A 70129-nucleotide genomic window follows, 5' to 3' on the forward strand; every position below is an offset into this window, starting at 1 on the left:
AATACCATTTACATCCTTCATAAAATTACACATTTGATATTTAGTTTTTGATGTACTGTCTTATATAATAAGGAAAAAGTTTGTTTGATTTTAAAATGCTTTTAATATCCATTTATCTAGTTATGGTAAGTTTAATAGTACTTTTATATGTCTGTCATTGGATTTTCGAATATAAATTGGATAACAAAAAGTCTAAAAGTGTTTGGCAAACGAGATACATAGTAGAATTAATCACAAAAGAAAAGAAAAAAAAAATCAAATGAGAAAAATTGTAGGTGTGCCGAGTAAACAAAAAAAAAAACCTCCCCCTTTTTGCATATAAAATATGCTTTTTTTATTTTGAAATTTTCTATTTATTTTCTCTAAATTTTATCTACTGAAAGACATCAGATATGTATAAATTAAGTATACTATCAGTAATATGTATTTAAATTCTATTAGAGTTAATTTAATTTTTGAAAATATGATTTTATTAACTAATAATTTAGTATCCTTTTTTGTTCAAATAAATTAGTATCCATGAAAAAAAAAACATAACATAATTTAGTCATGGTAAACATCCAATACTATTTCTAAAGTCTAAAATATATCAAAAAAAATAAAACATAACATTTAAGTTAATCAATTAAAGATGTTGACAAAGAAAAAAAAAGATAAAACATAATATTTCTAAAAATAAAGAGACAGTGATGTTGGCGATTTAGGGGAATGAACCTGAACCATAGTTTTATCAATTTGTGTTATAAACATACACCCAATTTTAGACATATCGGTGGTTAAATATTTGCTTTACTTATGGTGAAATCTGTTTGAGCTGCAAATTCCCTCTACTGAGTTGGTGCTGGTTACACCAGTTTGATGAAATCCTGGGGTCACAATTCTCTTTGGTAAGGTTTTGCGTTTGCTTAGTCTGGCTGGTACCCTTTCAACCGAATAAATATGATGGTAGAGGTTGTCTAATCAGAGATGTTTATAATGATGTTCTGTCAAGTATAATCTATTTGGTTCCGTTTGTTCTTGCTTGGTCAAGTCGAGGTTTCCTCGGTAGCAGAACAATGTTCCCCTATGATTCACTTGATGGTTACTTGAGTCGAAGCCAATTGACCAATTTTGTTTGGATGGCTGCAACACTGAACTGTCCTAGTGATTCTGACCCGACAGCCGTCTTGATTTCGGTTCTTGCACCCTTGGCCTCTGTATGCTTTCGACCACCAACAGAACGACTCCTCCAATTTCATCTTCTACCCAGGTTTGGTCTGCACTCCACTCTTTTCCATCCTAATCACCCATTGGGTAGCTTAATGGTATCATTTGTTTGAAGTCTGCAATTGAAGGTTAAGCCACCATTGGTCCTAGATTGGTATAAGAGTTTTTTGAAAAACCTGCTTTTAGAGTCACCTAGGGAAGTCCCTTTTGAAGGAGATAGTTTGACGGAACCCGGCATTATGATCCTGCCCCTATGGTGCGGTGGTTACCGGTGTTCCCTTAGTCTCTCCTCTCCATTCCACCTGTTTACCCAGCTCTCTAAATTGCATCCTATCAACTTGTTGAAGTCCCTTCATATAAGCTTGAAGAATTGTGGCATTATGACCTCAACTCCAAAAAGTAGTGGTTACCTCAATCTCTTCAAGCAAACCCTATCCAACCCTAAAACCGCAACCATCAGTCCGGCTGCTAGTAACCAGAGCTCTCTCCACTTTGCTCGACCCCTTGGCAAAGCCCTACTTCGGATAGACCGTCTTATTCCGGTGAAATTTCCAGCCTTGGCCTTTTCAACGCTGCTCCGTCTTCGACTCAAGACAGTGGCCACCTTCTCATTCAGTGACCTGCTCATGAATGATGTTTCGATACTTCTTGATCTCACAGGTTCCAAATTGCTTTCTAGCATCTGGTTTATAGCTCTCAAGTTTTTACTATCGACTCCCTTTATCTATCTATGTATCCTTGTTGTTCTAAGACTTGGGGTTTACTCTTTATCTCGTTGGTTAAACATTTCCTCCTGCTTGTATGTTGTTTCTTATTCTAATGGAATGAAAACACATTTTTGTCAAAAAAAAAAAAACGAACCTGAACCATTCCAATTTTAAGAATTGATAATAAAATTATGTGACTGATACAGTAATCAAATTAGGAGAATTCTTGGGTTCACTCTCAAGGGTGAACCCTTTTTATTCACCCCTCTTAATTAACCAATCAAAATACAACAATATGTCATGTCATATCATATTTTAAAAATAAATCAGAATTAAAATAAAAAAACAAAATAAATTAAAGAAACAAATTCTGTAGATTTTTATTAAGTAAATTGGTTTGGGTTTATAAAAGATGATTAATGTTTAAATTTTATAATTAAAAAATTATATGTCAGTTTTGATTTATAAAAGAATGGTTAAGGAAACAAATTCTTAATTAAGGAAAAAAATTATGTATATCAATCAATTTTAAAATTATTAATTCTAAACATGATATTATATTTTTTAATTATAACATCTACTAGGTTTTCACCCGCGGTGTACCGCGTGACTAAATTATATACTATTGTATTTTAAATAATAATTTATAATTTATTTAGTTTTCAAATTCTCAATTAATTAACTTTTATATCTAATTAATTTATAATTTTGTTTAGAATATTTTTTCTTCTTCTTACGTTTTATACAGTTTGTAACCTAATTACATTAAATTTATTATTAGATAGAATATAAAATTTTAAAATACTTAGTTTTGTTTTCTATAATTAAACAGAGATATATGCATATATGGTATGTTAGTGTATATTTTTATGTGTATACAATTTTTTTTTGAATATTAAGAATGTGTTGTAGTATGTGTAATATTTTGTAGTTCATATACTAAATAATTTATAAGTTAATTTTGCAAAATATGACCACAAACTATAGTATATAAAATAAACTAATAGCTTTATTGTTGGTTCTATAGTCCAAATCCGCCATGCTAGGCGGATCACGCAACATGTTCAAAAAATTTTAATCTGCAAAAACTTATCATACGAAACCCGTGAAAGTAAATATAGTATGTGAGACTAAAAGTCACTTTTTATCAAATCAGTTTTTCAAATTTTTAAAGCACAATAGCTCTTCACTCACATCCTTATAAAATAAGGAAATAAAATCTATATACATTTACAATTATGTTTGTTACCTTTTAAAACACTTAGTTTCTATAAAAAAAATCGAATATAAGTAGAATTAATTTGTTTATTAAATTAACTAGATTTTAACCCGCGGGACAATTTTTAAAAAAATAATAACATTTTATTTTTTTTTGTTTTTTATATTTAGTTTGTTTTGTTTAATTAATAATAATTTTGCTTGGATTTTCAGTTATTAGAACAATAATAGGGGAAATAAATACATAAATATGTAATTTATAAGCTATTATCAGATAAAGTCACAATTTTACCAACGATTTAATTGTTTTACAAAATTTTAGTTAAATTAACCTGAGTTAATATGTCTAATATTCTTACATTAGTGATATTGACCAAATAATTAAAGGAAGATTTAACCTGTGTTTTAAAACCGAATTAATAATATTTTATATTTATACTAATGTTAATTCAAACCGTCATGTTAATAACTTGTCCCGCTATATAACAACAAACCGTCATATTAGTGGTTTAACCCGTGTTTCAAAACCGTCATATTAGTGGTTTTGGTTGTGTGTTGTGTTTTGTTTGTGAAGTTGATATTTATACATGGAAAATGCTTGATGAGGAAGGAGTTTACGATCCGTAGCAATAAAAGAGAGATTTTAGTGTTTTCCTATTTGAGTTGATAACATAATCGCATAATAATATTCAGTTTCTTAACACGGTATATATTATATTAAATGTTTTTCTTGATGATAAAGTTAAATATAAACGATTATTGAGTTTCTAAAGTTGGGTTCTCGTTTTTATGATCTTTATTAACGTTATAATAATTATTGCGATTGTAATCATTTGTTACTCAAACTTGGCTGTGTCATTTAAATTTAAGAGATTATACGGTCTCTAAAGATCAATGTTTTTAAAACCAGACCAGAAGGTGAACCGGAAGTCTTTCGGGTCACTGGGTCAACCAGTCGGACCGGTTGAACCACGGGTCAATTAGTTTATTGGGTTGTTTACATTTTATAAATATAACATTTACTTTTCTATAAATATATGAACAATACATACATAATTAAGTACTAAACAACTAAAATTAATCTTTTAAATGATTAAATAAAATAACCAAGTGATTTTTCTATAAATAACAACATTTAATTTTTCATTTGGTTTGAGTTTGAAGTGTGATAAAAATAAAATATTTTAATTTGATATTGACCCGTTGGTCCGACCCGCCGGTTCAACCACCGGTTCACGGGTTTTTAGCGGGTTTTTCTGGCTTTTAGCGGGTTTTTAGTTGTCCAGTGTTTAGAGGTAATCCGGACCAGAATGTCTACCGGGTCGCGGTTGGACCGGTCTGACCGGCCGGTCCGGGCCGGGTTTAAAAACATTGCTAAAGATCTATTAAAAAAGCTTTGGAGATTTTTATGGGATTAAAAACTTAATGCGTAGAGTTTTTTTTGGAAAAATCGAAATGTATAGATGTTGTCAAGCTATTTATGGCAATAAATGTATCAAATTAGGTCGATTTAAATAGTTCTATTAAATGAGTTTTCATTATTTTAGGAAAATAGTTAGGGGTTAATGTTGTAAATAAAAAAAATTACATAACCAAAACTACAAGGGCATAACACAAAATGTACTTCAAAAATAATAATATAGATACATGGAAAATGCTTGATGAGCAAGGAGTTTACGATCCGTACCAATAAAAGAGAGATTTTAGTGTTTTCCTATTTGAGTTGATAACATTATCGCATAATAATATTCAGTTTCTTAACACGGTATATATTATATTAAATGTTTTTCTTGATGCTAAAGTTAAATATACCCGATTATTGAGTTTCTAAAGTTGGGTTCTCGTTTTTATGAACTTTATGAACTTTATAATAATTATTGCGATTGTAATCATTTGTTACTCAAACTCGGCTATGTCATTTAAATTTAAGAGATCATACGGTCTCTAAATATCTATTAAAATAGGTTTGGAGATTTTTATGGGATTAAGAATTTAATGTGTAGAGTTGTTTTTAGAAAAATCGAAATGTATAGATGTTGTCAAGCTATATATGGCAATAAATGTATCAAATTAGGTCGAAATAAATAGTTTCATTAAATGAGTTTCGAGAAATTGTTATTTTAGGAAAATAGTTAGGGGTTAATATTGTAAATAAAACAAATTAAATAACCAAAACTTCAAGGACATAACACAAAATGTACTTCAAAAATAATAATATAGATACATGGAAAATGCTTGATGAGCAAGGAGTTTATGATCCGTAGCAATAAAAGAGAGATTTTAGTGTTTTCCTATTTGAGTTGATAACATTATCGCATAATAATATTTAGTTTCTTAACACGGTATATATTATATTAAATATTTTTCTTGATGCTAAAGTTAAATATACCCGATTATTGAGTTTCTAAAGTTGGGTTCTCGTTTTTATGAACTTTATTAACGTTATAATAATTATTGCGATTGTAATCATTTGTTTCTCAAACTCGGCTATGTCATTTAAATTTAAGAGATCATACGGTCTCTAAAGATCTATTAAAATAGGTTTAGAGATTTTTATGGGTAGAGTTGTTTTTGGAAAAATCGAAATGTATAGATGTTGTCAAGCTATTTATGGCAATAAATGTATCAAATTAGGTAGATTTAAATAGTTCCATTAAATGAGTTTTCAGGAATTGTTATTTTAGGAAAATAGTTAGGGGTTAATGTTGTAAGAAAACAAATTAAATAACCAAAACTTCAAGGGCATAATACAAAATGTACTTCAAAAATAATAATATAGATTATTTAATGCCAATGGCATCCCTGTAAATAAGTGCCAACTTCAGGATTTATTTTATAAATGTCTTTAAAAATGTATATATAGATACCCAAATCACTGTTTTATAAACTCAAAACGATATATAATTTTGTTTAATTGTGTAGTTTAAACTTTAACCACTCTTTTATAAACCCAAATTGAAATACAATTTTGTTTAATTGTAAAATCTAAACCCTAACCACTCATTTATAAATCCAAACCAACATATAATTTTGTTTAATTGTAAAATATAAACCCTAGACCATAACAACTTTTTTTTTGTCAACCATTGGGCCACAACTGGCCGACCCATTAGCCAAATTCCTACATTCGTAGGAAGCAGGACTCGATCCTTGGTGTGATGGTGCCATGACAACTCTTTTATAAATTCACAGACATATAATTTTGTTTGATTGTAAAATCTAAATTCTAAAGCCTAACCATTCTTTTGTAAACCCAAACCGACATATAATTTCGTTTAATTGTAAAATCTAAACACTAACCACTTTTTTGTAAATCCAAACCGACATATAATTTCATTTAATTGTAAAATCTAAACCCTAATCATTCTTTTATAAATCTAAACCGATATATAATTTTTTTAATTATAAAATTCAAACCCTAATTCTCTTTTCTAAACTTAAACCGACAGTGGAAGCCCCCTTGGCCCAGTGGTTGGTCTAGGGTTCATTAATGCTTCTACATCAGGAGGTCTGGGGTTCGAGGCTCGGATAATGCGATTTATTAATTGTGCATATTAATGGAGGCAAATTTACAGACGATCTCCAGTGATGCGTAATTATCGCTGTTCGCCGTGATTCTACATACACATGAAGGTGAACATAGAGAAGGAAGGTGACCATCAAGAGCATGGAGCAGAAGAGCAAAAGTGTTTGTAGTGAATCTAATAGGGTCGGAAGGAATTGCCCATGGTAGAATCATATGTAATTGTTCTCATAATTTGCAATCAATAATAAATCCAGATGATAAAAAAAAAACTTAAAACGACATAATTTTCTTGATAAAAAAACTACAGGATTTGTTTCTTAATTTTTTTGTCTTTTTATTTAATTTATAAATATGATATGACATGATATTTTGTTGTATTTTGATTGGTTAATCAAGAGAGGGTCACCCCTAGGGGTCAATCCAAAAAAATTTCTTAAATTAATTCTAATAACTTATTTTGGTTAGATGTAGAGAAATAGTGAGAATGGTTTGGGGACTAGTAAACAACTTTTACAAAGACTAGTAAGAACTTTTACAAAGACTAGTATTTAAATAAATTTACCAATTTCCAAATTTAAATCATAGATAGATTTGCTAACAAAAAGTAATGATAATTTGCGGTAAAAAATAATAATGATAGTTTATGTTAAGACTCATAAATGGCTGATGAACAGATTAAAAGAGAAATAAGAGTGTTTAGATCAAACCATAACGAGTGGAATTCCAGGAAACGCAATGATCCATTCCAATTTTCAGAATTGATAATAAAATTATGTGACCAATAAGATAATAAAATTAATTACTAAAATTTATTTTGATTAGATTTAGAGAAATAGTGAAAATGGTTTGATGGACTTTTTAAACAACTTATACAAAGACTATTATTAAAAAATACATAGATTTACGAATTTCTACATTTAAATCATAGATTAGCTAACAAAAAATAATGATAATTTACGGTAAAAAAATAATAATAATTTATGTAAAGACTCATGGTAAATGGCTCATGAACAGATTAAGACAGAAATGAGAGTGTTTAGATCAAACCATAACGAGTGGAATTCCAGGTATTTTAATCAATTTTTTTTTCTTTTTAACTGCCTACACAGAGTTCCCATTTGCTGAACATAATTGCAAATAAATTTTGGCTTTTGAGGGGACTTTTTGGAGTTCCAAAAATTGAGTATTAAATTTTTTTGTATCAAACTGTGAACTATATTTGAGATATTACATGTATGGGGTGTTATTGGTTTGTATATCCATAGGATTTGAAAATCGTTACTGATCACGAAAATCAAAACATATGAATTCCAAAATAACATATTTTATCTTTGCATTTGAATTATTCTAATTAATTTTTACTTTCAAATTTATTTAAAACATATTATAAATTTTAAAATCTAAAAACAAATCAATAAACGAATAACATAAAATTATGATTAGTATTTATAATTCATAGAACCCATAACATTAGTTTTGATAAATATTTTTAAATCAATAACACTACATGACTTTTGCTTAGATTTCCAAATCTATTAAACTCTCCTACTCTCTTTACACAACAATCTTAAGACTTCGTTAGTTGCATCAAATCTAATTTTTAAAAACATGTGATTTCTTATATTAATAAAGGGGAAAAAGTTAAAAAAAATCCCAAGTTATTTTTATTTGGAAGTTTAATACCCAATGGTTTTGCATTGGAATTAAAATACCCCATGTATTTCTTTGTTGATTTTTAAATCATCATGTTATATTGGTTTGTTGAATCAAACATCTGACTTAACAGACGTTAATTTGATTAACGGATTCTCTTTACCGGGTTAATTAGACCAAACACGTGGGTAATTGGGGTTAAATGAAAGACACTGTTGCCCTTGCTCAGTTCCCTCAAATCGACAAACTCTAAAAACTAAAATCCCCAATTTTTTTCTCTTTCTCGTGTGTGTTCTTCTTTCAACATCTAATGGAGCGAGTTACGAGTTAAAGTTCTGGGTCTGATGCAAATTCAGGGCGATGGTCTGTGGGTCTTATCTGCAATAGTGGAAAAGCGACGACCGTTGTAAAATCATGGACAAACGATAATCCAAGAAGAATGATTCTACAGATGTGTTGTTCATGGGTTCTTTGGTTGGGGAGATGAAGAAAAGCCGCATGGCTGGCAGAAGATTAGCTTATTAGAAGCTAAAGATGAGATTCGTCATCATAAAGATGAAATAAAAGTGCTTAAAGATTCTCTAAAGGCCATGAATGAACATGGTGTGAGTGTTGCGACGACGACGATGCATAGTGGGTTAGTCAACAAATACGAGCAAGAGAAGAATCAGCTTGAAAATGAATTTATGGCTGCTACTGAGAGAGAGAAAATACTCCGACAGTTCATTGTGTTGTCTTGGGGAGGATTCATTGTGGTAATTGCGATGATACTTGGATTGGGAAAGTAGTAGGCTATCTTGGGTTGTTGTTGTTGTTGTTGTTTGATATTGTTGTTGTTGTTGTTGCTGTATGGTTAATCTTTGTTTGCTGTTATTTGCACTTCAAGAATTTTATAAAAATCAGTACCATTGATCCAAAAGAGCCGTTATGTTTGAGAATATTACAAGGATCCCACACAAAAAAAACAAGGATCCCACAAAAATATCATCCCAGAGTCTCGCAAACTGTTCTTTTTGTGTTACTATCACCATATCTAATGCCATCCTCCTTGCCTTTTGTAATATCCACTTAGACACTGAGAGTGTGTACCTCATCATTACCTCATCTTTGATGTCAGTCCACCTCAATCCCGGTCGTCTTCTAGCTTCATCTCTGAACATTCTCGCAATAACCCCTTGTTTCAACATCTTAGCTTTCCCACTCGGACCATGGTTATGAGTATCCACATAGCTTTTGATACGCCCAAATTCGAGGATCACTCAGCCGGATTAGAAAGGATAGAAACTCGCCAATGTGCAAGATGCAACAAGGGAGATTTGATGGATTGGGTGGTCGCACAGCAGTTGCGGAAGGCTGCTGATATTCCCAACTCCAATCGCTGCTAGATATGACACACTAGTCCAGCAAGAGGAGGATGTTGCTTGGATATTACACACCAAGAAACAAAGAAATGTTCTAGACAAAGAACAAAGAGATAGACTCTTAAAATGAAAAGGAAAATTGGTTGATGATTCTCAAATGAGATTACAAGAGTTTATATAGTGATAAGAAACTTGGTAACAAAGCCAAGTATTAATTATTCTTGAAACTAAAAGACATTAAATATAGATAGTTGAATGAAGACCCAAGGCTTGAAATTTTCCTTCCCAATGTATTCTTCCCAAGGTGTCCATCCCAAGGTGAGTTGAACTCCATTTTCGTCATCCCTCTTTGACCACAAAATAAAGTGATTATTTTGGGCTTTCTTGGACTTGAATTAGGCTCAAAGTGGGCTGGACTTGATAGATATCATCTCCAATAGTTTTTCCCATGTTCTCTTTGGCCATAAGCTCTTGAATAAGCCCATTTAGTGCATTTCTTAGTTTCTTAGCTTTTGCTCTAGTCATTGGTCCTTCATGTACAAGCAATGGTTCCTCCGCTACAAGCTCCTCGGGTTCAAGCTCAGCAACAAGTTCCTCAGGTTCAAGCTCAGCTACAAGCTTCTCCTCCTTAGCCCCATCCATGATCACATCATCCCCCTCCTCTTGAAAAGGATTTGACCTCAAATCTGGATCATCTTCCACAAATGGAGCCAAATCAGCAACATTAAAAATCGAACTCACTTTGTACTTACCTTTCAAGTCGAGTTTGTAAGCATTGTCACTGATTTTTCTCAAGGCTTTGAATGGACCATCGACCCGTGGCATTAGCTTAGACTCTCTTTCAGCTGGGAAACGTTCCTTTCTCAAGTGTATCCACACTAGATCTCCCTCTTTAAACATCAGCTGACGTCTTCCTTTGTTTGCTTGCTTCTCATATTGCTTTGTCTTTGCTTCAATATTGAGTCGTGCTTTCTCATGAATCTGCTTAACGAGTTGAGCTTTCTTTTTCCCATCCATACTAACTCTTTCACTCAAAGGTAAAGGGATTAGATCCAAAGGCGTTAGAGGATTGAAACCATAAACAATTTGGAAAGGATAATACTTAGTAGCAGAATGAACTGAATGATTATATGCAAACTCAACATGAGGCAAACATTCTTCCCAAGATTTGATGTTCTTTTTAATGATAGCACGCAAAAGAGTAGACAAAGTTATATTCACTACTTCAGTTAGTCCATCGGTTTGAGGATAACAAGTAGTTGAAAACAACAACTTAGTCCCTAACTTAGACCACAAAGTTTTCCAGAAATAGCTTAAGAACTTAGTATCCCTATCAGAAACAATAGTTCTAGGCATGCCATGCAATCGAACAACTTCTCTAAAGAACAAATCAGCAATGTTTGAAGCATCATCAGTTTTGTGACATGGAATGAAGCGTGCCATCTTAGAAAATCTGTCAACAACCACAAAGACAGAATCTCTACCTCTCTTGGTTCTAGGCAGTCCTAGCACAAAATCCATTGAAAGATCAGTCCAAGATTCAGTAGGAATGGGTAAAGGAGTATACAAACCATGGGGTTGTACTTTAGACTTGGCTTGCTTGCAAGTGACACACCTTCCGCAAATTCTTTCCACATCTCTCTTCATCTGCGGCCAGTAGAAGTGATCCTGCATAACACTAAGTGTTTTGGCAACTCCAAAATGTCCCATTAATCCTCCTCCATGAGCTTCCCTGACAAATAACTCCCTCAAAGAACATTGGAGCACACAAAGACGGTTATCAAAGAATAAGAAACCATACATTTGATAATATTTCCCATAAGCGACTTTAGAGCATTTGATAGACGTTTTGCAGGAATTTTCAGATATCTTTCCAGAAGAGAACCCTAACGGTTTGCCGCCAATAAGAGGTATAGAACATCAAATTGACTTCATCCCAGGTGCGTCACTTCCAAACCAGCCGGCTTATCGAACCAATCCGTTGGAAACCAAGGAAATTCAAAAGCAGATTGGAGAGCTTCTTGAAAAAGGTTACATCATGGAGAGCCTAAGCCCATGTGCTGTACCTGTTCTACTTGTGCCTAACAAGGATGGCTCTTAGCGCATGTGTGTAGAATGTCGTGCCATCAACAACATTACGGTAAAGTATAGGCATCTGATCCCTAGGCTTGATGACATGCTAGATGAATTGCATGGTTCTTCTGTTTTCTCAAAAATAGATTTGAAAAGTGGTTATCACCAAATTCGCATGAAAGAAGGTGATGAATGGAAGACCGCATTCAAAACTAAGCTAGGATTGTATGAGTGGCTTGTCATGCCTTTTGGCCTTACTAATGCACCTAGTACATTCATGCGTTTGATGAATCATATCTTGCGAGCTTTTATTGGTCATTTTGTTGTTGTCTACTTTGATGACATTCTTATCTATAGCAAGAACCGTGAGGAACATAAGCTGCATTTGAAATCTGTCCTAGACGTCCTTAGGAAAGAAAGGTTATTTGCAAATCTTAATAAGTGCTCTTTTGGAACAGATCACGTGGTTTTCTTAGGTTTATTGTAGGTGCTGATGGACTCAGGGTGGATGAAGAAAAGATCAAAGCCATCCGTGATTGGCCTAGCCCCAAAACCGTTGGAGAGGTAAGGAGCTTTCATGGGCTAGCTGGGTTCTACCGGAGGTTTGTTCGGAACTTCAGCACAATAGCAGCTCCACTCACAGAGGTAATTAAGAAGAATGTTGGTTTCAAGTGGGAACAAGCTCAGGAGGAGGCGTTTCAAATACTTAAAGGGAAGTTAACTCAAACTCCTTTACTTACACTTCCTGATTTCTCCAAAACTTTTAAGATAGAATGTGATGCCTCAGGAGTGGGTATTGGTGTTGTGTTGATGCAGGAAAAGAAACCCATTGCCTACTTCAGTGAAAAATTGGGATGAGCCACACTCAATTACCCCACTTATTACCAAGAGCTATACACTTTGGTTAGGGCACTCCAAACATGGCAACATTATCTTTGGACAAAGGAGTTTTCCATTCACACAGATCACCAATCCTTGAAGCACCTCAAAGGCCAGCAAAAGTTGAACAAAAGGCATGCACGTTGGGTTGAATTCATTGAAACCTTTCCCTACGTCATAAAATACAAACAAGGTAAGGAGAATGTGGTGACTGATGCCTTGTCTAGAAGGTATGTTCTTCTTTCAGCTCTTGAAATTAAGTTGCTTGGTTTTGAGTTCATTAAGGAATTGTATGTAACTGACCAGGATTTTCTTGATATGATTCTCCCAAGGAGTCGACCCTCTAAGGTGGTGAAAGGGATAAACTTTGCATCCAAGAGACTGTGAAGTCCAAAGGATCAAAGGATGTGGAGCGAATGGTCGCACAAGAGCTGCGGAAGACTCCTGATATACCGGTGGATCGATTCTTTATATATTACACACCAAAAGAGATCGACAACTTGCTGGATATGACACACCAACAAGGAATGGATAGAGAGATGGATCGATCATCTTCTTCATGGAACTCCTCTTCTTCAATTTCCTCCTCGGGCCGGTGAGTCCTCCTTGAACGTTCTCTCCTGGCTACGGGTCTAGAACGGGTTTGTTGGCTATTCTGAATCTCGTCGAGCCTTTGGTGTAGTTCTTCTAGACCTGTATTCATAATGTTAGTAATAGTATCATTCAATGCCCTCATTTGCAAGTTAGATAGCCCGGCGACAGAATTTCCTGGCCGATATCTTTCTCCATCACTTTCCATGGTTTCCTGAAAACTTAACACCAAAAGTTAGCAGATAACAAAAATCCTCACACACACAAGTGTTTCTCTCAATTTTGGTAGGTCACTCAAGAGCTTTATCCCTAAGTTCTAAGAGAACAAATCCAAGCAACCCAATGGAATTCCAAATCAACAAGGGAAGGAGGAAGATAGAAAGACAAGAGAATTTTGTGAAGTCTGTTTTAACCACTCCAAGGCTGGATTTCTCCTCAGCCAGCAGAATTTCTCTTCCACCACCTAGCCAAAAGCAGATCTTTTTTTTTTTTTTTTTTTNGTTATGTTTGAGAATATTACAAGGATCCCACACAAAAAAAACAAGGATCCCACAAAAATATCATCCCAGAGTCTCGCAAACTGTTCTTTTTGTGTTACTATCACCATATCTAATGCCATCCTCCTTGCCTTTTGTAATATCCACTTAGACACTGAGAGTGTGTACCTCATCATTACCTCATCTTTGATGTCAGTCCACCTCAATCCCGGTCGTCTTCTAGCTTCATCTCTGAACATTCTCGCAATAACCCCTTGTTTCAACATCTTAGCTTTCCCACTCGGACCATGGTTATGAGTATCCACATAGCTTTTGATACGCCCAAATTCGAGGATCACTCAGCCGGATTAGAAAGGATAGAAACTCGCCAATGTGCAAGATGCAACAAGGGAGATTTGATGGATTGGGTGGTCGCACAGCAGTTGCGGAAGGCTGCTGATATTCCCAACTCCAATCGCTGCTAGATATGACACACTAGTCCAGCAAGAGGAGGATGTTGCTTGGATATTACACACCAAGAAACAAAGAAATGTTCTAGACAAAGAACAAAGAGATAGACTCTTAAAATGAAAAGGAAAATTGGTTGATGATTCTCAAATGAGATTACAAGAGTTTATATAGTGATAAGAAACTTGGTAACAAAGCCAAGTATTAATTATTCTTGAAACTAAAAGACATTAAATATAGATAGTTGAATGAAGACCCAAGGCTTGAAATTTTCCTTCCCAATGTATTCTTCCCAAGGTGTCCATCCCAAGGTGAGTTGAACTCCATTTTCGTCATCCCTCTTTGACCACAAAATAAAATGATTATTTTGGGCTTTCTTGGACTTGAATTAGGCTCAAAGTGGGCTGGACTTGATAGATATCATCTCCAATAGTTTTTCCCATGCTCTCTTTGGCCATAAGCTCTTGAATAAGCTCATTTAGTGCATTTCTTAGCTTTTTAGCTTTTGCTCTAGTCATTGGTCCTTCAGGTACAAGCAATGGTTCCTCCGCTACAAGCTCCTCGGGTTCAAGCTCAGCAACAAGTTCCTCAGGTTCAAGCTCAGCTACAAGTTTCTCCTCCTTAGCTCCATCCATGATCACATTAGCTTTGAACTATCCATTTACTTGTGCGATTATGAGCAGAGCAGTATATCTTCCATTTGCACTTCTCACGGCTACATATAGCGGCCAGCTTTGATGCACCCCATCTACACAACTTCACATCATAGTTAGTCTTCAACACATACCGTAGAAGTTGATCCTTGAACTCTTCTCCACTATGAAACTTTTACAATAACCACAAATAAGGTTCTTTATCCTTCATGTATTTAGCTCTTGCTGTCACCCTTTCCTCCTCGTCGTATGCATCCCATTCATCTTCAATGTCCATTCGATGATCTGGACGCTCAACATCAAAACACTGCCTCTCAAATTCATCTTCATCTACATCTTCTTCCTCATCTACACCTGCTGCTTCATCCCCAACTGCTGCTTCATTAACACTTGCTTCTTCATTCTCAACTGCTGCTTCACCCCCAACTGCTGCTTCATCCCCATGTGGTCTTCCACTGTTAATTTCTTCGAAAAATGCTGAGAATCCATCATCATGTCTACCTTCCTCTACTCGATCACCATGGTCATCCTTATCAGCATCAGCTTCTACTTCGTCTTCCTCATCTACAACATCCTCATTTGACAGAGGAAACAATGCTGGTACAGTAACCCCGTTGTCGATGTATATATCGACTTCACCACCAATAATGGCTTCACGACACAACTCCCTTATCCCACCATCTTTGTCGTTGCCAATTGATCTTGCTGAACTTATATCCTCATGTGGAAGCTTATACCAAACTTCTTCGCCTTCACCATCAACTTCATTCTCCTTGCAAAACTCGCCAAAGATTGACCATGTCATCAAATCGGGATCTATTAACATGTCTTTCCAATCCCCTCCTATGTAGTCGAATGTTTGATCCTTTATTGAAACATCCCCTCTAAAGTGTATTTTTCACTTCAAACACTCGAAAGCACTACAGACGACAATAAAACATTCACGATTAGTACAAACAAATCCCTAAAATCTGAAATCGACTTCGAATCAACCACTAAACCAATAATGATAATGGATTTCACCCACTAAACCTATAATAATCGACTTCGAACCCTAAAATCCCATCGATCCCAATTTTGAAATAGATTTATAAAATTGCGATGAATCGAGAACCCCAAACCCTATTAACTGAAATCGACATACCTCATCTCCGCGATAATCTCGAATTCACGCCCAATACACTGAACCAAATCCGCTAAATCAAATGCCTTCACTCATTAGATGTTGAAAGAAGAACACACACGAGAAAGAGAAAGAAATTGGGGATTTTAGTTTTTAGGGTTTGTCGATTTGGGGGAAATCGATTAGAGGGAACTGAGCAAGGGCAACAGTGTCTTTCATTTAATCCCAATTACCCACGTGTTTGGTCTAATTAACCCGGTTAAGAGAATTTGTTAATCAAATTAACGTCTGTTAATGTTAAGTCGGATGTTTGATTCAACAAACCAATATAACATGATGATTTAAAAACCAACAAAGAAATACATGGGGTATTTTAATTCCAATACAAAACCATTAGATATTAAACTTCCAAATAAAAATAACTTAGAGATTTTTTTTAGCTTTTTCCCCTATTAATAAACCAAAAACACCTTTATTAGAAAGAGCAACAACGTATTTTCGTTCACTGTGATTTACCAAAACCAAAAGGCATACATTTTCCAGAAGATATACATCATATGATTGACACAAGTAATTTTATTCAGAAGTCATATATTTTTCTTCATCATAAAAAATCAATTGTTAATTTTGTCATTAATGTGTGAGGCTTATCAGTTCAAACTCGAAAGACAGCATTTACTTACCCAAAATGATGTTAGTAGATGATAATTACAATCTTTCTCCATAGTGTGTAGACCACTGACAACATTTGATCGTGTATTTAACGAAAAACACATATAATCACTTAGAATATGATGAGGATGATTTTATTCTTTTTTTTATTACTAATCTAATCATAACATGTGGCACATTCTTGGCTGATGAGAATGTTTTTTCTTGCATATACCTATGTTCTTCCGTTGTACTATTGTAATTAATTTTCTCATAATTCTTGGCTGGCTTACAATTGTATTGTACGTAAGAACCACAAATGAATTACAATATTTTTCATCTAACCAAGACTCTGGCTATAAAAATGTAGGCCACATATAAAGAAAAAATCTTATCACTAACGTTTTACGTACAAAACTCAAAATTTGGTTACCTTTCGCTGTTATATACTTATATATTGTAGGCATAATATTTAAATGGCCAATCATTGTCTGGTCTTGTAGTTTAGCATATGTAAGGATTACCTAGTTCTAATTTGTTACCCTCTCACAAGCATAAGCGTCGTCTCGCCAAAACTAGACACTATTCATACGCAAATACATATATACGTATATGTATGTAGACATTTAAAACTATAAAAGCAAAGAAAAGACAAAAGTCGGCAAACCAATTAGCATGAAATAATAACAAGAATTATTTTCAAAAATAAATAAAAATATACCCACCCAGAGTGGTTTCAAAACAAAGAAAAGCTCTCCAAGAACCTTAAAAAGTTCTGTTGCAGAGGTTCCGACCAAAAGCCAGTTTCATCTTTATGTGATCAGAGGCAGACAGATATGGTGGAAGAAGATTTAAACCAGATTGGTGGTAATAGTAAGTACAATGGAGAAGCAGACCCAGAGAGCAACACACTGAACCAACCTCTGGTCAAGGCTAATCGAACACTTTCTTCAACTCCACTTGCTTTGGTCGGTACCAAGGTTTCCCATATCGAGAGCTTGAACTATGAGTATGTCTTCTTCTTCTTCTTCCTCCTCCTCTTCTTCTTAGCATAATTTTGAATTCAACGTCTCAGTTCTTGTTGTTTAATAAATATTGACAGAATAAACGAGAACGATCTGTTTAAGCATGATTGGAGAAAAAGATCAAAGGCACAAGTACTTCAGTACGTATTCCTGAAATGGACATTAGCTTGTTTTGTTGGTCTTTTCACTGGTCTAATCGCCACTCTCATCAACTTAGCTGTTGAAAACATCGCTGGCTACAAGCTTCTAGCCGTTGGCCACTTCCTCAGCCAAGAAAGGTAAAAAACAAAGCTGGATCTAACCGTTTTCAAACAAATTAAATTCCGCAGTTGTTTTTTGTAGTGTATGATTGGATGATAATGTCTTGAGGGTAAAACAGATATGCTACAGGTCTGATGGTGCTTGCTGGGGCAAATTTGGGTCTTACCTTGGTGGCATCTGTGCTTTGTGTGTTCTTTGCTCCCACTGCGGCTGGACCTGGAATCCCTGAGATCAAAGCTTATCTTAATGGTGTCGATCTTCCCAACATGTTTGGTGCTACCACTATGATCGTTAAGGTCTGTTTCTGAATTTTTCTAAAGATATAATATGAATGAATTTGACTTTTGACTCACGGATTTTGTGGGGTTTGATAGATCATTGGAAGCATAGGAGCGGTTGCAGCTGGACTTGATCTGGGTAAAGAGGGTCCTCTGGTTCATATTGGAAGCTGCATAGCTTCTTTGCTCGGACAAGGTGGAACAGACAACCACCGAATCAAGTGGCGATGGCTTCGTTACTTCAACAACGATAGAGACCGCAGGGATCTGATTACGTGTGGCTCAGCTGCTGGAGTCTGTGCAGCCTTCAGGTCACCTGTTGGAGGTGTGCTTTTCGCCCTTGAGGAAGTTGCCACTTGGTGGAGAAGTGCCTTGTTGTGGCGGACTTTCTTCAGCACAGCAGTCGTTGTGGTTATTCTGAGAGAGTTCATAGAGATATGCAATTCAGGCAAGTGTGGGTTGTTTGGAAGAGGAGGGCTTATCATGTTTGATGTGAGTCACGTAACTTATACTTACCATGTAACTGACATAATCCCTGTCATGTTGATTGGTGTAATCGGTGGAATTCTTGGGAGTCTCTATAATCACGTTCTGCATAAAGTTCTCCGGCTTTACAATCTCATCAACGAGTAAGTGTTAGCTGTTCAACAGGTTCTAAAAATAAACATAGTGAAACATTTTTATCATATGCTGTGAGTAAAACCCCGGTAAGCTAGTTAACTTATCTTGTTTGGTCATATTGCAGGAAGGGTAAGATCCACAAGGTGCTTCTCAGTCTTACGGTATCACTCTTCACATCAGTTTGCCTTTATGGCCTTCCTTTCTTGGCTAAATGCAAGCCTTGTGATCCCTCGATAGATGAGATCTGCCCGACGAATGGAAGATCCGGCAACTTCAAACAGTTCCATTGCCCAAAAGGTTACTACAATGATTTAGCTACTCTGCTTCTCACCACCAACGATGATGCTGTCAGAAACCTTTTCTCTTCCAACACTCCCAATGAGTTTAGCATGGGCTCCCTGTGGATATTCTTTGTGCTCTACTGCATCTTGGGGCTTTTCACATTTGGTATTGCAACACCATCTGGTCTTTTCCTCCCTATCATCCTCATGGGTGCTGCATATGGCCGGATGCTTGGCTCTGCAATGGGATCCTACACAAGTATTGACCAAGGGCTTTATGCTGTCCTTGGTGCAGCCGCGCTCATGGCTGGATCTATGAGAATGACTGTGTCACTCTGTGTTATATTCCTTGAACTCACCAACAATCTTCTTTTGCTTCCCATTACAATGATCGTGCTTCTGATTGCCAAAACTGTGGGAGACAGCTTCAACCCAAGTATCTATGACATCATATTGGATCTAAAGGGTTTGCCTTTCTTAGATGCAAATCCAGAGCCGTGGATGAGGAACCTCAGCGTTGGTGAGCTTGGTGATGCTAAACCCCCGGTTGTAACCCTGCAAGGTGTAGAAAAGGTTTCTAAAATAGTTGATGTGCTAAGGAACACGACGCATAATGCATTCCCTGTTTTAGATGAAGCAGAGGTACCTCAAGTGGGTCTAGTAACTGGGGCTACAGAACTCCACGGGCTAATCCTGAGAGCGCACCTCGTTAAAGTTCTGAAAAAGAGATGGTTCTTGACAGAGAAAAGAAGAACAGAGGAGTGGGAGGTCAGGGAAAAGTTTCCATGGGATGAATTGGCTGAAAGAGAAGACAACTTTGACGACGTGGCTATCACAAGCTCTGAAATGGAAATGTTTGTCGATCTTCATCCTCTCACCAACACAACCCCTTACACAGTCATGGAGAACATGTCTGTGGCCAAGGCTTTAGTACTATTCCGGCAAGTGGGACTCCGCCATTTGCTAATTGTTCCCAAGATTCAAACCTCAGGAGTGAGTTTATGCCTTCGACTCTCTTTTACTTTCCTGCTTACTAAAAACCTACAAACAAATCTAATGACACTAACTTCTGTTGCTATTCAAAATTTTTGCAGTTGTGTCCTGTGGTAGGGATCTTAACCAGGCAGGATCTAAGGGCACACAACATTCTACAAGCCTTTCCTCAATTGGAAAAATCCAAAGGTAGAAAAGCAAATTGAAGAGCTATATACTTTGTTTACCTGTGGTTGTAAAAAATGGCTTGCAGCCTTGTATTTTTCTTCCCATTCTTGAAGATGTATCTGTCCAGTTTTGCACTTTTTCTTCATATCCAACAGAAGTTGATAAGATAAATATCGCACAAATCTCTTTTTCTACTTGTAATGACACAAAAAAAAGAGAGAACCATATCTACTTATCAAAAGGAACAGAGCAAAACTGTTTTCTCATCCATTAGATGGTCTTCTAAACCTTTGAAGTTCTCAAATTACAGATATTAACTAATATGAGTCCTGTGATTCTACTTAGGCGCACGCACTTTCTTTATTCCCACTTTTTTTATTCCCGATTTCTTCTTTTTCTTGATAGCAACCCTTCTTTTGAAGACAGCCAAAACTTCAATGCTGACAAACCCAATGGTAAAATTAGCATGGATGATATTTGTGCAGTATAAAATGCAAGTACAGTAAATGTTTCTATGAACTGATACCTATCGGTTCCGGGAAAGAAGTTGAAGCCATGGGCTTTTTCCAATTCCCACGCTTTGCTAGATAATAACGACTTGCAGTCCTAATCAATTGTTTAGAAATTAGAAGGAACTAAACTGGCAGCATTTGTTAACGGCTTATTTACACTAGTATAGAGGTAATATTAGTGTGTCTCTAGTACCTCCTTAAAGCTTTCCCAACCACAGCTTATATATATGAGTCTTTGCGGTAGTGTATTATTCTCCTCAGGGATCAGCTTGTTGCCAGCTTGAATTGAAAGTTCCTTTGCCCTTAAAATCCATGGCCTCTTCTCCTCTTTTGCATTCGAGCTTGAACTGAAACAAGAGAAAATTAACAGACCCATAAAAGATCTACCTTTGGAGTTTTGGTGATAGGGTATAAATGATGGTATTTAGGCACAAATCCAAAACCTTGGTGATGAAGACCTCATTCTTTTCTCAATGGAGGGGACAGACTCTAACATCTGACGGAGAGAAGCATCCAAACCTCTCCTAGGAGGATCCACAACGACTACATCTGACCCTATAATCCATGAAAGGGGGTTCTGTAGAATTTCGAATACAGTGTACAACACATCATTAAAATGTTAGAAAAAATCCTAGAAAATTGGAACTAGTTTTTGCAAACACTACTTACAACTGAAGCATCTGCATGGTGCCAACTGATGCTGCAATTCAATGAGTTAGGCAATCGCTGGATTGTTTTCTCAAAAGACAGCCTTGCTTCTTTGTTAACCTCAATGCATTTGACAGAGCTGAAATCAGGTTAAAGTATAAAGTTTTCATCAAAACGAATATACACAGTCTCTTCTTAGATAATATATAGATATGAACAATCGATGTTCTTGCCTGCATTTCCTCGATGTAGCTAACGATAATCCAATCACTCCAGCTCCTGCATATAGATCGGCAACAGATGATCCACCAGGAACATACTTATGCAGTTTCCAAAGTAAGCTATCAAAAGCCTGACACAAACATTTGAAACATTAGGAATCATAAAGCAATGACTACAGCCGATAGGAAAATGCACTCAAACTAGCAAATCAAATGTGCTGATCAACTCCCGGCTCATAAGCTTTAACTCATTATCTGCATGCTCACCCGTGTATTTGCCTGGCCAAAACTGGAAGGATCCAAGGATATGTCAATCCCTCCTACATGTTCCCAGAAATCTCTCTCACCTAAAAGATGCCTCCATCTGTTTCCAAAGATTATCTAAGACAAAGGGAATAATCAAGTTAGACAACTGAACAAAAGAGAAAGGAACACTTTCAGGCAGAAGTTTTCTAGTACACATAATGCGGCCAGAACAAAGACTATAAGCTAACACTAATATTCCCTGAATATTTAGCCATAGCATATGAGAATTCTTGTTCTCTGACTCACATTGTTGGTTGATGTCTGAAAGTTAGCCCACACAGAATGGATCAGGTGAAACTTGCTGTTGGGTCCACCCTTTCTCCACAAGTACTGCAAATGAGAAATATGTAAGTTATAAATTGCAGAAAAAAAATGAATGAAGCAAGCCAACGGAACCATGACTTTTAAAAAAAACTCACGCTGGACAATGCTTGCAACTTATCTGCATTATGAGATCTCTCATTTCTCGAGTTCCAAACCAAGGACACCTGCACTTTTCCTGAAACCAATATCTAAAATCAGAAACTACTCTTACTGCATCATATCACTATGCAAAAGAAACAAAACCAAAAATAAATGTTCAACCATTTTTGTATCTCTCTGGAGCACGAAGATTTGTACTGTGCGTCGTAACAGCCATCTATAGATTAAAAAAAAAACCTCATTACCACACTGCACCAGATTGGATTACAAAATAGCCATATATACTCAAATGTTAACCACCTGAACATATCGTAAGTCCCCAGTCCCCTGATCCTCATCAAATGGCACAACATCGAACACCTTAATACCTTAAAGCATAGCAAAAAAACCCCAATCAAATGGCAAACACAACCAAATCTCTATCTTTTAAATCACAAAAAAAACATAAGGACTACTAATACTACCTTCTCTCAATAACTCAATTGCAGCATTAATATTAGGATGATGAGCTGCAAAAAGAAATAGAACTCAACTTCAATCCCAATCACAAAAAAAATCTATGTCAAGAACTTATTTCCAGCTTAAATAAAATTTACATTTGCATTCAGGAATATCAACAACGGTGTGAGTTCCCTCTTGGTACAAACCAATCAATGCATTATCTGAAGAGCCACGAACGGCCAATTTTGCTCGGCATCTCCATCCCCACTGCAATTAGATCTAAAAACTTATCACCAGAAACCAAAAGGACGTGAAATCAGAAAAAGGAAGAAGAAGTGAAATTAACCAGTCTACAACTATCGAAAGTGAAATCTTCGACGCCGTAACGCTTAAAGAAGCCTGAAGCTTCTTCGACGACAGCTGGACGATGGAGATTGAACTCCTGCGTACAACCTGAACACCTGAAGCAATCCAGAGAGAGACGGAATCGAATCAATTATCACAATATTTTGAGAGATGAAAGACTTATCGGCGAAGAGGAGCGTACGATTGGAAATGAGGACATTGGAGGGAGCAAGCTAGCGAGTCGGAGGAGCTTGTTGGCGGCGGGAGAGGAAGAGACGCGACGACGGGAGGCGAAGGAGGTGAAACGCGGCAGGTTATGATTGGATAACGAGAACTGAACGAGAAAACGCTCGACGAATGCATCGTTGCTGTTGCTGCTTCACTGTCGTCGGCGAAGGATTTACTCCGTGGCGGGAATGGATAAAGTCCATAAATATCTCTGCCCGGCTTTGTATCCAACAAAATTAATTAGACCCGACCCGGATCAAACCGACCCGATTAATCCGGTTGAAATTTACATATTTTTGAGATTGCTTAAATCCTTGATCTCATTCGAGCTTTCATATTTTTGAGATTGCTTACTTTAATCCTTGACCTGATTACTAAACCAATATTTGAACTTTATGAAATGGTCCATTAGTTCATCTAGGTAACAAACCGTTGCTATTGTAACTGGTGAAAGTAATTTTGACCAAAAATCACTAGAATTTGTTCAATCACAAAGAAAGTATTAACGAATCAGTGATGCATAAAAGTTTTAATAAACGAATCGTAATGCATCGATTAAACCAAGAATCTTGAAGTGGTTTTCCGATTTTCTAGAAACTAGTCACTACTACTAAGCAAGAAGCTTCCCAGCAGAGGAAAAAAGTTAGAAAACAAAGCCCGTGAAGAATCTTTAGGAGAAAGACGAACACTTCTTTTTACACACAAGCACAATAAGCCATTGACAAACACTTTGGTACTGCTCGCTACTCGTCAGTTCCAAAGTACCGATCACCAAACTCACCCAAGCCTGGTATGACCCTGAACTCTTCGTTCAGACACTGATCTATTTCTGACGTCACAATCTTCAACTTTGGAAAGCGTTTGCAGACGCAATGGATTCCCTCTGGTGCCTGCAGGATGCGGAATCGGTTGTTAGTGTGTGACTGAGAGAACAAGTTATGCGATGAAGTATCTTTGGTTAATTAAAACACTCACCGAGATGAGATTGAGGAATATAATGTGGGATTCAGGCACTCCTTTCTGTATTAGTAGTTCTATCGCCTGATTTGCAGAGTTACCTTCAAGATATATCCAATGGAAAGTTTCAGAGAAAATACACTTACAAGATCCCAAAGCAGGAAATGAAAAACAAGTGAAGCTACCTGTGCCTAAAACAGGATCTAGAAGCAGGACATGGCGCTCGGATATATCACTTGGAAGCTTCTCGTATATAAGCTAAGTCATATGCCAGGAGAAATTGTTTTTGAGTTTTGGAGTTTTAAAAAAGAGACATGATCTTTGTAAATTGTTAAAGAAGTGGAAAGAGATAAGCAAAACCTGCATTCCATTGTCGCCATCACGATGGATGAGAATCTTCCCTATCTTAATCCCTTTACAACACGCGCGTAATGCGTTTTCCATGCTTTCACCACTAACAAAGCATGCAAAACAGATAATTTAGGCAAGAGAAAAGAATTTAAAAAGTCACTCACACAGAACATGAGCAAACAAACAACGTATGCTTTCAATGGTATGCACATTCCGTATCTAGAACTAAACAGCTCCAGTCTCCATCTATTAAGAACTTTTAAAACACATAATACCTTTTAACGCTCACCTTCTAATGACTGAGACCCCACAAAGTTTCTTGCAGAAGTCAACACCGCTATACACCGATCCTGATTTGTAAGAGATTAGAAATTATAATTGTGTGGAAGCAATCAATCAGTAAATGCCAAAGCATATGAGGTCTTCACTATGATTTCCACAAAGCACAAACAATCTTTCTAGATAAATGTGATAAAGACTTATAGGATCTCACGATCTAGTTGATCCATATTTTCAGACACATGACTACCATAAATAAATCATTGTAAACTATAGTTACAGCTCAAGCCTCTATAACTGTATGGATTCGATCAATCAGTAAATGCCAAAGCATACTTTGATTTATAATTATATACTATAGTTACAGTTCAAGCCATTCTCCTCTTATACCTGTTGGAGTAACCACTTGTTTCTCAGTGAATGGCAAATGGCCAAGACCATGCTCCACAACCTGGAATAAAGCCATCAACAATTGAAATGACAAAGCTTGGAAGCTGAGTAGCATTGAAAGGGATGACAGGAAATAAAAGAGTACCAAACGAATGAGGCGATCTGAGTAAAACACAAAGTCATGTTTTGATATGTCCTTCTCTCGAATAAGTGTATGCATGCCTCTTATCTGCAATTATCGTAGGGTGAGAAGATGGTTTTAAACCTTACCGTCTGAATCAAGCATCAAACAGTTGGAAAATGTGGAATGTACCTGAAATGTTGATTCGATAACAAAAACATTTGGGTAGATTTTGCAGAGATCATGTTGCCCAAGTTTTGTGTGGATATGTTGCACAATCAAATCAACTGCAACGTGATTGTCACCTCCTCGGGGAATGATCACATCAGCATATTTCTTTGACGGGAGGACAAAATCATCAAACGCGGGTTTTACAAACTTTGCATACTGTTATATAGAAGTTGACAACAAGAACACCCTCAAAACAAGAGAAGTTGAAAAAATAAAGGAAACTCAGAAAACAACACTGTTATATAGCACAACAGTTCAAAGAGCAGAATTAAGCAAGAGTCGCTTGAACAACAGGAGGGACATTGAGTTGTTCAGTATTGCACAAACACATAGGTCTCTAATTCCTAGTCTCGTATGCACACATTAGAGCACTAACTTAGATAGGTGAAACTTGGTGACAAATTTTACATTAACACTTAAAACAAAAGACTAACCTGTTCAAGCACAGAATCAACATCCCTACCCCTCTCAACCGTGTCACGTCTGATTCTGCGAGCAAGCCTCACATCAGCATCTGAAATCAATAAATAGCCACAATGACTTCACTGAGAATTATTAGCATTACAAAAAGATTCAAAGTTTCGTAACTATATAGCTTCAATAGCATTCATTCAGTCTTTAATGGTCAACAATTGAAAAAGTGGCGAAAGTGAGTTAATCCATCAAGGGCACCATCAGCTACAGAACAGGACGTGGAAAACTTCTATCACAATATATAATTGTCACTATATCATTCATAGTTGTGCAGAAAATATAAGGTTTATTTAAGTAGAATCAAAAAGAAAGAGAGACAAGATACTGCAACTAGTTAAACCTGTGTCAACGAAGATCTTCATATTCATCAGGTCTCGAACTCGCGAGTCATGGAAAACTAGAATCCCTTCCAAAATAATGACATCACAAGCATTGACCTGAAAAAAGTCCCAACTGATTGATTTAACAAACGATGATAAGATTCAACCACATGAACTTAGATTCTAAACCCATAAAACCGCAGAAAGGAACCATATAAGGATATCAAATAAATAGAGACGCATCTTAGAAAATAGCACAGAAGATTATGCACCTGACGGAACGCATCTAATTTACGTTGGTGAGTCTTGAAGTCGTAAATTGGAATCTGATACGGTTGCCCACTCTTGAGTGTGTTAACGCAATGCAAAAGCTGCTCAGTATCAAACGCATCTAGAGAAAACGAAAAACAACAGACGTTAAAAATTACACCAAAATTTCCTCAGGTGAATATCAGTGTTCCCAAATCAAAAGAACAAGTTACCAGGATGATCAAAATTGTATTCTTGTACATGCTCCAGTTCTTCAGATGTCAGACCACGGTAAAAGGAATCCTAATCAACAAAACAGCATCAGAGTACCACAAAAAAATAACTCTAAGAATTGAGAACAGGGACTAGCTACAGAATCTAACCTGGTTAACTAGAACAATGCGATGATCATGAAGTTGCTGGATTATCATGTCACACACCGTCGTCTTACCAGAAGCGGTACCACCAGTAACTCCTACACAAGTCAACAGAAAAAAAGATTAAGCCCTAGAACTTGAACTAAGATATTACTAATCTTGGAAGCACAAATGTTCGTACAAGCTAAAACCCTAAATAAAACCCTAAAGAAACGCCAATTTCATGAAATTGAGAGACAATACACCACGATCGGAATTTGAGAAACTTCAACGGTTCGATAAGGAAGAGAATTAAGCGCGAAAGAGGAAAGGAGAAATCGAAACATCACTCACCGATAACGAAGGGCTGATGAGGAGCGGCGGGATCGTCGGTAGCGGAAAAAGAAGAATTACTCAAACGAAAGTGAGAAGGAGAAGAGACGGATGATTTCGACGGAGAAGAGAGAAGACCGTCGAGGCGAAGACCGGAGAAGTGAGGCCCCGATGCCTTCTCCATGACATAGTCAATCAACGTTGAATCTTCCGGCATTTTTAATTCCACGGCGAATAAAATCCCGATTTGGTATCCGGAGAAGAAGAAGAAGACGACGAATTAGGAGAAAAATAAAATAAAGGAGGATTCGTAAGTGATCAGTGACGACGACGATTTCGGCACAATTCAGCAAACCCACTTGTCCTCTCTCTCGCTCCCTCCGTCTTTTTTAAATAATTGTTTTTTTGGAGAAACTCAGATTAAAATATATTTCCGGTTTTAAATTAGGGTTAACACAGACTTTTGCAAACTAGTGTGTATAATTTAAATTAAAGTAGATATTGTATTTTATAAATTAAAAACGTTAATTTGCGATCATATTGCTGTTATAGGAACAATAACTAAATAATTAAAATTGATAATGTTGCTGATAACATAAAAAATAAATTAAAAAATGATTGGTTAAATGAGAAGGCATAATAAAGAATATTCCAACCGGACCAATCAAGTGGACAAGATGGTGAGAGAAACGTGAAAAACAAGGTTGTACATATAGTATAGAATAAGATCAGAAATGCAGATATCCGAACTACATAACATAATGATGCAAAATCAAAATACAACAAAAATACGACTTAATACAAATACAAATTAATAATTCCAAAAATATTTATTCTCTCCCCACGAATATATTCGATATACATTTACGAAAGCCCTAAATCCTCAGTAAGCCCAAATAAGACCAATAACCAAAGATCCAACAACGAAAATGTATCCAACGGAAGCACGTAATCCATGACCCGAACTAGATTCCGAACCCGAACCCGAACCTGACCCTGAATCCGAACCCGAACCAGGAGAGGAAGATGATTTTGAGTCAGAAGAGGCAACGTTGACTTTAATCTTCATGCCTTGCTCGCAATGGCCAACGGTTCCACAAGCGAAATAACGAGTACCGGTTTTAGAAAGCTTAAGGACGTCGTTTCCAGAGCTCAAGGAATTGACAGGTGTTCCCAGGTCACAACTCTTGTATGCCGTTTCGCTTCCTAGCTCTACAACGCTATGTAGTCCTGAATACTTAAAAACTACACGGCACAAAAAAAAGAACGGTTCAGTTAGCATTAAACCGGGTCGGTTTTGATTTAGATATTGAGATTAGAGAGAAACGTACCAAGTTGGTCGCCGACTTTGAAAGATTGATCGGATGACCAAGAATCAAAATCAACGGATTGTTCCCAGCCTTGGCTACCTCCGATCACATGTTGCGCTGCTAGCGTTTTCTGTACCGAGACTAAACCGGAGAAAACCAGGATAACAAGAACTGCTTGCATTTTCATTGGTTTTAGTAGATTGTAACTTGGTTTTGATATACTAAGTTAAGCTTTGCTGCTAGCTCGTGTATATATAGGGGAATGCATGGACTTTAGTTGCGTAAGAGATCAAAGTTAGGAAGAAAAGAGACAAAAGAAGATAACAAAGCTTGGAGTTGAATTGAAGTCAAGATCTTCGGTGGTTGTAGAATCTTTATATTAGTAAATATGTTCTGTTTTGTTTATTTTGTTATGTGTGTGTGTTCGAGTAACATGTTTACATCAGAATTGCCGAATAAGTTAAGAAGACAAACAGCCTACAACAAGCAAGTTTCAAAAATCCCACCTGGTTTGGCAAAAGAGCTACTTTGTTAACTAACTATCACCAAAAAAGATTCTACTTCCTCTATATTCTTTCTTTGGTCCATCAATTCGATTGAGGCTCTTGTAGGTAAATGCGGGGTTATGGAATCGCGGAAATTGAAATAAAACTTACACAATTAAATTGTTCAATTAATCGCCGAATGTGACATAAAATAAAATTTGTGTGGTTGGATAAGTTTTGCAGAATTCCGTAATACTATTTATAATGTTTCAATATTATCTAATTTTTTTATAATTAACTTTTTTTTTACCACAAAGTACACTAAACAAGCCAATTTAAAGGAAAATCATTCACAAAGTTAATTTGATGCGCCTCCAATCTAGCTCGACGCGCTAGTTTGTCCGCACTACCATTCTGTGAACGAGATAAGGACTACAGAGAATGATAGGAATTCTTCCTTATCTTCTTCAATCACGTCCAAATATGTCTTGAAGCAGGCCATTCGGAAGACGAAGACACCATCTTCACCAAATCAGAACAGTTCGTGAGAAAAACAATATTCTCATTACCTGCACCAATCATACACCGCATTGTCCAAATGAAGGCTTCCACTTCTGAATGAAGGGGTGACAAGCTACGACGAGAATTGGATGCACCCACAATGGAAAAGTCCCCGTCAGGGGAAATGCAATGCCAACCTCTAACGATAAACTGGTCAGTCCCCTTCCAAGATCCATCCACAAAACATCGATGTTTGGTTCCAAACCTATCAGTGACAGCCATAGTATTAACCGTAGGACCAGAAGTCAGTCGAGAGCCGCCCGGAAGCAAGACTCCCAAAGCATCCTCCTACGCCGAAAACCAAATCTTTGCTTCTTCCTTCGCTATATGTAAGATCGCTAATGGATTGGAATCCAAATTGCTAAAAACTTTATCATTTCTGGCCTTCCAGATATACCAAAGTATCCAGGGAAACATATCAATCGAAGGATTCTGTTGGAATCTCCAAAATAGCCAATCCAAATTTTCATAAACCAAGTCTGAGGGAAAACAGCCGAGGATGTCGGCAATGGGGATAGACCCCAAACCTGCCGTGCTGGAGGACATAAGAAAAGGGCATGATTGATTTGTAAGTTTGAAAACAAGAAGAAGAAGATTGAGTATGTGTTAACGAGAGAGAGAGTGTAAGTGAGTGTATGAGTGTTTGAGAGTGTAGAGAGAATAATAAAAGTATAGAAGAAGAATACAACTTCTTCCTTGATTTATTTCCTAGTTACAATCTAAATATAGACACATGTGACACAAGGAATATCCTATACAAGATTCTATAGACAATTAAGACTATGAAAGCGACATGTCTTCTCTTAACACAACATGTGACTTTTCCTTGAGCTCCCACTTGCTTTATCATTTCTAACGGCTACTTGGGAAGGTTCTAGAGAACTTTGTGACTGATGAAGATGCTTCATATACAAGCTGGGCTTCGTTATACATGAGGTTCTACGGACGGCCCATTCATATGTTGTACGGACGGTGTGGTACGGACGATGTGCGATGTGAGGTTTCATACTCCCCCTCAAGCTTAATTGACACTTAGTCAATCAAGCTTGGATTTTCACAAGCACCTACCTCATTAAAAACCTTAGTATAGAAAACCACTTCGAAAAACTATACTTAAGGGAAAAAGAATGTAGGTGCCATGAAGTGAAACTCATGGCCGAGTAAAATCTTTAAGGCCAAGTTTAGGGTGAATATACTCACACACTTGTGGACTAGCCGCCTTGGTAAGAATGTCAGCGAGCTGTTCGGAGCTGTTGGTGTGACATGGGAGAGTTACACCAAGTTGAATCTGTTCTCGGACTTTGTGGCAATCAACTTCAATGTGTTTTGTTCTTTCGTGAAACACGGAGTTCGTGGCTATGTGAATGGCCGCCTCATTGTCACAGTGCATGGTGATGGGTTTTGATGACTCAACTCCAAGATCCTCTAGTAACGCTTTGAGCCACATCAGTTCGGTAGTCAGCTTTCTTATGGCCCTATACTCGGCTTCCGCGCTCGATAGTGAAACCAACTTTTGTTTCTTGCTTTTCCATGTGACTAGGTTGCCTCCTAAGAACGTGCAGTATGTGGTGGTGGATTGACGGTCCTCATGGTCGCCAGCATAATCAGCATCACAATAACCCACTAGTTCCGTGTTGTTGTTGTGTCCCATCCAAATACCTTGTCCCGGTGCACCCTTGATGTACTTTAGGATCCGGTTCACCATGTTCCAATGATGTACAGTAGGGTTTTGCATGTGTTGGCTAACCTGGTTCACAGCAAAACAAATGTCAGGTCGAGTAATGGTAAGATATATAAGCTTACCCACTAGTCTCCTGTATCGTGTAACATCTTCGAATGGAGCTGCCTCAAGCTTTCCTTTCCTCCTGCTTTATAGTTCTCCTCAAGTGGAGTTGTCACAGCCTTTGATCCTAATTTTCCTGCTTTACTTAGGAGATCAAGAGCATATTTTCTTTGTGATAAGAATAACCCTTCATTAGACCTATATACTTCTATCCCAAGAAAATACTTAAGTTCTCCAAGGTCCTTAATGTCAAAAACGGATTTAAGGAAGTCTTTCGTATCTTGAATTCCTACCTTGTCATTTCCCGATATGATGATATCATCAACATATATTAGAATGACTACAATACCTTTGTCGCTTGGTAGTGTGAAAAGAGTATGATCAGCTTCTGATTTGCGAAATCCTCTCCCAAGAAAGGTAATGCTTAGTTTGTGGTACCATGCCCTTGGTGACTGTTTTAAACCATAGATGGCCTTGTTGAGCTTAAACACTTTTCCCGGCCCGATGGTGTCTTCTAAACCGGGCGGTGGCCTCATGTAGACTTCATCTTCAAGCTCGCCTTGTAAGAACGCATTCTTCACGTCCATTTGCCATAGGTACCAGTCCAAGTTAGTGGCCAATGAGAGAACCACTCGAACCATGTGTAATTTGGCCACCGGAGCAAACGTATCTCGATAGTCCTCCCCATACGTTTGTGTAAATCCGCGAGCCACAAGTCTGGCTTTATAACGCTCAATCTCCCCATTACTTTTGTATTTGATAGTGAAGATCCATCGTGATGTGACTGCCTTCTTGCCCTTTGGTAAATCTGCCTCATCCCATGTGTGGTTGCGTTCCATGGCCGTCTTTTCATCGATGACTGCATCGCGCCACACTTGATGTTTCTTGGCTTCATCATAGGTTTGGGGAACCCAATGTTTGTCTATTTGACCAAGAAAGGCTTGGTGATCCAAAGGGAAATGCGCAAGAGTACATACAGCTTGAATTGGATGGGCAACTGCAACATTGTTGTAGTACACGCGGGGAACATGTTGGAGTCGTTGACTTCACCGTAAGGGGATAACCTCCCCATGATCATGTGCCTTATCATCATCGTCGTAGTGTGCTTCAATGTCATCATCATCGTGTGTACTCGGCTCATCAGCTTGACTCTCCTTCTCGAGTGCTTGGGGTTGCTCGTCATTGGACGTGGACGGGTCACCGGAAATTGACTGATTGAGGACTACCTCTGAGTCATTGGGGGCAAGGTCAACAAGTGGAACAGGGTCTCCTGGTGATTTTGGCCCAGTAGGATTGTCTTTGGCCCAATCATTTGCTACCCCTCGCTGCTCAAGGATGATACGAAGGTTCTTTGTACAATCGGAAGAAGATGTAGATAGGTCACGAAGGTCTTCCCAATTTTTCTTGTTGTAGTACCCTTGAGATTCAACAAACTTCACATCACGAGAGACTAGGACTCGTCTGGCCTCATGGTCATAACACTTGTAGCCTTTTTGTGTGGTAGAGTACCCAATGAACATTGCTTTGGTGCTTTTAGCCTCAAGTTTGCCTTGGAGTTCACCTGGTCTTAAGACAAAACAAGTACAACCAAAAACACATAAGTAGTCAAATGTCAGTTTTTCTTTGTTTAGTACCTCATATGGAGAGACATCATGTAAAATCTTGGTAGGAATGCGATTAATGAGATACCATGCTGCAAGGACCGCATCTCCCTAGAAACGCCTTGGAAGGTTGGTATGAAACATCATGGATCGAGCTACTTCCATGAAATGTCGATTCTTTCGTTCAGCCACACCATTTTGTTGTGGGGTATACAGACAGCTGGTTTGGTGAATAATGCTGTGATCAGTCAGGTGTTGTTTGAAAGCATGACTCGTGTACTCGCCACCATTATCCGACCTTAAAATTTTAATCTTAGCATTATAATGGTTAGTCACATAATTTTGAAAACTAATGAATGCTTCAAGGACCCTATCCTTAGTAGGTAAAAGAGTTAACCAAGTATATTTAGATTTTTCATCAATAAACGTGACAAAATACTTTTGGTTTTCTCTAGACAAGCATGGAGATGTCCAAACATCTGAATGAACCAAGTCAAAACAATTTTCATAAATAGTTAAGGACTTAGAAAAAACTGTTTTTCAATGTTTACCAAGAATACAAGCCTCACATTCATTGTTGTTAAAAGAAGTACTTGGAAATATGAGTTCTAAAGCACGATAATGGGTATGACCTAATCGAGCATGCCAAATAACATTGTTTGGTTTAATAGAAGTTGAACTGAAACAGGAGGCATTAGAAGAAGATAAATTTAAATCTTCAAGCACATATAAGTCATCTCTAGAGACGCCTTGTCCAAGTACTTGACTGGTCTCAATATCCTGAAAATGCACATTGTTAGGACCGAATATAGCATAACAGTTCAAGTCGGTAGTATCCTTCTTAACAAATAATAAATTTGATGTAAAACTAGGCATGTAAAACGCTTTAGTTGTCTTATCAAATAGTTTTAAGCTACCAATTCCCTCAACTGGAACCTTCTCACCATTAGATATAATTATATTTCCAATGGCCGGTTTAATTTCACTAATTAGCTTAGAGTCACTAATCATATGGTGTGATGCACCGGAATCAACTATAAGAGGTTTAATTTTCTTTAAAGCAAGATAAGAGTTATCGGAGGCTTCCTTGAGGGCTTCGATTAGTGCATCAAGGTCAGACTTCCTCACCAGGTCTGAGTTGGCAGCTAGGGCCGTTCCATTTCCTTCGGAGGTTCGCTGGTTTGGTTCAGCGGGTAATGGTCCCACAGTCGCTTGATGCGCTCTTGGCCCTCCACGATTGGTTACGGGTCGGTTGATTTGAAGATGTGGATGGAGTATCCAACACCGGCTCTTGAAGTGACCAGGATTCTTATAATGGTCACACACTGGAGGGTTCTTTTCTTCATGCCGATAGTACCCCTTGTTCGCAGTCGCTACCTCCACCTTGTTAGTGGTTACAAGCTCGCCTTTACTTCCAAACAACCCAATAGAGCCATGTTCCTTTTGGATCTGGCTACACACATCATCTAGGCTTGGAAGCTTGTCTGATCTCAAGATGTGTTTTATGAGGTCATTGTAGGAGGGGTTCAAGGTCAAGAGTAGACCAAACACCTTATCTTGTTCTCGCCGCTCATTCAAGATGGCCGGGTCGAGGTTGGCTGGTCGGAGCATCTCAAGCTCTGCCCACAGGGACCTAAATTTAAAAATGTTTGGTGAACTCCATATCCTCTTGAATTAGGTTGTTGATGGCCCTCTTGATCTCAAATACTCGATTTAAGTTAGTGGTGTTGCCGAACACATTTCGTAATGTGTCCCATAGATCTTTGGCCGTTTCGCAGTAAGAGTAGGCCTCGAGTATTGGAGCATCAAGAGAGTTTTGAATGATGGCTAGAACACTTTGGTCTTCTTGGAACCACTTGTCTTCACCACTCTTAGCAGCTTCTTTTCCTCCTTGAGCTGTCTCCTCCTTTGGCGCTTCACTCGAAGTGATGTGAGCCCAAAGCCCTCGGCCACATAGTGCCTTATTAGTTGTTCTTGCCCATAGCAAGTAATTCTCTCCCTTAAGAGTAACTGGAACAATCAAGGTCTTGGTGCCTTCCATGGTGAATTGTCCACAGGTTAAGATTATGATCCAACGGTTAAAGAACCAAAAACTTTTGAAATCGAAACAGAAATGAGAAGCGAGGATATAGCGGAAGTTATTGATGGGTATAAGATTTAGACTATGGAACAACAATGCTCTGATACCATGTAAGTTTGAGAACAAGAAGAAGAAGATCGAGTATGTGTTAACGAGAGAGAGAGTGTAAGCGAGTGTATGATTGTTTGAGAGTGTAGAGAGAATAAGAAAAGTATAGAAGAAGAATACAACTTCTTACTTGATTTAGTTCCTAGTTACAATCTAAATATAGATACATGTGACACAAGGAATATCCTATACAAGATTCTATAAACAATTAAGACTATGAAAGCGACATGTCCTCTCTTAACACAACATGTGACTTTGCCTTGAGCTCCCACTTGCTTTCTCATTTCTAACGGCTACTTGAGAAGGTTCTAGAGAACTTTATGACTGATGAAGATACTTCATACACGAGCTGGGCTTCGTTATACATGAGGCTGTACGGACGGCCCATTCATATGTTGTACGGACTGTGTGGTACGGACGATATGCGATGTGAGGTTTCATATGATTGTCTCTTCCGTCTCTCCAAAAAGTGCACACTCCAGATCACAGCCCAACCCACGTTGCCGCAGATTAGTTGTTGTCGCCACACAACCTGTAATTGCTTGCCACAAAAAATGTCGAATTTTTGGTGGACACCGAAGCTGCCAAACAAAAGCCTGAAGAGGAATAATATTGGGACTGAAAACAGGATCAGTGGTTTCCGATTTCTGACGCAAAGCCTGATACCCAGATTTGACGGTGTACAGGCCAGTTTTTGTCAGATGTCAATCCAATCTATCTTGTGTGGGAAAATTACCAAGAGGTAACGCAGAAATGATGGCAACATCCTCCGGCTCGAAAGAGGCTGAAAGCAAGGCCAAATTCCAGGAATGCGAGCTCCTGTAAATGAAAGTTTCACCTCTAAGCGTAGGATCGACTGGCGATCCCGAACGCAATGCTAGTCTCGGGGATTGAGCAGGAATCCAGGAGTCAGACCATACTAAGATGGAGTCGCCAGATCCTACCCGTTTAATGATTCCTTTGTTTACCAGATATCGAGCAGATACCATACTCTGCCATCCATAAGACAGGGAATAAGATTAAATAGGATCCAATGGAACGGAATGCCTATAATATCGACCTTTAAAGACCCTCGCAAATAACGAGTCTGAGACCAAAATCAACCTCCAGAGTTGTTTAGCCAACAATGCGGTGTTAAAATCATTCAGACACTGAAAACCTAAACCTACATCCAGCTTATCAACACATAAACTATCCCAAGCGACCCAATGTAACCCTCGTGTTTCCCCAGAAGAGCTCCACCAAAGATTAGAAATTGCACTAGTAAGTTTCCGTATAACTGTTTTCGGAAGTCGAAAACAAGACATAACAAAAGTATGTACAGCGGTCGCCACCGATTTGATCATTATCTCTTTCCCCCTCTAAATAGTAACCTAGTAGGCCAGCCACCTGTCCTTTTTTGCAGTCGATCCTGAACAAAGGAATTTTTTTTGTTTTTGAGCCACCAAGACTTTCAGGAATGCCCAAATAGGAACTCATACCACCTAAGGTGGTGATTCCCAATACACCTTTCAATTCCTCGCGCAAACTTGCATCCACTGTATGCCCAAATTGAATCGAAGATTTCTGAAAGTTAATCCGCTGTCCATAAACCCGTTCGTACTGCCTTAGGATCCCTAAAACAACTTCACATTGTTCCTTCGAATCTCGACAAAACAACAGACTATCATTTGCGAACAATAAGTGCGAGATCGCAAGACAAGCCGTCGACACCTTAATACCCGTAATAAGCTTAGACCATTCCTCTTTTTGGAGATTTGCTATGAGAACCTCGGTACAAAGTATAAAAAGATATAGCAACAGGGGATCTCCGTGGCGAAGCCCTCGAGAGAGAATTATGGATCCATGAGGTTGGCCATTTAATAATACACTATACTGAACAGATGTCATACACCACATGATCCAATATATCCATTTTTCACAAAAACCAAATTTCTGTAATAGATGTTCAACGAAAGACCACTCCACCCGATCATAGGCCTTGCTCATATCTGTTTTAATAGCCATGAACTTGCCCTTGAAAGAGGGGTTAGTATAGAAGCCTTGAACAATCAAAATATTATTCGTAATTAATCGTCCCTCCACAAAAGTCGATTGTGTCTCCGAGATCAGTACTGGCAAAAACGTACGCAGCCGCTGACATAAAACCTTTGAGATAATCTTGTAACCCACATTACATAAACTAATAGGCCTTCATTCAGATATTCGGATCGGTTTATCCATCTTTGGAATAAGACAAATATTTGTCTTTTTTTTTTTTTGGTCACCAAATAGCTTTCATTAAATAGAAATAGAGTTTAAACCCAATAAGTCACAGGAGGCTAAAGCCTCTTTTGCTAACGAATCTGCCACATGATTGGCAAGACGAGGAATAAAGGTGAAAGATATAGCATCAAAACTACTCCGAAGTTCTCGGATATCTTGTAAGAGTCCAAAAAGCTCAATGTGGAAGCCATCTTCATTGATCAGATTGATAAGCCATGCTTCCGCTATTAAAGCTGAGCCTATGCTTTCTTTGTGATCGGAGAAGCGTTCTTCATATGCAGAATCTGCGTTCACTACAGCCCCACCAAAACCTCCGTTACCGGTCGTGGAATTCCATGCAGCATCCACAAACACTTTGCAACTAGACGTTTGTACTGGTTGTTCCGGTTGATCCGTGGTTAGTCGAGGGGTCGTCAACATATTTTGGGCTTCTTGCCATTCTCTCGCAGATTTTATCGCTCTTATCAGAATGTCTGAAACAGGGATCTCTTTGTCCTAAAAAACTAAGCTGTTGCGGGCAAGCCATAGCTGCCAACAAATCCATGGATACAACTCCCCCTTTGATACCCCCGACGGAGGTAGATTGCACTTATGCTTCGCTAAGGAGAGAAAGTCTTCTATAGTTGTTGTGGAGCTTATTTCCAGATGGAGAATGGGAGCCTTAAGCCACACCTCTTTTGCACGCCTGCAATGTAGAAGAAGGTGAGAGACTGATTCTGTTTCTCCACAACTGCGACATGTGACCTCTGCATTTAGTCCTCGTCGAGCTAGTTGTTCCCCCACCGGTAACGCATCAGACATAGCTTTCCACAGAAAGTTTTTAACTTTTGGAGAGGTGTGAAGCTTCCACAGATGAGATTGCCAGTTGAAGTTTAAAGCAGCATCTGGGATATCAAAAGTGGAAGTTATACCATAACCAGATTTTGTGGTATACTGCCCAGATTTGACAGGTAGCCAAACTAGTTGGTCCTCTCTCCTTGACGGGGCCAGGGGGATTTGTTTGATGCAATCCACATACTGTGGTAGTTCTTCTCTGATTTTACTCCAGTTCCATTGATTGGTAGATGGGTCGAGAAGGCTGGAAACCGTTTCTCCCTCTTGGTGCTCTCTTATGGGGCCATAGGGGCAGAGAGGAGTGGTAGTAGAGAGCCACGGGTCTCGCCAAATCTTAACGCTTTCTCCATTACCTATTAGCCATCCTGCACCTTGTTTTATCACATTACGACCAGCCATGATACTTCTCCAGCCATGAGAGGGATTTGACGGAATAGAACACTCCATAAAAGAGTAAGAGTGGCAGTATTTGCCTAAGAGGACACGAGCCAGCAGTGTATTAGGTTCCTTGAGTAGTCTCCAGGCTATTTTGGCTAGTAAGGCGTCATTGAAACGTTCCATGTCTCTAAACCCGAGCCCACCTGCATTTTTTGGTCTTGTAAGTTTTGTCCATGCTACCCAACTCATTTTTTGCTTGTCAGGTTTATCATCCCACCAAAATCTAGTTAGAACTGATTGGATTCTCTTACAAAGAGAACCTGGTAACTTGAAGCAAGTCATTGCATATGATGGCATTGAAGAAAGAACAGATTTCAGTAAGACTTGTTAACCCGCTCCCGATAGGGTCCGTGAAGACCAACTGTGGGATCTCTGTCTTATTTTGTCTACAATAGATTCAAAAACATCTCTTTTTCTTCTTCCAAAGTTCTCTGGTAGTCCTAGGTACTTGCCATTTCCACCCTCTTTTTGGATACCAAGATCTCTTTTAACCTTTGTCTTCATCTCTCTTGAGGTTTTAGCCGAGAATGTGATAGAAGATTTATCTACATTGATACGTTGACCACTTGCTCTCTCGTACTTTTGAAGAATTTTTGTTAAGCTATTGCAGCTCTTTTGATCCGACCTCATGAAAAACATTGTATCATCGGCGAAAAGCAAATGGTTTACCAAAGGGCTTTGTCTTGCCACCTTCACTCCTGGTAATGAACCATCTAGTTGGGCTTGTTTGCATAACCCCGATAAAACCTCTGTACATAAGATAAAGAGATAAGGGGAGAGCGGATCACCCTGGCGTAGTCCTCTTGACGGGATAACTTGACCTTGTGCATCTCCATTTATTAGGTAAGAGTAAGTGACTGTTGAAACGCACTCCATGATCCACTCTATCCATGTGTTGCTAAACCCCAGACGTTCCATCACTTTCCTAAGAAAATCCCACTCTATTCTATCATAAGCTTTGCTCATATCCGTTTTAACCGCCATAGCACACTTCTTCTTTGCCTTAGAGTTGCGAAGGTAGTGCAGTGTCTCATGTGTAATGAGGACATTATCCGAGATGGCGCGTTTTGGGACAAAGGCGGATTGAGTTTCTGAAATAATACTCTGAAGTAGTGGTTGGAGCCGTTTGGTGAGAATCTTTGCCACAATTTTGTAAGAAACATTGCACAAGGCAATAGGACGGTAGTCAGAGACTTTCCGTGGACCCAAACCTTTGGGTATTAGTCGAACATGTGTTGCATTGAAGTTTGTGGGGAACACTTTAGAGACAAAGAATTTTTGAGTTTCTGCTATAATGTCCTTTCCAATGATGTCCCAATAGCTTCGGTAAAAACCTGCCGAGAAACCATCTGGCCCTGGCGCCTTTGCAGGATGGATGGAGAAAGCAGCATCTTTAATTTCCTTGGCATCTGGAATTTTTGTAAGCTTGGCATTCTGTTCTTCTGAGATTTTTGTCTCCAAGGCTTCTTCCACCACACTAAAGTCTGAGTTCTCATTTGACTTAAAAAGATCATTATAGAAATCAGAAATAACCTTCACCATTTGTGGCTCCTCATGCACTGCGATCCCGTTTTCAGTTTCCAAGACCGTGAATCTGTTTATAGTTCTTCTGTTCCGGGTTGTCGCATGGAAATAACTTGTGTTACGATCACCACTTTGCAGCCACATCACTCTGCTACGCTGTTTCCAAAACTTTTCTTCTTCTAGATAAGCTTTTTCAAGGATCGCTGTGTGCCTTCCTATTTCCTCGGGGTCAGGGGTATCTGCAGACAAGGCTGCTTCCAGCGCTTGTTGGGATTCTGAGATTATTTTAGCACTGTTTTGGTTTTGTTCCTTTGCCCATTTTATTATCTCTTTTCGACAATGAGAGATCTTGGTCGCCACTGAAGCATTATCTAAGCTGTTCCAAGTTTCTTGAATTAGCTTTGTCACTTCTTCTTTCTCCCTTAGTCGGTTATCAAATCTGAACATACCCCTTTTTTTAACCCTTGAATCATCTAAATAAGTAACCACTGGCCTATGATCTGCTCCCTCATATCTAAGGTACTCTGATCTACTTGATGGAAAGCTCTCCATCCATGCATTATTTCCCATTGCCCGGTCTAGTCTGGCACGTACAAAGTGTAAATGTCTCATTCCCCTCCAAGATAACGGGTTTCCTGAGTGTTTTACATCCCAAAGGCCATTGCTAGAAACAAAACTTCTGAACTCAATGAAGGACCCCTCATGTCTTAGTCTTCCTCCTCTTTTCTCAGAGTTATCTAATATATCATTGAAATCACCCATGAGCAGCCATGGTAAATCTCTGTTTGCTCCCAAATCTGATAGTTTATCCCACACCTCTTTACGTTTACTCACTACCGGATCACCGTAAACGAAGGTTATGTATAGCGTTTTTGCTTTCACCTTTACCTTTGTGTCAATGAAGTTTGGTGAGGAGTCTAGAATCTCTAGCTCCACATCTTCCTTCCAAAACAGGGCAAGGCCGCCACTAAGGCCAATTGGTGGGACTGTGAATTCATTTTTGTAACCCATCCACTGGAAAACACGGTGAACAAAGTCGTCTTGATTCTTTGTTTCCATGAGAAACGTTATGTCCGGGAAGATATCCAGTCGTATCTCCCTAAGGCGTCGAACTGTAAGGGAGTTTCCAAGCCCTTGACAGTTCCAACTGGTTGTAATCATTGATCAACATTGGGTGGCTTCTGGAAAACCACCGAACCCTTACAAGATGAAGGCACTATGGCCTTAGAAGTAGACGTAACATTGAGATTACATTGTTTCACCTCATTAAGAGGTAAGCATTCATTTTGAGTATTATCCCTAGCTGTATCTACACACAGCTTCTTCTTGGAGGTTGTTGTTTGTCTTATTGAGTTCCTCTTTCTTGTGCTTGCTCCTTGAAGTGGGCTGCAAGGGATAGTTTTCCTTGAAGCTCCTTTTGGTTGTTTAGCCTTTGGATTCACTTTTTTCACTGTTGGGGTCTTTGTGCGACCGTTTGCTGAGGTCTTAACCTGAGAAGTTCTTCGTTGCGGTTGAACTTTTCTTCCCAATCGTTTTGCTAATGGTGGTTTCACATGACCTTCAATGGGACTGCAGAGAATTTCTTCTGTTGACGGGAAAGAGAGTCTTTGATGAATACTTGAAGCATCATTAGGCTGCAGTGGTGAAAGATGTGATGCAATGTCCCGAAGAGAATTAGCAGTGAGTACCTCTCCTTCTCCAATTCCCTCCGCCCCAAGGTAGTGAACTGCAACTTCTTGTAGCTCTGTTGAACTAACCGATAGGCCTGCTTGAACCTTGCGACCAGATTGCAGAGTCCTTTCGGAGCTTGGAGAGGGGTTGTTTATTCGTTCAAGTGCAGGTCTTCTGTTTCGGGAACCACTCGACCCTTCTCCTAGTTCACCACTAGTTATTCTTGGGATTCTATTAGGAGAGGTGGCCCGTTCTTGTAACGGTTCTTCATGTATCTCCTCTTCATTACAAAGAGGTCCTGATTGAACTAAAAGACCCGATTGGAGGGTATGATTCATGATCGAAGCAGAATTGGTGGCCGGAGGTAAGATTGGGGTATCAACTCTCTCTAAAGCTGAATTCCGCAGTCGAGAGTTACTAGAGGTGTCATCTTTTTCCTCCCTAGAAACTATGGGGTTGCGTTTAGGTACATACTTTTGTGCGTACCGTTGTCCTGCCTCATGAGTGTAGGAGAGTCCACGATCTCTAAAGGACGAGGAGGTCCGCACTTGAGAGTAAGATTTCATGAAGGCCTCAGTTCCCCTGTTGGAGATCAGATTATCTCTTCTTCTATCACTATTCCCGACTGAATAGTCATCTGCTTCAACTCTGTACCTAGACTCGCTTTGTCTAGATATGCTCTGAGGTTGACTTTGAGTCCTATAAGGTTTGCCTCTGTCCTCCACTTGGGATCTATGAGACCTCATGTAAGGTTGGTACCTTGCTCTGCTCACATTGTTTGCATAGAAAGTGGGGGCTCGTTTCCTCTCTTCTATCTTCTTCCTGTGATCCTCAATTTTTTGCAGGGTTTGTTGTTGGTTGAGACCTAGTGGAAACTCTGCCTCAGTTGATGGAGGTTTCAGCTTGCATGCTTTTCCTTCATGGGTGAGAGAATGACAAATAAAACAATGCTTTTCAAGATTTTCATATTCAAGCTCAAGTGTCATCTCTCTTCCAGAGGATGATTGAATAATCTTCTTCATTATGAGTGGCTTGAGTGCGTTAATTTGCATTTGTACCCTTCCTTCTGTTGCATCATGGTTTAGGTATTTTCCCAGCTCATCTCCAATGATTTTGAATGTTGCATGGGTCCATCTATTGACTGGGAGAGTGGGGGTCTTTATCCAGAAGGGTATGTAACATGGGAAGGCATCAGAGAAAATTGGCTCCCATCTCTGAATAACCACCATCCATTTCTTAAAATGAAACGGGGCTTTTGCTAGGACACCAAGCAGTTCTGATTTTGTTTTAAACTTGAACATGAACTTTTCTCTGCCCAGTTCTTTTCCTGTTATTCTTCCTTCCAAACGCCAAACCTGAGGGAAGAAACCCACAATAGCATTTGTGCGTTGAACATCTGGATTTGTAACTCTCCCTATTAGAGTCAGCTTGTGAGCTTCAATCAGCTCAGAGTCATCTTCATCTGGGAGCAGTAGTGGCTTGTCTCTATTCCAAGTGAAAGATCTATCCGAACTTTTCCCTTTTTCCTCTCGAGTATATCGCCCAGACATGGTGTGAGTAGGCTCGTACTACAATAGGGAGGAAAACTAGGTAAGGAGAGCAGGGAAGCTTTGTAAGAAAAAGGGAAAGACAGAACCCGTCTGTAGTGTTTGCTTCCTTGTGTCGAGATTTAGAGAGCTTGTTGGTTGACGACCGGAGAGAGTCGTTAGAAACTAGCTGAAGGCAAGACCAACAAAAGACTGTAGAAAAAAAACGTAACACGTACGTAAACATAAACGTAAGGAAACGAGAGGAGCTCGTAAGTTGTGTTGCGAACAAAACAAAAGGAGAGAAAACAGAAACTCCCCGACTGTACTTAGACAGTAAAAAAAAAACAGAGGTCAGGTTGTCCTCTCTTTTGAGTTGAGGAAGCTCTTTCCCTTAGCTAACAACCAAACCATAGCTGAATTGGAGAACGAATCAACTTTTGTAGGATTTTTGGAAGCCATGGGACGAGCCCCGCAGGCTTCTTTGAGCACCTTTGCAGTCCAGTGGGTGTCCTCAGGTGAATACAAAGGCAAAAAAACTGTAAAATGTGGAAAAAACCCTCGCCGGAAAAAGTAGTTGCGGTGGACGACGACTGAAGTGGTGGCTAAACTTGGTAGGTGCGGCGGACATTCTTTGGTCGGGAATTAGGTAGACACACCTCGAACAAAGCGCCTGAGAGCATTTTCGTCTCTCTCTAGCAGTCTCAGTAGTTGTCCATTATAGATTACTCAATAACAAATATTTGTCTTATTAGTCTTTTATAATGAACTCTTATACTCACATAACATTTTTTCCTCTACATCATTAAATATGATAAAAGGAATAATAAATTGAATTAATCAATTAAGTATTGTGTTTGACTATTGAGGGTTTGAGACCTCAATGAAAACTTTAGTGCACGAATTAATTGGATTTCGTAGCAGTACATGAATAAAAAAATTCATCTACAAATGTAATGGAAAAAATAAACAAATTATTGGCTACTTAATACATGATTAAACTACTGAAATGTACATGCTTAGTGGTGGAATAGTATTCAAAAATGACAAAATTTCATAAGCCAAGATCGAAAATTCATCAACACACAAGCATCTCATTCTCTTCTCTTTTTTTTTACATAATCTCTTCCACCTATTGATTCATTCTTTAATCATCATACCAAGTAGAGTACTCTGTAAACTTCACCAGAGCTTTTTTTTTTTTTTTTTTAACTTTGAGAGCTTTGTATCTCTCTCTCTCACTCTTTATCATTCTTTCATATACAAAACATTTCCCAAGTTTTAAGATCTCTCACTACATCTCTCATTTCAAAGCAACAACCTGAGGAATTTCAGAGCTCATCTTCTTCCTCCTCTCCATGAAACTTCCACCACAAGAAGAGAAACCAGGAAGACAACGATGATGCTGCCAGTTAGACTTCTTCTTCTCGACGGATCCGTTGCTGAATTCGCCAGAGTTAGCACCTGAGAGATAAGGAGTGCTAATAGCTGACGATGAACCGCCGCCTTCAGAGCTTTCCTCTCGTTCTTCTCTTATACTGTCTCTGAAAAGCTCACCAAGCTTCTTCCTCCTTGGAAGTGGCGCTGGAGAAGACGAGCCTCGGGAAGGCTTCTTCTCGTGGAATGAAAAACGAGGTGGCCTATCTGAGAAGCTTCCTTTAGGAGTGTTTCCACGCGATGGAGTGAAATCTGAGTATTTTTCAAGTGTAATAAATTCAAGATCTTGACACATATAGCATCTAACTCATACAAGAAACTAACAGAGAGATCGATTTTTTTACCGCCATTTACGCTGTGGAAATCATCGTCGGAGTCAGATTGTAGCCATGGCTGAGAATCGAAAAAGGTTTCATCTTTACTTCCTGTGGAACAAATCAAAACTTTAGAACAAAAATAATAAGTGTATGTAAAATTGTTCACAAAGTGTATTTCAAACCTTTTGACTCAATAACCATCTTAAAGATAGAATAAGATCAAAACTGATAAATATTACAACAACAAGGCAGCTTGTACTAAAAAGCAGAGGAGATGTAACATGAGGAAAATTAGAAAGCAATGCCTAAAAAGAAAAAAGAAAAAAAGGGAGGAACGTGAAAATTTAAAATTCAATTCTCAAAAGTTCCCGGGTAAAATGTTTTTCGAAAACCGGTTCAAATTAAAAGCGTGAAAAACAATGAAACCCCTCAGATCAAGAAGACTGATTAGCAAAATACTTTTATCACAGTTTTTCAGATCCGGGTCACAGTTATTAAAGTAAACAGCGTTTTTATACTAAATCACAATTCACCAAAACAGTCCTCTTTCACTTTTTTTTTTCCCCCTGTTGCAAAAATGGAAAACAAAAAAAATCGATATGATCACGGAAAAGTTTTAGCTATGGCATAAAATCTTTTTTTTTTTTTATTATTACTATGTCCGATCTTTATCAGATAAGAAAGAACCTAAAAACTCATATCGATATTTTGTAGACAGGAAGCAAATCAAAATTTTGATATAGAAGAAACCATTAATGGAATAACATTAGTCACCGAATCTTCTTCACATGCCAATAATATTTCATAGAAACAAAAAAAAACAGCAAAGTATATCTTTAAAAAGTTTTTAGTAAGTAAATTTGTATTTTTGGTAATTATAATATTTCTAACAAACTTGTTAAAAAATCTTACCATTGGAGATGCCCTGAGTAAAATTAGATCAAAGTATCAAACCAATCAATTAAAATAACTTAAAAAAGGAACCAATCATCCAAAAAAGGTGAAATAATGAAGGAAAAAAACCAATATGAGGAAAAAAAAAAAGAGATGCTTTTTTGTTTCTTTTTGGAAGTAAATTAAATTACCAAAGCTTTTCTTAGATGAAGAAAAAGACCACCGAGATTTGACCGGAGTTTGATTATTATTCATCATCGTCGTCGGAGAAACCGCCGGAATCGAAGTACTCTTCCTCGGCGATTCTGAGAATTGAATTAAAAAAAAAAGATATATAATTAAAGTCTGACAGAAATAAACCCTACATCCTCTCTAGTCAGATTCAACACCATGATGAACTAATCATTTTACGATAAAGATCAAACACAGAGAGAAGATGAAGAATTGGTCTCTCTCTGGATTATATGAAGAAAAAAAAAAATACCAAAAGTTGTTTTCTTGGGAGGAGGAGACGTGATCGAAACGTTGTCGTTTGTGTTAGTCATGGGAGATTCTGGGGTTACCATACTGTCAGCTCTAATCGGAGACTTGTTAAGCGAGGATGAAGACGAACCCATTCATAAGCAATTAAGCATATTACAGATTTATATATTAAATAATTAATTTTAAAATTAAACTTTAAGAGAGAGAGAGGTTTTGATTGAGAAATTATTACGATCAAAGACAATTGAGAGAGAGATAGAGACTTATTCTATTATATGTGTTTCGTCGGAGAAGAAGAGAAGTGGGTCCCACGCGTACACGGTGCCCACTCAGTTTTCGTGTTTGAAGACGGCGTCCTTTGGTGGGTATGTATACTCTACGATCCATTCTACACGTAGTTTTATGTGCGATAGATCATGGTGGGACATAAGAGTGACTTTTTTTTTTTTTTTTGGTGAGTAGCCACGTGACACTCTTTTTGTAAAATAAATATCTTTGATTCTGATAGATATTGGTTTAGGATTTAGAAAGAATTTTAATGATTTTATGTTCTTGCTGATTATTAGAATTATAAAAAATTAAAAATTAAAAATGAAAAATTATAAGAGATTGTTAGTGTGTGATTGCTTATTGAAGTTTAGGGTCTTTGTGTCTAAAATGATAAACCTGGATTGATTTGGTTGGTTATACCGGAGGATGTTTTACCAAGTTTTCTATTGATTGGTCGGTTCAGATTTTTATCCGGGTTTAGTCAGCATGTCATGTCAGGCGATTGATCATGGTGATGGATAAATAAAAAGATAAGTCGCTAAAATCCCGTATTCCCGAATCCAAACATTCACTAATTTACATCATAGTCAAATTTAGAATCATATATTTTGGATACTGTACTTTACAAGATATGATATTGTTAGAATAATGAAGTATAACGAATACGAAATTATTTAATCTGATAAGGTAAAAGGTCTCCTCCTGATATGGAATAGTATGTTATAATATCAGTATTCAATGATGGTAATTAAGCTACTTTTTTTTTTTTTGTCAACTGATGTTGATGTTATTGATAAAGCTTAGAAAGATACAACATAAGCAGACGAAAACAAACATATCTCCGAAAAACAATGGTGGTAAAGTATTACAATACATGTTTTCTTTAATGTAATTTGTATTGTAACTTTGACCGTCATGTTTTGGTAAAAATTACTGTCAACTGTTAACAACTCTCACTAACTCTTTACTGTATATAACATTGAAAAATAAAAGCATGTTTGAGTTTGATCTAATGATATTAGAACATTTCTTGCCACAAATTTAAATCTCAATATTTAGTGGGAATTGTGGAAAAAAATATATGACTCCCTAATAATATAAGAGATAACACCACCGAGCAATAGATTTTTTCTGCATGTGTGATTTTTACTTATGAAATATCTTTGCTTAAAAAATTAGTATCATTTAGTTTTTGTAAAAGGATTAAGATAATGTTTGATCCATGAATGTGTATAGTGACATGAAATTTAATTTCTAATTAAATATATAAGTAGTTTCCTACTTTTTCTATCTATTAAATGAAATAAAGATTGGCATGATTAGGTGACCGAAAAATAAACTACCCTTTGACTAATTCACAGTTTCAACTTTTAATTAGTACTACTAATACTATTTTTCAGAGATCAATAGAAAGTTTGAAAACGTTGATCACGACTATGTCACTCATTTAAACATTTTAATCTCCAAAAGGACATATGTCTCTTAGGATAGCCATAATCCGACTCCATATAATTTAGTATTTGTAGTTTATATGATTTCATGGTAAATTTATTTCAGCCAAGTTGTGAATATTAGGTGGACAATGGAGACATACTATGTATATAGTAAATGAAATCTACAATTTCATATCAGCTTTCATTATCTCAAACTACGTTACACAATTTATAATATTTACACTAAACTACTTTTAACTTTATAACCTAGTTTGAAAAAGTGATTTTTTTCTTCTTTTCAAACTCATTTTATATAAGGTTGTTTACTATTTACGAAGATAAATGAAAATTTTGGTTTCATTTATTTTCGGTTCTTGAAAAAAAACCTATTCCTATTGTAATTAAAAGAATTCAACTTGTAATTATCAGAGCAAAGCTTCACATAAGTTCACATCCTCATATCTTTATTGCTTTTCTTTATAATCCAAAGCACTATATCGTTTAGTATAATTGTACGTACTTGTAGAGTCAATGTTCGAAGAACTAAATCCAGTTAACAATCAAGATATTTTTACTAAATCCAGTTAATAATAGTTAACAATGGTATTGGATTATCATTGGAGTTTGTATGATTGATTACTCATGCCAAATATTTTGTTCTAACATTCAAATTTAGCACATAAAATAATAATTTCCGACGATTGACAATACAATTAGATTGATTGATGCATACGCCAAAATTTTGTTTTGTTTTTGCCGACTCTCGCGTTAAGCAAACTTGTACTTATTGATATTTTTTTATATTATAAAAAGCATTTATGATGTTTATGAATCTAATAATATTGTCATCACTCATCAGATTTCTCTTTCCGTGACCACTGACCACTAACAAAATGAAGTGATAATGAGTAATTCTATATAATAATCTTCTCAGGAGTGGTCATCTTTATGGAATTCTAAACTTTCTATAGTATATTATATAATAACTATATACACACGCACACTAAACACCAAAATTTTCCAATGTTTGTGTTTCCTTTATTGTTTGGTGACAAGTTTGTACTTCTTGGGATAATATTTTAAGAAGGATAAGCCATATATTGAAATGTTGTAAGTTGTAACCATATTATCTAGAATCGATCTAATATTGTTGTGATATTTTGCTTTTCTTTTGCTTTAGTAAGTATTTTGTTTAGAAGGCCGGTTTTGATCAAAGTTTATGTGACTTGAGATATTGATAGATATAGATAATGGTTTTGGGAGAGTACTCTTTATTATGTGTTCTTGAAATAGAAGACTACACAGACATATATCTAGGGTACATTAATTAAACCTATGATACATTAACCCTAATCTTATAATGCAACTTTTTTAATAGATAGTAACCTCTTATGTGCTTCGAAACTCGAATAAAAAAAATATTTGAAACAAAAGTTCTATAAAAAAATCAAAATCCAATAACAATAGCAAATGGAATCTTTAAAGAAAACAATGATGGCATGGGTTATGTGTGTTTTCGGTTCAAGAGTCAAGACAATGCACAAAGATCCAAAGAAAGGAACTCAAACAAAAAAAAAACAGAGAAATAGTAAAAGTGGAAGTTGTGTCAAGTGTGATGTGTGATGCCCACTTAAAATTATCGAGGTATCTAATTTGGTTTGGCTAAACCAAGCTGAAATCGTTTTTCGAAAATTGAAGCAATATATTAGATTGTTCCCGATTTTAGTTCTCTATGTACGAAAAAATTACTAACTATAACTACAGATGTCATTGAGCTAGACATAGTGGATGAAGACACCATGCTAACTAGAACTATACGTAACTTTTTAGTTTTTACGTATGTATACTTTGTATTTGACTTTAACGGTTAACCACAGAAATCAGCCAATATAACTAGAAACCGAGAAGTAGGAATCTTTACTTATTATAGGATGTGTTATGTTATGTATATGCCATCCAGAAATGATCTATTATTAATCGGTTTATTTGACCATAATAGCATACTCATTTATAATAGCATCGTTATAGTGCCATCATTTGAATTTAAACTTATATAACTTTTGGACCCTTTTTTTCCAGCAAAAAACTGAACTACAATATTTGAGGTTTTTGTCTTTTAAGTTTCAACGTCGAACTAATATATAGCATCGTTATAAGATATATATATATATATATTTTTGGGCGAATTTCTAAAGTTTTTCTGTCTTTAAGTCACTGAACATATAAATTTCAATTTTTTGTATATTTAATGTACTGTTGATAAATTTAATCAGTAAGATATTATAAATGTTTAAAAAGAAATGACAATATGATCTTAATATAACAATTTAAATTGTCAATTATAATTCTATAAACATTTTCGTACATATTTAAAATAAGTAAAGTAAGTATACTGTTACCGCCTAGAATGATAGTGGCACAAAACTTGCGATGCACTGTTAAATTTTTAAACAACTAGTAACTACAAATTAAGAAAAGTAAGAAACAAAACAATAAACTATTTGGTGAAGCTCTTCTGGCCACGAGACAAAAACTCCGTAATCTTCTCCAAAGCCACCGTGCGTCCAAACTGGGCAAAATCGTCGCACTGTCCGGTCTCTTTGTCAAGCTCCAAGAAAGTTAACTTCAAACTCTTCCGTTCCTCCTCCACCTCTCTCATAGCGACATGTAAAGCAGAACAACACTGCCCTTGTTGTTTCGGTCAAACAAGGTAAGAAGATGGGCCTCGTCAATGAAGTCCAGCCCATTAAGATTCTGAGTCAAGAAATGCTCTGCAACGGTAACAAAACAGAGACATGTGCTCCTTGCCGTACAGTCTAGCCACTGAAGACAGCTCACTCTACCGCTCACACAACGCTTCAAACAAGGAACAGATTCGCTCCTCTAAGCTCTGCAATTCTCTGCATATGATGACATGTCAGGGATAAACCTAATCTTGTAAACCTTAGTCTCTACTATATATAGACTATGTGATGTAATAAGGAATGAAGAGATGAAGTTATACTTTTGAGCCACCATCTCTTCTTGTTTACTAGGGTTTATGACTCTAGCTTTCATGGTATCAGAGCTCCGGTAATACGATCTACGGCTTCAGAAAATTCTTTTTCTTCTTCTCCTCTTTCTATTTCTCAAGTTGTGACTCTCAAACTATCAGAGTCCAACTATCTCTTATGGAAGACTCAATTCGAGTCCTTTCTTTCACCACAAATGTTACTCGGATACGTCAATGGTTCGATAACACGTCCTGCTGCTACTCAACCTACAACTACTCGTCCTGCTGCTGGAGTTGAAAGTCCTTCTGAAGAGCCTAACCCAGAATTTGTGAAGTGGGTTCGTAATGACCAGCTGGTCATGGCCTGGATCTTTGGTTCGCTTACGGAACCAGCTCTGTGAGCAGTGTACGGTATGCAATCGGCTTATGAGGTATGGAATGCTCTGGCTAAAAAGTTTAACCGAGTGTTTACTACTAGGAAGTTTGAGTTACAGAATCGTTTGCGGGGTTGTCTTAAGATAGGAAGAACAATGGAAGAGTATCTTAGTGAGCTAAAAAAGATTTATGATCAACTGGATTCTATTGGCTTTCCTATGACTGATCTAGAGAAAATTCATGGGTTGCTAACTGGTCTCGACAAAGAATATGAATCAATCACTACTGTTATTGAGCACTCATCAATGGATTCAGTTCCTGGTCCCTGTTATGAAGATGTTGTGTTCAAAGTGATTTCGTTTAATGATAAGTTGAAGACTTACAACACTGCTCCCGCTGTTTCACCTAACTTGGCCTTTCAAACTGAAAAAGGCTACTTTGATAGAGGTGGTTCTAACACTAGAGGAGGTCGTTCAGGATCTGGTGGTGGCTACAGAGGCTGAGGAAATTACTCTACAAGGGGTTGTGGCTTCCAACAGCATGGTAGTTGATGGAACCCGGGACGACGGCCAGCATACAGACACAGACGAGGACCATAGCGCACAAGGGACCAAGGACGCGGCTACTTCCGGAACTAGATGGCCATCGATCCAAGCACCAAATTTGATGCCCGGAGCCACCACGAGGAGCCGGACAGCAGCAAGGACCGCAAGGAAGAAGTGCCTCATCTTTGTCGAAGCTTTCGTCCAAGAACAAGAGACGCTCGATCACGGACCCGATGGACAGCCAACTGAGGCTCTTCTCACGGTCTTCACCATCACACAAGGGTGAAGACCTCCAAGTCATTAGGGAAAGTAGTACTCTTTTTCCCACTTTGGGTTTGTCCTAATGGGTTTACCAAGGGGGTTTTAATGAGGCTATAATCCCTAGTGCATGGCCATGGCCAAGGACCACTTAGGCCACGTGTCCATTCTATCCTTAGTTTAATTTTGCTTATGACCGTTGTCTTTTAAAACTATTTTCTGGACGCTGCGTTTTAATTTTACCCACGTGTTTAGGGTTTGAGAGCTCCCTTATGTAAGCCACCCTATATAAAGGGCCTAGACCTTGTCATGTAAAGGTAGACTATCATTAATAAAGAACAAAGTTATCTCTTTCCTCTCGTTTTCAGTGATTGAAACGAAACCGTAGAAGCTTCACGAACTGGGTTCGCAGCCTTCTAGCTTAGCCGTATCACAAGGAGAGTCATCCCTCGTGTGTCGCTACTTCGCTCCACTTCTACCCCCATCTAACCGAGAGTCTAACGAGTTGAGCACCTCCTTGTGAACCTCTCATTATCCTTCCTTACCGTTCCTTGGAGTTGTTTCCACCTGTACGCCACTCCATCCGTCGTCCCTGTTCATTCACGTCCCGACCAAACCGTTCTTTGATCCATTCCGCTGGGTTTGCTCCGTCCGTACGTTCGTGGTTCACGTCCGTAGTCCGAGGTCATATCAGTAGTGGTCAAAACAATCAGTCCAATACCTCTTCACAACAACCATGTCAGATTTGTGGGAAGTATGGGCACATTGCATTCAAATGTTACAATCGATACAATGAGTCTCTTCTAGAGCCCGAACTGCTTGTTGCTTTAGCTGCTATGCGTATTTCTGATGGAGAACAACACATTGGCACTGAGTGGTTACCGGATAGTGGCTCTACAGCTCACATCACCAACTCCACAACCAACCTGCAACAAGCTCAAACATGCCAAGGTCATGATTCGGTAATGGTTGGTAATGGTGAATTCTTACCTATTACTCACATTGGTTTGGTTCCTCTCCAGACTGTATCAGGTACATTTCTTCCTCTTAATGATGTGTTAGTGTGTCCTAACATTACTAAGTCTCTGTTGTTCGTCTTAAAGCTCTGTGATGATTACCCTTGTTCTATTAAATTTCATTTTGATGGTGTACGTGTAAAGGACAAGCATACCAAGCAGCTCCTCACAACTGGAAACCGCAATAAGGATCACTATGTTCTGGATAATCCTGCGTTTGGTGCTTTCTACTCTACTCGTCAGTTGGCTGCTAGTGATGAAGTTTGGCACAAACGGTTGGGGCATCCAAGTGCAGAAGTCTTACAAACTCTATCTAATGTTGAAGTTATCTCAATAAACAAGCGCACCAACAAGCTGTGTGAATCTTGCAGACTTGGAAAGAGTGCTCAACTCCCCTTTTCTTCTTCTACTTTTGTAGCTAGTAAACCTCTTGAGAGGATTCATTGTGATATGTGGGGACCTTTTCCAATCACATCTGTTCAAGGGTTTCGATATTATGTCATATTTGTTGACAATTACTCTCGTTTTTGTTGGTTTTATCCATTGAAGAATAAATCAGAGTTTTACTAAATCTTTGTGTTGTTTCAAAAGTTTGTTGAGAACCAACTAAGTCAGAAAATCAAGATGTTTTACTAAATCTTTGTTAATTCTCAGTTTGTCACTCATCTTGCAAATTGTGGAATCAAGCAACTCATCTCTTGTCCCTACACTCCTCAACAAAATGGTTTGGCTGAGAGAAAACATAGACACTTAACAGAGTTGGGTCTAAGTATGATGTTTCAGAGTAAAGTACCACAACAATACTGGGTTGAAGCATTCTTCACTGCCAATTATCTGAGTAATTTACTGCCCTCCTCAGTGCTCTCAGACTCAAAAAGTCCACATGAAGCTTTGTTTGCACAAAAACCAGATTATACTGCACTCCGAGTCTTTGGCAGTGTATGTTATCCCACTCTCCGTGCTTATGGGAATAACAAATTTGATCCCAAATCACTAAAATGTGTGTTTCTCGGCTACAATGAGAAGTACAAAGGGTACCGGTGCATCCATCCTCCCACTGGTCGAGTCTATATTAGTAGACATGTTCTTTTTGATGAACATATATATATCCCTTTGCTGATGAATATTCAGCTTTTATCCCTGAAGCTTCAACTCCATTGTTGTCGGCTTGGCAATATGGTCTGCAGTCTACTTCAGTGCAGCAGTATGACACTCCTACCTCGGTTCCTTTTGAGACTCTAGTGCCAAGCTCAACTGTTGTAGAGTCTACTCAAACTGCAACTTCTGTACTGGTGAATGCACAAAACAACACTGCCCTTGTTGAGGGTCCAACTTCTACCTCAGAAAATGACACACAAGAAAACACAGAGTCAGAGTCTGATGATGAGTCTCCTCATGAAGCTCCTCTGTTTTCAGAAGCAGATTTTCCTCCACTTGTTGCTCCAACACGCTATGAGCACTCTATGATAACGAGAGGGAAAGATGGTGTCAGAAAGACTAATCCAAAATATGCTCTCACCATTACTCAGACGCCGGTTCAAGAACCTAAGACTGTAGCGTCGGCTCTCAAACATCCCGGGTGGACAGCAGCAATGGGAGAGGAAGTAGAAACCTTTGTGGAGACCAACACGTTCGATCTGGTTCCACCTAAAGAAGAAATGAATGTTCTAGGCTGCAGGTGGGTTTTTAAAACCAAAATCAATGCAGATGGAAGCTTGGATAAACTCAGAGCACGTCTTGTTGCCAAAGGTTATGATCAAGAGGAGGGAGTTGACTTCCTTGAAACATACAGTCCTGTTGTTCGAACTGCTACAATTCGTCTTATCCTCCATGCTGCAACAGTTCACAAGTGGCCACTGAAACAACTTGATGTTAAGAATGCCTTCTTGCACGGTGACTTAACAGAAACAGTGTACGTGCGACAACCTCCTGAGTTTGAAGATGAAGAAAATCCATCACATGTGTGGAAACTAAACAAAGTTGTCTATGGCTTGAAACAAGCACCACATGCCTGGTTCGACAAGTTTAGCACATTTCTCCTCAAGTTTGGTTTCACATGTAGCTTGAAGGATCCCTCACTCTTCGTGTATGATAGAGATAATGACATCATTGTGTTGCTCCTCTATGTTGATGACATGGTTTTAACTGGCAGTAATCCAGAGTTGATCAACAAGCTTCTCAAGGATCTTAGTGAAGAATTTCGTATGAAAGATCTGGGTAAAATGAGTTATTTTCTTGGCATTCAATGTCATTATCATCCTGATGGTCTCTTTCTCAATCAACACAAATATGCAGAAGATCTCCTCATTGCTGCAGGCATGACTGACTGTGCTCCAACAGCAACACCTTTACCCTTAGAGCTTTAAAATTTCAAAGGACATGAGGACTTGTTCGATAATCCAACCTTCTTCAGAAGCTTGGCTGGTAAATTGCAATATCTCACTCAGACCAGACCAGATATTCAATTTGCAGTTAACTTAGTGTGCCAACGGATGCACTCATCGACAGTCGCAGACTTCAGTCTCCTCAAAAGGATTGTTCGATATATTAAAGGTACCATTGATCATGGTCTTTCTTTCAGTCAAAATACTGATTCAACATTACGTTCTTATAGTGACAGTGACTGGGGTGGCTGTCAAAGTACCAGTCGCTCCACAGGAGGATTCTGCACCTTTCTTGGCACAAATATCATTTCTTAGTCCGCTAAACGCCAACTGTCGGTCTCACGAAGCTCAACAGAAGCAGAGTATCGATGTTTGTCTGACACTACAGCAGAAGTCAACTGGATCAAGGATCTGTTAGAGAACATTGGTATGCCTACGTCTCAGACTCCACAAATGTACTATGACAACTTGTCTGTTGTGTATATTTCTGCCAATCCTACTCTGCACAAACAATCCAAGCATTTCAAGACACACTATCACTATGTTCTGGAACAGGTTGCTGAGGGTTCACTAATAGTCTATCACATCCCCTCAGCTCATCAATTGGCGGATATCTTCACAAAGTCCTTGCCAATCCTTGTGTTTAACGATCTCAAGTTCAAACTTCGTGTAGTCTCACCGCCCACACAAAGTTTAAGGGGGGATGTAAAGCAGAACAACACTGCCCTTGTTGTTTCGGTCCAACAAGGTAAGAAGATGGGCCTCATCAATGAAGTCCAGCCCATTAAGATTCTGAGTCAAGAAATGCTCTGCAACGGTAACAAAACAGAGACATGTGCTCCTTGCCGTACAGTCAAGCCACTGAAAACAGCTCACTCTACAGCTCACACAACGCTCCAAACAAGGAACATATTCGCTCCTCTAAGCTCTGCAATTCTCTGCAGATGATGACATGTGTTAGGGATAAACTTAATCTTGTAAACCTTAGTCTCTACTATATATAAACTATGTGATGTAATAAGGAATGAAGAGATGAAGTTATACTTTTGAGCCACCATCTCTTCTTGTTTACTAGGGTTTATGACTCTAGCTTTCATGACAGCCATCGAATACCGTTTCTTAACAGCAAACTCGGTCGCTACTCGAATCGATTTCTCAACACTTTCAAGTCGACTCACCAATTTGGTAATCTTCTCCACTTCTTTAAGAGCAATCGTTGTTCCTCATTCCATCGAGCTCATGGCGGTCTTCTGTTGTTTCAAAGCTTCGGTTGATCTCTTCCACCTCGAAGTTACAAACGAACTCAACGCCTCCAATGGAACCAATCCATAAATCCCCGCCACCATCTTGCTAATGAATATAGCAACGATTACATGAGCTAATAAAGCGGCAGTAACAATAGCTCTTCGACCTCTAACACGTCTCAACTTTTTATCAATTCCTTTCATCTTCTTCTCTAATTCCACAATCATCTTCGCCAGCTCTTCGTGACAGCTCTGTAATTTGCTGAGAAACTCACAATAATCCAAGTCGTGGTCATCAAAGTCGTTGAAGTTTCTCAGATCCCTGAATGTTTTTCTGAAACTTGCTTCCATTAGTCCCCCATAACTCAATTGTTCTTCATGAAAATCACTTAGAGCTTCATCAATCAAGTTATAATGAACAAAAGTGAAAGTCTGTGGAGAATTTGTGTTGTCTATTGACATTCTGAAGTTTACAATATATAGGTTGTGCCTTACAAGAAAGAAAATCGACTAAAGATATACAAAATATTTACATGAGATACGATACGTGATGAGTAAGAGATATGAAACTTGGAGAAGATGTCCGGTTTGGGTTTGATGGTTCGGTTTAACACCCTCCCTCAAGTTAGAGCGTACGGATTACAAACGCCTAACTTGGATCGTATATATTCGAACTCTCGCCTTCCAAGTCCCTTTGTAAAAATGTCGGCTAACTGCTCAGCTAAGGCCACCTTCCGTGTAGATATCAACTTGTCTTGAACTGCATTGCGCACATTGTGACAATCAATTTCAATGTTCTTCATTCTTTCATAAAAAAACTGGGTTTGCCGCAATGTACAATGCTGATTGATTGTCACACGCAAGACTCATTGGTGAATCTTGTGTTACGCCTAAGTCCTTGAGTAAAGCTTTCAACCACTTCAGCTCGTCCACCGTCAAAGATATACAACGATATTCTGCTTCAGCTGATGACCGAGAAACCACATCTTGTTTCTTGGCTTTCCATGAAATTGGTGAGGAACCAAGAGTGACGAACCAACCACTAAGTGATTTTCTTGTCAACGGGCATCCTCCATGATCAGAGTCACACCATCCATGTAATTGGAGATCACAATCAGATTGAAGAAAAATACCTTGTCCTGGAGTCCCCTTAAGATATCTAACAACCCTTTGAGCTGCCGCCCAATGATCTCTACGTGGTTCTTGCATGAATTTCGATAAGATACGGACAGCATACGCAAGATCAGGCCGTGTAGCTCCAAGATAGATCAATTTCCCAACAAGTCTTCTATACTTTTCTGGTTCTTCAAACATCAAACTTGTAGACAATTCTAACCCATGTCCCTATTCTATGGGAGTAATTTCTGGTTTTGCTCCCAAAAACCCCATTTCACTTATAATATCAAGAGCATATTTTATTTGACACAAGTAAATACCTTCTTTTCTTCTAGCAACTTCAATCCCCAAAAAATATTTTAGACAGCCCAAGTCCTTCATATGAAAGCAAGTTCCCAAGTACTCTTTAAATGACGTGATCGCAGCTGAATTGTTCCCCCCAATTATTAAATCATCGACATATACCAACACATACAGCTCAATACCTCCTTTTGTGATAGAGAATAACGAGTAATCAGAATATGATTGCCTGAATCCATATTCAAGCAACGCTCCTCTCAACTTGGCAAACCAACATCTCGGAGATTGCTTTAACCCATACAACGACTTTCTCAAACGACAAACAAGGTTTGGATTTTCTGTTTTAAAACCAGGTGGAGGTTTCATGTAAACTTCTTCTTCCAAGTCTCCATGCAAAAATGCGTTATGCACATCCATTTGGTGCAATGCCCAGTCTTTTGCAGAAGCAACACCAAGAAAAGTACGAACAGTGGTCATCTTAACAACGGGGCAAATGTTTCAAAATAATCTACACCTGAAACTTGCTTGTTTCCAAGAGCTACTAGCCGAGCTTTGAATCGCTCAATGGTCCCATCTGCTTTGAATTTTATACGAAATACCCATTGTGAACCAACTGCTTTCTTACTCGCAGGGAGTTCTTCCAAGTCCCATGTTTTATTTTCTTCTAGAGCTCCAACTTCCAACTGCATAGCGTTTCTCCATCTCTTATCCGCAACAGCTTCTCTAAACGTTTTAGGTTCGACCTCATTACTAATGGATGTGAGAAACGCCTTGTGAGCTTGAGAAAATCTGTCACAAGTGAGAAATTCAGATAAGAGATACGTACAAAGATATTCTTCATCTCCATTATCGTGAATTGTGTGAAGAACATAGTCTTTAAGCTTCTCAGGAAGTTTTGTTTGTCGTAATCCTGGTCCGAAATGTTTCTCTTCTGGTTCGTCTTCATTATTTGACTCTTTTGATCCATCTGCACTATTCGAATCTTCTCTTTCAGCATTACGTTGAGCTGTTGCAACTACAGGTTCATTAACACTAATATCTGCACTCTCGTCGGTAATTCTTTGGTCAGAACCTCTTGCCACATTCTGATCAACAATATCGTTGTTCACTCTCTGATCATGCTCTGTTTCTGTAATGTCTTCTCTGTTTTCACTTCTTTATTCTTCAACAATCAACTCCGGTTCATCATCATCAAACATTGTGAGATCTGTAACTCGTTCCGACACCGTCATCTGTGGATCCACAGAGTTATTCAAAGGAAAAATATCTTCAACGAAGATCACATCCCTTGACAAAAAGAACTCTTGTGTGTCTAAGTCAAATAAATTCCAGCCTTTTTTACCAAAAGGGTATCCAACGAAAGCACACCTACGACTGCGAGAATTAAATTTATCACCATTGCGTTTTTTATTGTGAGCAAACGATAAACATCTGAATATCCGCAGATGATCATAAGTCGGAGACTTCCCATATAACATCTCATATGGTGTTTTTCCTTTCAAAACAGTTGAAGGAGTTCGATTAATCAAATGTGCTGCTGTTAAAATCGACTCTCCCCAAAACTGAATTGGTAAGCCTGATTGAAACATAAGAGATCTCGCCACGTTAAGAATGTGACGATGCTTCCTCTCAACTCGTCCATTCTGTTGTGGAGTTCCGACACATGAGGTTTGATGAACAATTCCTTTTGCATGAAATTCAGACTTGAGACAGGTGAATTCAGTCCCGTTATCACTTCAAACAATCTTAATCTTCTTCTGAAATTGTCGTAAAACCATTGCCATAATATTCTTCATAGTTTTCCCAACTTGAGCCTTATCGTGAAGTAGAAATACCCACAACCCTCTTGAAAAATCATCCACGGCGGTCAATAAATAATATGAATTGCACAGACTTGGTTTTCAATAAGGCCCCCATAGATCAACATGAATCAGCTCAAAAATTTCAGAACTTTTATTATCACTCAAGGAAAAGACTTTGTGACATTGTTTTGATTGTAGACAGACTTCACAAGTCGAAAAATCATTAACTCTACTACGAACAAAAGGAAGCAAATCAAAAACAGTATTTGATGGATGTCCTAGCCTTCGATGCCATACATCTTCAGCTCCATCTTTATTCATCTTAAAAGCCATAAAACTCGTCATCCTACGGAAGAAGTAAAGTCCTTCTCGCAGCTCACCCGCTCCAATCAGGTTCCTCGTTATACGGTCCTGAATCACACATCCTTTGTTAGCTATTTGCATCAAAAAATCCAAGTCTGCAATTAGATGAGATATTGATATCAAGTTGCACCTCAAGTCTGGTACAAACAACACATTCTTAAGAGTGAAATCAGCATCAAAAATCACACTTCCTTTCTCTCTTGAAAGGGTGTTATTACCATTTGGTAAACCAACTGAGCATGGCATCATATATTTCAGATCACTCAAATTATTTTTGTAACCAGTCATATGATTACTAGCACCTGTATCAAGTACCCACTCCAAATAATCAACCTTACCAGTTAAACGAGGTCCCATGGTGCTCTGCTTTTGTTTCTCCAGCAACTGCATCATGCTGTGTCACTGCTCATTGGTAAGTCCTTTGTAGCCACTCTTTTCAGCCTCTGTACTGCTTTCTCCTCCTGCAGTAACTTGAACTGCATGTGCTCTAGCAACACCACGGCCTCTGCCAATCCCTCTGCCACCACCTCTTCCGGTTTGGCGAGTTCGTTCTCCCCACCACTCGGGGTAACCTATGACCTGAAAACAAGTGTCTGCTCCATAGCCAGTCTTCTTGCACACCGTACAAAGCTTGTTTTTGTCTTCCCTTGCAAGACCTCCAATTCTCATGTTGAAGTTATCTCTTTCAACACCTCCGGTTCGTACATTAAAAGCAGCTTTGTTGTTTTGATGCTCTCTTCCTCTCATCACTGTATTAATTCTTTCCACCGATTTTACCTTCGAGTACACTTGATTTATCGAAGGCAAAGGATCTGTGCTGATGATTGAAACTCGAACAGCTCCGTACACCTCTTCATCTAGTCCCAAAAGAAACCGATTAATTTTTTCTTCGTCTTTTTATCTTTTCCAGTTCCACCGTGAGATTACATGTGCATTTACTACACTTGCACACCACAGGTCTCTCATAATTTGTCAGATCATCCCACAACTTCGTCAATCTCCCGAACTAGTCAATCACACTCGCACCTCCTTGTCTGAGACACGCCAATTCAGCCTCGATTTCTTGAATTCTAGGTCCGTTTCCTTCTGAGAATCGGTCCTTGATTTCTTTCCAAAGCTCCTGGGGATCTTCTTTGTTTGCCAAAGTTCTCCTTAATTTTGCATCAACTGTATTGAGAATCCACAACGCCACCATGGAGTTTGTAGAAACCCAATCTTCATAGTCTGCATCATTCTCATCTGGTTTTGTGATATTTCCATCGACAAAACCATATTTTTTCTTCACACGCAGTGCCGTTCTCACGGCTTGCGCCCATTTATCATAATTGTCACCATCGAATTGAACTTGAGCAATCACACCACCGGGATTCTCGTTCACCGAAAGCTGGTACAACTTTGATTTCTCCGTCGTCTCTTCACTTGTTGTTGTCATCACGCCTTTCTTCGATTCTTCAGACATTTTTGTTTGGCTCTGATACCATGAACAAAATTGAAAGTCTGTGGAGAATTTGTGTTGTCTATTGACATTCTGAAGTTTACAATATATAGGCTGTTCCTTACAAGAAAGAAGATCGACTAAAGATATACAAAATATTCACAAGAGATACGATACGTGATGAGCAAGAGATATGAAACTTGGAGAAGATGTCCGGTTTGGGTTTGATGGTTCGGTTTAACATATAATCCTTCTTCTCTGCTCTCTCTAAGTATCTCTTGAGAGATTCGCAGAGATAAGAAACAGATTTGCTAGTGATGAAGTATTTGTTGAGAAGATGGAACAACTCCAGATCTTCACGAAGATCGGTCTGTTGAAATTCTATGAATAATTTGGACACGTCCTCGTCCATGTTGTCCATACAGTCCCCAAGTTTCTTCATGTTATCTTCTGATCGAGATCGAAACATTCCCCTACTTGTAGTTTTGCCAATGGTGGAAGTAGTAGTAGGTGGTAGCGATAGAAAAGACATGGTGGGAGTGGGATAAACAGTGGATATAGGTTGACGACGCCTGAGAATACGTGACAAGAATGATTTGCAAAGTCTAATCTTCATTCTTTACGTAAAGCAAAAAAGAAACAAAGTCTAAGAGAACGGAGTTCACAAAGAATTTAGAGCAAAGTAAGAGAGTTTCACACTTTTTAAATGAACAAAAAAGAATGAATATAGAAATATTGGTCATCGATCGTGTGTTATACATTATATACGAAAGAATTTTCCATTTTTTTCACGCTTCTAATTCTAAGCATTTTCCATTTTTTCGAAGACATATTTCCTTTCTTTTCTTGCCAAGCAGTAAAGATTTTCCTTTTTTTTTTAAGTTTCGACAGTTGTGTAAACCAAGAAAGAAATGGAAATATTAAGTTGATGTAACGGTCAATTCCTAAGTAATTGTAAATATTAAAAAATAAAATAAATCAACTTATACTAAAGAGTACCAAAACCGAATAATTAATTTTAAATGAAAATGAACCAAATCTGGTATAAAGTTAATGCAAATCAAATTCAACTAAACCAAACCGTTAATCAAAATTATTTTTATAATCTAATTAAATTAAATCGAGTCAACCGTAAACCTACTTTGACTTACTTGTTTACTATTCTAATCCGATGTCAAATCGGAAAATGGTTCCATCGCTGGAAACTGACCGGGAAAGAGACAAAACCAAGTCTCAACATCTATATATATTTTCTCTTCTCAAAAAAATGTCGATGTGTCCATTTCCAATGTTATTAACAATCCGATTCACAGGAAATCATATCGGAGAAAAAGAAGAAGAGAACCATCAACGGTTCTAACAAACTCTCTTAACCAGAAAATAATGTGAATGTTACAAAGCTTAGTCTTATCTGTTAATCTACATCTCCTTATATACTAACACATATTAACCAAACTAATTGTACCAGGGTTAACCGGTTGTGAACTAGTCAATAACCAATCCTCATGTATCCTAATATGTCCCTCTCAAGTCTGTAGCTTCAAAGATGTCTGGTTTTGAAGATACAAGCTTGATAATGACATCTTAGAAAGCAATCCATAGAAAGGACTTGGATGAAGGGGTTTGGTAAGAATGTCAGCATGTTGATTCTCCGAAGGAACATGGAAAACCTTGAGTGCACCAACTTTGATCTGATCTCGGACTGTGTGACAGTCAATTTCTATATGCTTTGTCCTCTCGTGGAAAACAGGATTCATAGCAATATGCAGAGCCGACTTGTTGTCACAATACAGTTTGACAGGACCTGTAACAGGAAGATGGAGATCCTTGAACAACTACTATAACCAAATAGTTTCACAAGTCGCTTGAGCCATACTGCGATATTCGGATTCTGTACTGCTTCTACTAGTGACACCTTGCTTCTTGGACCTCCATGAGATAAGAGAGTTACCAAGATATACACATTAGCCAGTAATAGAGCATCGAGTATCCTTACAGTTCGCCCCAGTCAGCATCACAAAAAACATTTAAGCTCAGGTCCGAATCAGCAGAATACATCAAGCCTTGGCCAGGATTAGCTTTGATATACTTAAGGACTTTATGAGCCGCTTGAAGGTGAATCTCAGAAGGTGCAGAGATGAACTGACTGAGCTGATGAACAGCAAAGGTGATATTCGGCCTGGTGATGGTAAGATAAAGAAGCCTACCTATAAGTTCTCTATAAGAACGGGGATTAGATAGAGGCGTTCCCATCGTAGCCGTAAGATGCAAACTTGGATCCATAGGAACATGACTTGGTTTACAACCGATTGATCCTGCATCCTCTAGCAGGTTCTGGGCATGCTTCCGTTGACACACCGAAATACCGATTGAAGAACGAGATATCTCCAAGCCAAGAAAGAATCTAGCAGGTCCAAGATCCTTGATTTTGAATTCTGATCGCAGCAATGCTTTCAAGCTCTCCACGGCATTGTCATCATTACTAGCAATGAGTATAACATCGACATACACCAATGCTGCAATAAAAGAACCTGGTATGTCTTAGACAAAGAGAGTATTATCAGCAGGAGATTGAACGAAGTTTGTGCCCAAGAAAACGGAAGACAGTCGCTTATACCACTGTCGAGAAGCATGTTTCAAGCCATAAAGAGACTTTCGAAGTCGACAAACCGGATTAGGTGGCAAAACAACATTTGGTGGAGGAGTATATCCCTGAGGCAGACTCATGTAAATCTCTTCCTCCAAGTCACCATGGAGAAAAGCATTTGACACATCCATTTGTGTCAAACTCCATCCTTGTTTAGCAGCAGCACCAAGTAAAAATTTCACACATGTTAGTTTAGCCACTGGGGAGAATGTCTCCATAAAATCCAAACCTTCCTGTTGTATGAACCCTTGTGCCACGAGTCTGGCTTTATACCGTTCAAATGTACCATCAGGATTATACTTAATAGTAAATACCCACATACAACCAACAACATTTTTACCTGGTGGGAGAGACGTAACATCCCAAGTGTGAGCAATCTCGAGAGCATGAAGCTCTTCACCAGCTGCATTGGTCCACTTTACTGATTTCATGGCTTTAGCAAAGGTTTTAGGTTCAGTCTCAAGATTGTATGTGAAAATATAAGATTGAGAAAGAGGACTAAAGCGATCATATGAAACAACTGAAGAAAGAGGATAAGGTGTAGTGTGAGGTTTAGAAGAAATGGCTTTTTCTGGTGATTGAAGAAGTATAGGAGGATCTCCAGAAATATAAGGAACAAGGGCACAATGATATTCAGAAAGATAGGAGGGAGTCTTTACAGTTCGCTTAGGCCTAGCAACAGGAAGAGAAGAAGAAACTGTATCCCGTGATACGATAGGATTATCTACACAAACAGTACCAGAGTCCAAGTGTGCAGTGTCAGATGCCGATGTATGTGATGCATCAAATTCATCAGGGATATCAATATCAACATCATCAAGCAAATGCAGAGAATCAACAAAGTGTAGTGGCGCATGCAATGGTAATATGCTATTAGGAAACATATCAACCGCTTGAGATAACAATTCTGATGTCTTAAAGGGAAAAACATTTTCATGAGAAATGACATTACGAGAGACAAATATTGAATGAGACTCCATATCTAAAATCTCATACCCTTTATAACCAGATGGATAACCTAGAAAAATGCAAGGTTTTGATCTTAGAGAAAACTTATGCCTATCATGTAAAGGAGTTGATGCAAAACATAAGCAACCAAAACTTTTTAACATAGTATAATCAGGAACCTTATTACTCAAAACCTGAAAAGGAGACTTATTCTTTAACGAAGGTGAAGGCATCCTATTGATCAAGAAGACAGCAATCATCACACAATCACTCCAGTATTTCAAAGGTATATTTGATTGAAACAATAAAGGTCTAGTAACATTTAACAAGTGTTGATGTTTGCGTTCTACTACCGAATTTTGTTGAGGTGTGTACGCACATGAAAATTGATGCAACATGCCCTGTTCTTTAATGATATCAGTAAATGCAAGTTCAGAAGCATTATCAGAATGAATGGCTTTAATCTTTGAGGTATATTGAGTAGAAATCATTTTAAGAAAAGTAGGAAAAACTGTAGAAACATCACTTTTATTTCTTAACATATAAAGCCATGTCACACGAGTACAATCATCAACCAAAGTAAGGAAATACCGAAAACCCTCAACAGACTCAGTACCAAAAGGACCCCAAATATCTAAATGGACTAAATCAAAAGGTTGTGAAGCTAAATTGTTATTAGAAACATAGGCTAATCTCTTTTGTTTAGCTAAAGGACATATTTGACATGCTGAACCACTCGGGACTACAGACTTAAGAGAAGGAACTATACTAACAAGACTTTGTAAAACTGCAAAAGATGGGTGTCTAAGTCGATGATGCCACAGAACTCCATCAGATAATGCAGTAGCAGAAAAAGAACAAACAACAGGATGAGATGGTGAGGGAGTCTTTGGTTCTGTCTCAAGAATATAGAGATTATTGATGAGTCTACCCCTCCCAATCATCAAGCCCTGAGAAAGTTCCTGAATAAGACAACAATTGAGAAAGAAATGAGCAGAACAAAATAAACTTTGAGCCAAACAACTTATGCTAATCAGATTAAATTTGAAATCAGGAACATGTAGAACATTATGTAAAATCAATGTTTTGGTAATGCATATGGTGCATGTGTGTGTGATAGGAACCCGAGTACCATTCGGTAAAGTAACCGTAACACTAGAAACATGTACTAGACGCACCACTATCAATAATCCAATCATTAGGTGCAAGAAATTGTTGAAGAGAAGAAAGAGCATGTTTTTGAAAAGTAAGAATGTGGTTTTCATATCGTAGATTAGTAGAAGGAAAAGGGATAGTACTAGAAGTGGAAGTGGAAGCCATGAGACCATGTTCAGTAACCGTTGCAGTATTAGAAGTAGCTACATGCTTTTGAGCTGGTACTTGAGAGTTATATTGTGATAAAATATGTTGCAAATGTTGTGGTGTAAAGAGTGGAGTATTAAGAGTATTACCATCAAGTCGAGCAGGAGAAACCAAGTCAGAAGGAGCTGCATACGGATAAGGACCAATCGTAGAAGAATAAGGTGCATGTTCTGCATAAACATTTGCAAAAGCATTTGCTTTCTGAATAGGATCATAAGGAACCATCGGCATTCATGGCTGAGTTTGAGGCATCCGAGGTTGCATCTGAGTGGTATGCATACGAGGGTTGTAAGAAGATTGATTCTGCACCATACCATTACCCTTGTAACCACCAGTCTTGTACCTCGGAGGAAAATCATGAAGCTTATAATATCTATGTATTGTATGTCCCAAACGTCCACAATGTGTACAAACAGGTTTCTGAGGCCTCATCGTATTATAAGCAGCAACATAAGCATTTTCACCATCGTAAGAAGCAGGAGTCGTAGTTTGGAAAGCTACAATATCAACTAGTGTAAGAGGTTTAATAGTCCCCTGTCGCTCATCTTGAGTTACCATATTGATAGCTTCTTCGATAGTAGGTATTGACTTCAACATCAATATGTGACGCCTAGATTGCTCATAACTCTCATTTAAACCCATGAGAAACTTAGTCACTCGACTTCGCTGCTGTAGTTTCTCCCACTTAGCAGTCGCATCACACTCACATTTTCCACATGTGCAAACAGGTAATTCTACATAATTCTTGTGTTCTTCCCACAAAGAAACTAAAGATGTGTAGTAAGTAGTAACATCCAGAGATCCTTGCTCAATCTTGCTAAGTCTCTGTTCAATAGCAAAAATCCTAGGTGCATCATCTTGCTTAAACCTAAAGATTATACTCTTCCACATACCCTCTGTAGTAGAAATATAAAGCAAGCTCTGACCTTTCTTCTTATCTACCGAGTTCATCAACCAAGTACTTACTATGTCGTTACAACGAGACCAAGTTCCAAAATCTAGATGAGTTTCCAAAGGTTTAGTAATCGTACCATTGATAAAACTCATTTTATTGCGCACATTCAACGTCATCAGCATAGATCGCCTCCAGGATGGGAAATCAGAAGCTGTCGTAAGCTGATCCGAGTCTAGAACAAGTCCAGCATGATCATTACTATTCAGATAATACGGATTCTCATACTGATCCGTTTGAAGACGCGAAGACTCAGTAGATTCACGCGGATTCAAATTGATTGGGTTAACCGAAGGAGGAGCTACAAAAGATCCCATTTTCAACGAAAGAATAGAAAAATCTCAAGAAATCGCAACGAATTTGATAAAAGAAAAGAGAGATTCGCCACAAAAAAGGTCAATCAAAGGCGAGAAACAAAAAGAAGAATGGAAAACCCAAAGAAAATGCCTACGATAAGCTCAAAAATCGCAGCAATAAGAATCCTCACAAGCTGAAGAAAAGAAATTGAACAACTCATGTCTTTCAATTGAACTTCTCACAAGTTTCCCAATGAAATCGATCGAAGCGGAAGATTTAAGAGCAAAGATCTGATATCATATTAACAATCCGATTCACCAGAAAACATATCAGAGAAGAAGAAGAAGAAGAAGAAGAGAACCATCAACGGTTCTAATTAACTCTCTTAACCAGAAAATAATGTGAATGTTACAAAGCTTAGTCTTATATGTTAATCCACATCTCCTTATATACTATCACATATTAACCAAAATAATTGTACCAGGGTTAACCGGTTGTGAACCAGTCAATAATCGATCCTCATGTATCCTAATAAATTTCTCTGGCTGAGTCTTTAGAGGCATCGACACAGGAGATCTTCCCTCCACTTCGACCCCATCAGAAGGTAGATGAAGAAGACGGAGAGAAAAAGAAAGAGGAAGAACCACTGAAATCTGATTTCTCAACGAAGAAGGAGACTGAGAGTAAAGATGAGAAGAAACAGGCTCCGAGAGCTAAGAAAGCCCAAGCGACCAAACCACAGGAAGAGCCAGACTACTTTGAGGAGAAACGTAACCTGCAAGATTTGTGGAAGGCTGCGGTTCTAGTGGGAATCGAGTGGAAACTGTTAGATGCAATTTATGAACACATTTGGGATTTCAAACATCTTGAAGAAGCATTGGAGGAAGGACGAATTCTCTATGGGAAGAACGTTTATGTTTTCGTCAATGCAGATCTCAGTTTTCTCAAAGAGCAGGTTCGAGAAGCCAAAAAAGCAAGGCAAGATGCAACAACTGCTCGAATGCAAGCAATAGAAGATATGAGCCAAGATGATAGGGCAAACCTTTCAAAGCATTAAGTTTTACAAATTCTACCCTCAGCCTCTACCAGACATCCAGTCCTTTAGTATAGAATAGTAACATTGTAAATTTCTAGAATGTTTTTTTTTTTAAATAGTATTGAACAAGTGAATGTAATAGAATGTTGAATTATAGTGTTATCGAATTTATGTAGTTTTGTAAAATGTCCATGGGCAAGGGGTAGACTGTGGAGTCACATTTATCTATTAATGTAACAATAGTTCTTCAATCATTTGATCTCATTAGACCCATCATGTTAAGAACTGTGAACATCTACGCATTGCCCAATTGACAACCAACTGAACGACTTCTACCTTATATATATCATCTTACAAATTTTATGACTATCGATGTGGGACTTGGATACTCAAAAAATACAATGATTCTTCTACAAAACAAGAAATAGCACATGTAAAACTCAAAACTTGTAAAACTCAAAACTTCAACTCGGTTCTCCACCACATCTCTCCAATAACTTTACCAGGCTGTGGNTATTAACCAAAATAATTGTACCAGGGTTAACCGGTTGTGAACCAGTCAATAATCGATCCTCATGTATCCTAATAAATTTCTCTGGCTGAGTCTTTAGAGGCATCGACACAGGAGATCTTCCCTCCA

At 38.1% G+C, this 70129-nt stretch overlaps 8 protein-coding genes and 1 pseudogene across 10 annotated transcripts in view; 3 read left to right on the top strand and 6 right to left on the bottom strand.

Annotated features, from left to right (window-relative positions):
* LOC109132446 (RNA-directed DNA polymerase homolog) lies at positions 11776–12602 on the top strand. The gene is made up of 2 exons (XM_019244058.1): positions 11776–12164; positions 12221–12602. The coding sequence occupies exons 1-2, from the start codon at positions 11776–11778 to the stop codon at positions 12600–12602; spliced, it is 771 nt and encodes a 256-aa protein (XP_019099603.1).
* LOC104779943 (chloride channel protein CLC-b-like) lies at positions 17244–20406 on the top strand. Of its 2 annotated transcripts, XM_010504376.2 has the most exons (7): positions 17244–17594; positions 17688–17888; positions 17990–18167; positions 18246–18778; positions 18895–18899; positions 19008–20044; positions 20146–20406. In XM_010504376.2, exons 1-7 carry the CDS (start codon positions 17422–17424, stop codon positions 20248–20250), a joined length of 2232 nt encoding a protein of 743 aa, XP_010502678.1. In that variant the 5' UTR covers positions 17244–17421; the 3' UTR covers positions 20251–20406. The 2 variants fall into 2 exon arrangements, with proteins under 2 accessions (XP_010502678.1, XP_010502677.1); XM_010504375.1 differs by having other exon boundaries at positions 17245–17594; positions 18895–20044.
* LOC104779944 (uncharacterized RNA methyltransferase pc1998-like) lies at positions 20333–23535 on the bottom strand. Its single transcript, XM_010504377.2, has 15 exons — positions 23311–23535; positions 23110–23224; positions 22919–23030; positions 22787–22831; positions 22623–22690; positions 22485–22539; positions 22319–22398; positions 22146–22229; positions 21861–21974; positions 21606–21724; positions 21394–21511; positions 21168–21301; positions 20918–21071; positions 20739–20818; positions 20333–20652 (listed from the first exon to the last, which is right to left on the bottom strand). The coding sequence occupies exons 1-15, from the start codon at positions 23469–23471 to the stop codon at positions 20550–20552; spliced, it is 1542 nt and encodes a 513-aa protein (XP_010502679.1). The 5' UTR covers positions 23472–23535; the 3' UTR covers positions 20333–20549.
* LOC104779945 (uridine kinase-like protein 2, chloroplastic) lies at positions 23839–27614 on the bottom strand. The gene is made up of 14 exons (XM_010504379.2): positions 27419–27614; positions 27092–27183; positions 26942–27011; positions 26732–26850; positions 26480–26576; positions 26100–26179; positions 25627–25821; positions 25459–25542; positions 25314–25374; positions 24934–24994; positions 24654–24747; positions 24479–24551; positions 24312–24394; positions 23839–24226 (listed from the first exon to the last, which is right to left on the bottom strand). Exons 1-14 carry the CDS (start codon positions 27612–27614, stop codon positions 24080–24082), a joined length of 1452 nt encoding a protein of 483 aa, XP_010502681.1. The 3' UTR covers positions 23839–24079.
* Positions 28084–28949, bottom strand: LOC104779946 (mavicyanin-like). The gene is made up of 2 exons (XM_010504380.2): positions 28729–28949; positions 28084–28642 (listed from the first exon to the last, which is right to left on the bottom strand). The coding sequence occupies exons 1-2, from the start codon at positions 28892–28894 to the stop codon at positions 28281–28283; spliced, it is 528 nt and encodes a 175-aa protein (XP_010502682.1). The 5' UTR covers positions 28895–28949; the 3' UTR covers positions 28084–28280.
* On the bottom strand, positions 44615–46970 carry LOC104779947 (uncharacterized protein At3g27210-like). Of its 2 annotated transcripts, XM_010504381.2 has the most exons (4): positions 46716–46969; positions 46423–46536; positions 45365–45445; positions 44615–45272 (listed from the first exon to the last, which is right to left on the bottom strand). In XM_010504381.2, exons 1-4 carry the CDS (start codon positions 46846–46848, stop codon positions 44887–44889), a joined length of 714 nt encoding a protein of 237 aa, XP_010502683.1. In that variant the 5' UTR covers positions 46849–46969; the 3' UTR covers positions 44615–44886. The 2 variants fall into 2 exon arrangements, with proteins under 2 accessions (XP_010502683.1, XP_010502684.1); XM_010504382.2 differs by lacking the exon at positions 46423–46536 and having other exon boundaries at positions 46716–46970.
* LOC104783593 lies at positions 50915–62863 on the bottom strand (annotated as a pseudogene).
* LOC104783594 lies at positions 67436–68473 on the bottom strand. The gene has a single exon (XM_010508732.1). The coding sequence runs from the start codon at positions 68471–68473 to the stop codon at positions 67436–67438; it is 1038 nt and encodes a 345-aa protein (XP_010507034.1).
* LOC104783595 overlaps positions 68859–70129 on the top strand; it is a 1742-nt gene continuing 471 nt past the window's right edge. The window contains exons 1-3 of the mRNA XM_010508733.1: positions 68859–68882; positions 69025–69489; positions 70115–70129. The exon at positions 70115–70129 is cut by the window's right edge and continues 471 nt beyond it. Of these exons, the coding sequence (XP_010507035.1) occupies positions 68859–68882; positions 69025–69489; positions 70115–70129 (504 nt within the window). The remainder of the gene's footprint in view (positions 68883–69024; positions 69490–70114) is intronic.

This window comes from Camelina sativa, chromosome 4 (assembly GCF_000633955.1).
Source record: "Camelina sativa cultivar DH55 chromosome 4, Cs, whole genome shotgun sequence".
Classification (NCBI taxonomy): Eukaryota; Viridiplantae; Streptophyta; class Magnoliopsida; order Brassicales; family Brassicaceae; genus Camelina; species Camelina sativa.

Excerpts from the sequence above, each read along its gene's own strand:
- LOC109132446 (XM_019244058.1), top strand. The coding sequence starts at position 11,776 with ATGTGTGTAGAATGTCGTGCCATCAACAACATTACGGTAAAGTATAGG. Across the intron at positions 12,165-12,220 it reads GACGTCCTTAGGAAAGAAAG|GTTTATTGTAGGTGCTGATG; the intron begins GTTATTTGCAAA and ends TGGTTTTCTTAG.
- LOC104779943 (XM_010504375.1), top strand. The coding sequence starts at position 17,422 with ATGGTGGAAGAAGATTTAAACCAGATTGGTGGTAATAGTAAGTACAAT. Across the intron at positions 17,595-17,687 it reads ATCGAGAGCTTGAACTATGA|AATAAACGAGAACGATCTGT; the intron begins GTATGTCTTCTT and ends AAATATTGACAG. Across the intron at positions 18,779-18,894 it reads CTTTACAATCTCATCAACGA|GAAGGGTAAGATCCACAAGG; the intron begins GTAAGTGTTAGC and ends GTCATATTGCAG.
- LOC104779944 (XM_010504377.2), bottom strand. The coding sequence starts at position 23,471 with ATGCATTCGTCGAGCGTTTTCTCGTTCAGTTCTCGTTATCCAATCATA. Across the intron at positions 23,031-23,109 it reads CTTTCGATAGTTGTAGACTG|TGGGGATGGAGATGCCGAGC; the intron begins GTTAATTTCACT and ends ATCTAATTGCAG. Across the intron at positions 22,230-22,318 it reads AGTTGCAAGCATTGTCCAGC|TACTTGTGGAGAAAGGGTGG; the intron begins GTGAGTTTTTTT and ends TCTCATTTGCAG.
- LOC104779945 (XM_010504379.2), bottom strand. The coding sequence starts at position 27,614 with ATGCCGGAAGATTCAACGTTGATTGACTATGTCATGGAGAAGGCATCG. Across the intron at positions 24,552-24,653 it reads ATGGCGACAATGGAATGCAG|CTTATATACGAGAAGCTTCC; the intron begins GTTTTGCTTATC and ends CATATGACTTAG. Across the intron at positions 24,227-24,311 it reads TATTCCTCAATCTCATCTCG|GCACCAGAGGGAATCCATTG; the intron begins GTGAGTGTTTTA and ends CGCATCCTGCAG.
- LOC104779946 (XM_010504380.2), bottom strand. The coding sequence starts at position 28,894 with ATGAAAATGCAAGCAGTTCTTGTTATCCTGGTTTTCTCCGGTTTAGTC. Across the intron at positions 28,643-28,728 it reads CAAAGTCGGCGACCAACTTG|TTTTTAAGTATTCAGGACTA; the intron begins GTACGTTTCTCT and ends TGTGCCGTGTAG.
- LOC104779947 (XM_010504381.2), bottom strand. The coding sequence starts at position 46,848 with ATGGGTTCGTCTTCATCCTCGCTTAACAAGTCTCCGATTAGAGCTGAC. Across the intron at positions 45,446-46,422 it reads TTCATCTAAGAAAAGCTTTG|GAAGTAAAGATGAAACCTTT; the intron begins GTAATTTAATTT and ends TTTGTTCCACAG. Across the intron at positions 45,273-45,364 it reads TTTCCACAGCGTAAATGGCG|ATTTCACTCCATCGCGTGGA; the intron begins GTAAAAAAATCG and ends AAAAATACTCAG.
- LOC104783594 (XM_010508732.1), bottom strand. The coding sequence starts at position 68,473 with ATGGGATCTTTTGTAGCTCCTCCTTCGGTTAACCCAATCAATTTGAAT.